The 67,500-nt window shown below is 41.9% G+C and overlaps 7 protein-coding genes across 10 annotated transcripts in view; 1 reads left to right on the forward strand and 6 right to left on the reverse strand.

Moving 5' to 3' along the window:
• wwp2 (WW domain containing E3 ubiquitin protein ligase 2) overlaps window positions 1-9,055 on the reverse strand; it is a 54,336-nt gene extending 45,281 nt beyond the window's left edge. Inside the window, exons 1-5 of one of the 3 annotated variants that reach the window (XM_063196649.1) lie at window positions 8,986-9,055; window positions 7,611-7,692; window positions 6,123-6,279; window positions 4,463-4,584; window positions 2,307-2,444 (exon numbers count right to left, since the gene is read on the reverse strand). In XM_063196649.1, the coding sequence (XP_063052719.1) occupies window positions 2,307-2,444; window positions 4,463-4,584; window positions 6,123-6,279; window positions 7,611-7,680 (487 nt within the window). In that variant the 5' untranslated portion in view covers window positions 7,681-7,692; window positions 8,986-9,055. The other 2 variants (XM_063196647.1, XM_063196650.1) reach the window with 2 other exon arrangements.
• Window positions 9,056-9,833: 778 nt separating this feature from the next.
• On the reverse strand, window positions 9,834-13,273 carry LOC134446685 (diacylglycerol O-acyltransferase 1-like). The gene is made up of 6 exons (XM_063195994.1): window positions 13,235-13,273; window positions 13,019-13,131; window positions 12,859-12,924; window positions 12,533-12,620; window positions 10,769-10,831; window positions 9,834-10,632 (listed from the first exon to the last, which is right to left on the reverse strand). The coding sequence occupies exons 2-6, from the start codon at window positions 13,105-13,107 to the stop codon at window positions 10,480-10,482; spliced, it is 459 nt and encodes a 152-aa protein (XP_063052064.1). The 5' UTR covers window positions 13,108-13,131; window positions 13,235-13,273; the 3' UTR covers window positions 9,834-10,479.
• A 4,274-nt stretch (window positions 13,274-17,547) lies between these two features.
• Window positions 17,548-21,275, reverse strand: polr2c (RNA polymerase II subunit C). Its single transcript, XM_063196655.1, has 9 exons — window positions 21,080-21,275; window positions 20,855-20,904; window positions 20,420-20,488; window positions 19,960-20,012; window positions 19,607-19,735; window positions 19,272-19,323; window positions 18,561-18,729; window positions 18,378-18,452; window positions 17,548-18,032 (listed from the first exon to the last, which is right to left on the reverse strand). The coding sequence occupies exons 1-9, from the start codon at window positions 21,163-21,165 to the stop codon at window positions 17,888-17,890; spliced, it is 828 nt and encodes a 275-aa protein (XP_063052725.1). The 5' UTR covers window positions 21,166-21,275; the 3' UTR covers window positions 17,548-17,887.
• A 741-nt stretch (window positions 21,276-22,016) lies between these two features.
• On the reverse strand, window positions 22,017-28,087 carry coq9 (coenzyme Q9 homolog (S. cerevisiae)). The gene is made up of 9 exons (XM_063196652.1): window positions 27,971-28,087; window positions 27,261-27,504; window positions 26,801-26,936; window positions 26,186-26,328; window positions 23,912-23,996; window positions 23,457-23,561; window positions 22,838-22,993; window positions 22,594-22,647; window positions 22,017-22,398 (listed from the first exon to the last, which is right to left on the reverse strand). Exons 1-9 carry the CDS (start codon window positions 28,026-28,028, stop codon window positions 22,363-22,365), a joined length of 1,017 nt encoding a protein of 338 aa, XP_063052722.1. The 5' UTR covers window positions 28,029-28,087; the 3' UTR covers window positions 22,017-22,362.
• A 6-nt stretch (window positions 28,088-28,093) lies between these two features.
• On the forward strand, window positions 28,094-36,706 carry ciapin1 (cytokine induced apoptosis inhibitor 1). Of its 2 annotated transcripts, none has more exons than XM_063196654.1 (9): window positions 28,094-28,195; window positions 32,149-32,308; window positions 32,418-32,561; window positions 32,841-32,920; window positions 33,014-33,182; window positions 33,303-33,376; window positions 35,648-35,769; window positions 35,884-35,965; window positions 36,088-36,706. In XM_063196654.1, the coding sequence occupies exons 2-9, from the start codon at window positions 32,155-32,157 to the stop codon at window positions 36,196-36,198; spliced, it is 936 nt and encodes a 311-aa protein (XP_063052724.1). In that variant the 5' UTR covers window positions 28,094-28,195; window positions 32,149-32,154; the 3' UTR covers window positions 36,199-36,706. The 2 variants fall into 2 exon arrangements, with proteins under 2 accessions (XP_063052724.1, XP_063052723.1); XM_063196653.1 differs by having other exon boundaries at window positions 28,095-28,195; window positions 33,300-33,376.
• A 126-nt stretch (window positions 36,707-36,832) lies between these two features.
• On the reverse strand, window positions 36,833-44,057 carry prmt7 (protein arginine methyltransferase 7). Its single transcript, XM_063196651.1, has 17 exons — window positions 43,831-44,057; window positions 43,539-43,575; window positions 43,234-43,383; window positions 42,898-43,006; window positions 42,687-42,799; window positions 42,178-42,410; window positions 41,429-41,609; window positions 41,087-41,211; window positions 40,617-40,752; window positions 40,395-40,478; window positions 40,260-40,307; window positions 38,559-38,648; window positions 38,146-38,307; window positions 37,937-38,011; window positions 37,684-37,844; window positions 37,408-37,504; window positions 36,833-37,135 (listed from the first exon to the last, which is right to left on the reverse strand). Exons 1-17 carry the CDS (start codon window positions 43,923-43,925, stop codon window positions 36,977-36,979), a joined length of 2,055 nt encoding a protein of 684 aa, XP_063052721.1. The 5' UTR covers window positions 43,926-44,057; the 3' UTR covers window positions 36,833-36,976.
• Window positions 44,058-45,357: 1,300 nt separating this feature from the next.
• Window positions 45,358-53,336, reverse strand: LOC134447274 (trichohyalin-like). The gene is made up of 4 exons (XM_063196661.1): window positions 53,241-53,336; window positions 52,472-52,568; window positions 52,216-52,351; window positions 45,358-51,532 (listed from the first exon to the last, which is right to left on the reverse strand). The coding sequence occupies exons 2-4, from the start codon at window positions 52,559-52,561 to the stop codon at window positions 45,639-45,641; spliced, it is 6,120 nt and encodes a 2,039-aa protein (XP_063052731.1). The 5' UTR covers window positions 52,562-52,568; window positions 53,241-53,336; the 3' UTR covers window positions 45,358-45,638.
• Between the last annotated feature and the right edge of the window lie 14,164 nt (window positions 53,337-67,500).

Here is a 67,500-nt window from a genome sequence, read left to right on the forward strand (position 1 = left end):
TGTGTGCGTCGGTGCGTGTGTTTGCGTGTAGGTGCACATGAGAGGGTGCAGGAAGAAAAGCAAACACATCTGAACGAGATACGAATCGTATGAAGAAGCCTATTCATGTGCCGTGCCGTGACACAATATCACTGTTCATATGTGCGACACACAACGTGGCACGTGGATCTGTCAGATAGGCTCACATACAGGCAAGCAAGTAACAGACTGATGCGAAAGATCCAGACAATGTTTTTCGATGAGGACTATGTGCATTTGGAACTCATCAGCAATCAACGACAAGCAAAAACTGAAATCTAGCAAATTAGCCACCCGCTAAATACAATCAAACTTGCGAGTCCCACAACTCAACTCAATTTGGAAAAAAATAAACAAAAACTCAATTTGTACAATTGCAAGATGTAATCAGTGTATGTCATCATATTTCAACGCGAGAATGAGTGTGCTGGAAACGTACAGACTACAACACCCCCTATTCTTTTTTTATATATATATATTATTTTAGGACTTCTTTTGCCTCTATATTTGACAGGACAGTGGAGAAGAGACAGGAAATGAGTGTGGAGAGAGACAAGGGAAAGGATCGGCAAATGACCCGGGACGGAATCGAACCCGGGTCGCCGGCGCAACAACCCAGTGCCCCACCGCTAGGCCACGGCAGGGCCAACACCGTTCTTGATCCTGTCTGCCAGAGCAGTAACGAAGTTAAGCCGTGCACTTAATGGCTACTTCAAAATCCTCATCACAAGCAGAGCCAGTTGCAAGTGGTGCCGCACTACACTACTAATGAACAACAGCTGAATGTGTGCGCTTGTTTGGAAAACAGGGTCCAGTTGGCTGGCACATCAATGAACAGAGCACTTCAGAAAACAGTAGAGTTATTTACACTGCGTGAACAACAGCGTACGCTATTCCGTAGTATTTTATGCCCACAAGTATAAAATGTCATAAGCGTTTATTTATTTGGCTTTCCATTCTGTTCTGTGGTATTGTCTGTGTTATGTCAAAACATGTAACAATTATATTTACGTCAAAATTGTAAATAATTAATGAAACCATTTCAATCACTATAATCGTCACTGCTCAAAAATAATTCATTCATTACTTTACAGATGATTTCCCCCCCCCCTTCACTACAGATTCAATTTGCAGGCTGTGTATCGTACCAGTATTCAAGCAAGCCCCGCCTCCATCTCATTAGCGGATTTAAACATGCAGTCAAGCGTGCATCATGCTAGGCCCCTAAACGCTTAATGTCATTGAGTTTATGGCTAGGCTTGCTGTAAATCTATAGTAGAATGTGTTGCCTGGAAAGCTCAGTAATGGTGAACTTTAAAACCATTGCATGACAATGCCACAACAGCTTTCAATGTCACCTGTACAACAGACGGTTTGGCTAACTGTTGTGCCACATCTTTCTGATGACTTCTGAATCCTGTACCACAAGGTAAATGAATGCAAGCACTCTTATCTGCAACTAAGAAGCCGTTTACATGTACTGTATATGGATATTTTTGAAAGATGGAAATGTCCCAATTTGGGGCATAAAACACAACTGTCAGAAGTTTTCATTTTTATCCACATGCTGTGGTTATAAGTAAACAGATTTTTTTTTTTAAATCTGCATTTAAAAATATCTGCATAAGTGTAACCAGCATCTAAATTCAGTGACAATGTTCCTCCTGTCTTTTTCTCTGTGCTTCAGAAACTGCCTCCAAGTGAATGTGTAAGCATGCTAGTATGCACTATTGCAACACTCTGCCCCTTGTGTCTGCATGTCCTCTTGTCTCCCTAAACCACACAGCCCCCAAAACTTTGTCTTTTTCCACTTCTTTGCCCTAAACCACCCCTGCATTTAGTTTAGGTGGAGTCTTCATGCACAAATATACATTGAAGACAAAAAAATCCACTGCAGCACTTCTCCACCCATGGTCTGGCCTACAGACTACATGGCATGTTAACATGCTGTGTGCTGTGTTGAGAACATGCTCTCCTCGACATTTTAATCCATGTGCATGTGTGAGATGTTATGTGTATGAAGAAAAAAAAACTTTTCCTGCCGTATGTCCTTGTGTGCAAGCATGTGTGTGTGTGTGTGTGTGTGTGTATGTGTGTGTGTGTGTGTGTGTGTGTGTGTGTTTGTGTTTGTGTGTGTGTGTGTGTGTGAGAGGGAGAGAGAGAGAGCACGAGAGAGCGAGAGAGAGAGAGAGAGAGAGAGAGAGAGAGAGAGAGAGAGAGAGAGAGAGAGAGAGAGAGAGAGAGAGTGAGTGTGTGCGTGCGTGCGTGCATTGCGAGGCGGGACTCACTGTCTGTTGCTGTGCTGCCATTGGGCAGGGATCCCAGATCAACAACCAGGCCGTCCAGACAGACGTTCAGCTCGCCTCCTGCTACAACTGCGCCTTTGTTCTCCGTCTGCAACACCAGACTGAGCTGTAGATTCTCCACTGCACAGCACACGGAGAGGTGGAGAGAGAGAGAGAGAGAGAGAGAGAGAGAGAGAGAGAGAGAGAGAGAGAGAAAGAGGCACAGAAAGAGAAAGAGAAAGAGAAAGAAAGAGAGAGAGCATGAGAGTCGATAAGAGAAGCCAACGTACGTCATTTGAGTTGTGTCTCAGTGTCAATGTTTCGAAAATTTGAGAACATTTTTCATTTTGTTATCAGGACCTCTTGCACATTGAATATCGGCCAAACACTCTTCACACAAAGAGTAGTAAAACAAAACATAAAACTTGGCCTTGCAACAAAAAAACTTGCATTCTAAGCGCTTACTACGACAAAAAAAAAAAAACGTTGTTTGCTGAATGACGACAAAGCATCTTGAAGGCTCTGGCAAAGTGGCAAAAATAACATTCCCATGAAAATCCTGATTAGAATGGTAAATTATTATGGGGCCAATTGTGTGCATTCCAGTGGCACTTCTGTGCTTTTTTTTACACAAATTAGTCATATCAATTTATTCAAACTCAATTAATCACTCCCATTGTCACTGGCTCCTAATCTAAAATGACAGATGTTGGGCATTTGAGGAGTCGGCTGCCAGCCAAAGCGTATTCCCTCTATTCACTGTGCTGTTCCTTTTCCATGTACGGTGCAGTACTGCCCTTGCGTGGACGGACGGCTAAAAAGGTCCCTCAAGTTCTGAAAGGTGAGCTTTCCAGTGGACGTTTGGTTTATTTACATAGCTCCACTGTATGGTTCCCATGGCCAATCTTACATACATTCCCCAGTTTTGACAATTTCAATACAGAGTCAAGAAATAAATTGTTGTGTATATTGTACATCCACATAGAGAATGTTTGGATCTATACTTCACTACATATGGCATTTGTAAATGTATCTTTCCTGTAAAGGAACTTTGCCATCTACCAAGTCCCCCTGTACTACAAAAGCACACTGTTCTAAATTAGCAGAGTACAGGAGTCCTTACCCAAAGTGTACTGGAAGCATATAAAAGACTAACTGCAGGAAATGATGGTGTACATTTCTGTCGGCTACACTTATTGAAATTGCAAATGGACACATCCCTAATGAAGAGACAAGTTCTGAATAGCTGGCTTTGTCTGGAGAATTCAGCTAAAACAATATCATTATGAAAGAAGCCTGCTGAATGACAAATGATCACCATCTCCATAAGCATGAGCCAAACTGACTGTGTACTCTGGTTTCAACCAAGCAAAACAGATAATTTCACTTATGACTGTCTATTGAAAAACACTGAAATTGCATTAAATTGTGGAATGGTTCCATTCCATATGTCTATGTGTCTGAGAGCACTTACCCACTTCTATCTTTCTAATGTGCCGTGGGCAGTTCTGCTGACATGCCTACAGTATCCGTGTCTGTGAGCCAGAGACATATGACTTGCAGTAAACCAATAAGCACCACTTTCCATTACCTTCCCTTGTGATATACCCATTTCAGTGAGAGCCTGGCAGCGTGGCAAACGTGCACACTCTGGCCTCTCATATGGATAGTATGGAAGAATCTATTAGTGGCATTACCACCATGGCAGAGAGACTGTGTCTGCAGAACGTTTGTGCTTCTTAGACATACAGGAATCAATAGTGCTCCCCAGAAGCCTGGGTTACAATGCACTTTACAACAGAATACAGTATTATTTTCAACTAAATAAGAGAATTTGATACCATGACTCCCGTGTTAACATAGGTTGGGAATTTCCGATTTATCCCGCATATGCCCGAACAAATAAAATCCTGTCAACATCTGCAAATAAGAATATGTACAGACCAAAGCCAGCAGCACTGTGTGCCACCGAGGGACCTGACATTGCTGACATGCCAGCAAGGGATACAGTACACTTAAGTCTTTCACCCATAAAGTCACATGGCAAATTGCAGCTAATAAAAAAGGGTGCACTGTGACCTGCACCACCACCACCATCATCATAGTCATGGTCATGGCCATGGTAGTTAGCGCGTGGGTGTAAATTGGTCTCGACCTACTTTTGCCATCGTGATTGCGTAAGGTGTCCAGCAGGTCAATGGTGGCGCTGCCCAGGAGCTCTTTCCTCAGGGTGTGACAGCTCCATACCTTCAGGTCCAGCCGACTCTGAGGCGTCACATTCCTGTAGAGGCAGCCGTCCACCAGAGGGGTCACCGGGCACACACACGCGCACACACACACACACATACATACACACGCGCACACACATACACACACGCGCACACACACACACACATACATACACACACACACGCGCGCACACACATACACACACATATACACACGCGCACACACACACGCGCGCACGCGCACACCCACCCACCCACAGAAAGAGACACACACACACACACACACACACACACACACACACACAGAAAGACACACACACACACACACACACACACACACACACACACACACACACACACACACACACACACACACAGTGAAGTTTAGTTTGCCATCACTACCAGTCAGCAAAAACAGACAGGGTATGTACATTCAGCAACCACAATCTCAACCGGCCATTTCACAACATGCCAGGAGTGCTGGGCTTCGCTGCTATGCATTAAATCGTGTTGCCCTTTGAGCTTAAGAGCTTGCTTGCATGCATGCTATGCATCACATTCAAAACTATGGTTATGACTAGTTGAACTTCAATCATGGTAGAAACTTCGAACCTCAAGGCATGAGGCCAGAGGGTGGGGGAAGCGAGTGGACGGAGGATTTTGACATGGATGGACCCACAGATTATGTAGCTGATCTATCTGAGTAGCATTCTTTCTTGAAAAGTTGAGTTCCTTGTGGCCTTCTTCTAACAAAGCCAAGCTATCTCGAAATCAAGTCTCTTCAAGACTTTGGTCTGGCACACCAAGCAATAGAAAATGCTTTCGTCACCCAAAGGGATGGGAGCCGATGAAAATCTAGCATTTCAAATGTCAGCACTTAAGAGGTGAGTGAAGAAAAATGTGGTCTAATGATCAATTGTAGCTTCAGCGGCAGCATACGGAGGCATTTCGTGGACGTGGGCTAGACATGCCCTGTGCATCTCCCTCAAAGAAATGGGTTGAGAATACTAGTTAGCCAGACCAAAGTCTCAAAGAGACTTGCAGTCGCAATAACCAGGCTACTTCTAACAGTATACCAGAGTCAAACTTCCAGTAATGACACAGCACCATTGACAGCTAGCAAAATTGTCTTCTATACACTCTAACTGCTTAAAGGATAACTTCAGCCAATTTCAACATGCAGTTGAAATGCTCACACTACCCTGGACTTGTCAGTACCTGAGATGTTTTTTTTTCTTCAGCCTTTTCCAAGATCCAGGTCATTGTAATGGGGGCAGGTGTTTGTTTACATTTCAAAAAAACATCTTGATTTATTCCCAATAACATCCAAAAGGTTATGCAACATCAGCAGACAACTAGCAAACAGTGATACCTTTGGGAAAATATTTGGAGTAGGCCTATGTTAAGAATTAGTAAAAATGTAAACAAAATCTGCCCCCATTAGAATAGCTCAGATCTCAGAAAGGGCTGAGCCGAACAATGCAGCATCACCGGGTAGCGTGAGCAATACAACAGCATATTGAAATTGGCAGGACTGGTCCTTTAAGGACAGTGACCACGTGGAGAAATAAGGTAAGAAGAGGGTGCTCACAGGGTGAGGTCCTCGTTCCACTGGAGCTCCAGCTGGCCCAGGCGTTTGCCCGTCTTCTTGGTCTCGCTGCTGAGGCCATCGGCAGTCACCTCCACAAACGAGCAGAGGCGGGAATGGCGGTTGGGGACTTTGGGGGACTGGGGCTTTGCCGAAAGCACTGAGAAAGACACAGAGGAGGGAAGAGAGCAAAATAGGCAGAGAGCGATGAGAGCACAGAACACACTCACTTGACCACATAAACTTAACGTTGATAGACATCACTCATCTGGGGTCGCACAATGGCAAACACCTCAACCACGACTTAAAAGAGAAGCAGATAAAATGGAACAGAAGATGAGTTGGTAGCACAGCAGGATATGGGATTGTTTTTTCATACCATTTAACAACTGCACGATTAGCTCTACAATGTGCAGAGTGCTGTGGTAACATGAAATCAACTCACAGTCAACACACTGAAATGTCGAAACGGTTGATTCTGATTGTGAATCATATCCCTTGAGAAACATTCTCAGCATTTCCTTTGTCAGACAAAAGGTCAGCATTTTGGTCACAGGATTTTAAAAAAAACAAACGCTGACCTCAAAAACATCTGGCTTCCTGTGAGATACCCGAAAAGATTAGCGAGGTCCTCAACAGTGCAGTGATAATAACACAATAACAGCAGTCATTTGATCCAACACCATGAAGAAGTGCAGCGATGCTAACCTACCCTGTATCGATTTCGCCCCATCCCAGGTGCTAACATTTTTAGACGAGAAGTGTTCCACTTTAAAAAAAAAAAAAAAACACTTCGGACTTCCTGTGTCTGGAACTTATGACTCAGGAGTCATGTTGGAAGGCAAATTCCATTTACATGAAAATGGACTTGTATTTCTTTCAGACTGATGCAAAGAGTTTCAGGTTGAGTCGAGTGCATTTTCCCACTTGAGTATAACCCATGGGAGCTCAGCAAAACCCACACAACTACTAGATATACAAAGCTGGCAATATGTGAGAATAATTTAGCCTTGACTGACAATTGTTTCATTCTGAGTGCAGGTTCGCTTGGCGTAAACACAAAAGTCTGGCTTTCATCTATCTCTGCATATCAACATGCCTGCCATATTTTCCCAAAAACAAAGCTAACAGCAGTTAGAAGAACTCTTCCCCGCATCTTCAGCTGCCCAGTGCAGTGAGGCAGAGTGGACAACATAAGGGAGCACTGCCCTCTAGCTGAGACAAGGACACGCCAGTACACACACAGAACCCCAGCAGACCCCCGCTTCATCGAGTGGAAAAACTGGCACAGCCTGCCGCTCATATCATAATGCCTCCCTGCCCTGTCATTTGGTGGCCACTGTCGGGGTCATACCCCCGCTGCAAGGATTGGAGGTGATTCGGATGAGAGGAAAGGACAGTGTGTGAGGATGGTGCGCGGATGACAAGGCAGGGGCAGGCAGGTGTGCACAGGTAGAAAAAAAAAAGGAAAAGAAAATCATGATTCATTACCTTTCAAGGTCAGCTGGGATTTCTCAGTGGGCTGAACGCTGCCAGGTCTGTTCACGCTGGCAGTTGCCATGACATCACAGCTCTGGAAACACATATACATACATCAAGTGCACCATAAATCTATTTTACTACCCCATGTCACTTCTGTACAATTGCTTACAGGGGAATCCCCTAATGCAGTATATCCGATGATGCCAGATCTTTATAATCAATATGGGAAGATGCCTTCCAAAGACCAATGTCCAACGTAGGGGCAATGTTCTGGACATCATTAACAGCTCTGAACTATTAATACTACTAATTAGACCAAAGTGCTGAGTGTTTCTGACGTTGAGGAAAGGTCAGTGGAAGGCTTGCAGCATTATGGGGAGGGTGCAGAATGCAGCTTGGATTTTGGACTTAATAACACGCAGTTAAACTGTGAACCTTATAGAGGCAGAGTGACATACGACCTACGAGTCTATAATGACTGGGCAGACGATGTTTATAGAGAACGCTCCAAACAGCAGATGACAAAATACGTGCGCCTTCATTTGTCAACAGACTGAAATTGAACATACTGCATGCATGACATGATCCTTGACTGTCTGCAAACGTGCTAAAGAAAATACCAAGGCTTCCCATGTCTGGCCAACATGTGTAATAGCAATGGTAACTAATTACGTCTCTATCCAACCATGCATCAGTCTTTCGGCTTAGTTCTACAATGATTACGCTAACTGGTTTAGCTAATATCACCAAAGCCCCCATGTCAATTCCGTTAGCTAGCTACTTGAGAGGGTGACTGACCTGTGGTTGTCACCTGAAGAATAGCTTAGGGCTCAAGAAAGAATGTGAAATATATTATGAGTGTCGTGGACGCACGGACCATCTGTAGAAAGGCTAGTGTAGTTCTACTGATTTTTTTGGGTTTTGCATAGATCCAACCACCCATCCACTGATGATCCCATAAAGCGACAGCAGTCTACCGTTTATAACGTTAGCTTCCGTCAACAGCCAGACAATAAATGGTGCATAATTGCCTGTCTTACATGAAACTTAGCGGGGCCTTATGTCAATTATAACTGGCTCTAAATGGAAACGTATGGCAAACCAGATCACAACTGAATCACACCGACGCATTGTGTGCGCAGTTTAAAACCCCCACAATAACAACACGGAAGGCACCCTAGCTGGCTAGCAAGCTACCTTAGCTGGCTAGCCCACCAAGCTTTGCTAATAATAAGTTCGTTACTTCAGAGACAGCCCTTAACACTGAAAATATATTGTCAGACCAGTTTGGTAGAAAGAATGCACATTTTACTTTTAAAAGCAGATACGTTCGACAATCTTCAAAGCGTACACATTGATGACAACGTTTGACATTTGCTCCTACCTTAATAAGGCTGTGGTCCTATCGCTGCTATATAGTTAACTTTCATTTCCGCCTCAATGACATGGTCACGTGACGAGTAGAATACGCAATCGCAATGAATAATTTCCTCCAGTAGAGCTCTATCAAATGATTGAGGTCCAAAAATGATTCCACTCGGTCACCCTCATCCTCCATTCTTCTGTTAAATCCATTATCTAAGCAGGTTGATGTCCTCTAATTGGCTGACTGGCATCTATAAATGTACTCTCTGTGTGTGTGTGTGTGTGTGTGTGTGTGTATGTATGTTTTTGTGTGTGCAAATGATTAATTTCTTTCAACAATAGTTTTGTGATAAGTTTAACAACATGAAAGGTGCACTGTGCAATATTTTAGCGGTTTCTTTCCAGAAACCATACTGCCCATTCACAAATGTTACCTTTTTCAAGAATACTTAGCCTAGCCTACAAAACATAATGTACTTTCGTCATACAAGTAAATATTAGTTTATTATTTAGTAAATATTCATTAAAAGATTAAATTTGGCGATAGGTAGGCCTAGTGCAGTAGTTTCAGTGGGCTACATAGTTGCAATACCTACTCCGGCTATCATCCTACACAATGCACCTTGTTCATGCTCAAGTCGACTCATACTGAACTCATGATGAAAGGCACATTGTTTCATGGGCAGATCTTATATTTATCTGTACTATATCTGATAGCCTATTTAAATTCAGTAAATACATAACTATAAATACACAAACGCTTGTAGCCTAAATACCTAAAATAATTATCAATAACACATCAGACAAAAAGAAAACTACCGGACTACATTCTGGACTTAGAACTTTATTGCCCCTACATCAGCAGCAAACAAATACAAACACATATGTGGCTCCTTCATTAAAAAATAAATAAATATAGAAACATTTGCACCCACACCCATTCACCCAATAACAGTTAGTGGCACATTTTCTTTATACGGTAAGTCATTTTTTTTAAGCCTTTATTGCGATAGGACTGTGAATAGTGGAACAGGAAATGACTGGGAGAGAGAGACGGGATAGACATAGGCCAGACATAAACCTTATCCCCTTGGGCAGTTTGCCATGTGGTATGGGTGCAATACACAGTGCACCACAACACCCAACAACGCTCATAGAATTTTCAACACATGTTTTCTATTGAGTGGAGATGATAGACCAGGACAGGTCTAAGTGAAGGGCACATGTTTTGTGGCCTATGCCCAAAGTTGGGGGGCGTAGCCTACGTGAACAGTCTAAAAGTTCTGCTGGGTGACTAAAGAGATGTCGCCATTTCTTTTTTAAAGTATTTTTCTGGGCTTTTTCTACCTTTATTATAATAGGATGGTGAAGTTGTGATAGGAAATTAGCGGTGAGGGGGGGGGGGGAGGGTTCGGCATATGACCTCGGGGCGGAATCAAACCCGGGTTGCCGGTGTAGCAGTCGAGTGCCCAGCCAATTGAGCCATGGCTGGGCCAGATGTAGTCATTTGTGACTACAAGTCATCATCCGGACCCCGTTGACTCATGTGGTGGTCATGGTAGTAGGTTGTAACAGCCAAGGGAGGACCCAGCAGCAGGCACAGCCACACCAAACCATTCCCATAATTCCCAACGAAGAAGCGCTCAAAGAGGAAGGCCAAGAGGAGCTGAAAAAGGTGTTCAAATTATGGTGATTAAATTCATTCCAATTTACAGTTCACCTATACATCTTTTGTATTGATTCATATTCAAAACAAAATATATCTTTTACATAAGAAACTGTACAGATCACAGATGCCCTACCTCAAACATCATGCTGAGAAACAGCCAGAGATGACATCTTTGCAGGGCCACAGCAATATTATACTACAAACACATAACGAAAACATAAAAGTGTGAATGATAGCATACATGCATAAATGTACTGTACAATTTATGTATTGAATATTTACAGTGAGGAGAATAAGTATTTGATCCCTTGCTGATTTTGTTGGTTTGCCCACTAATAAAGACATGATCAGTCTTTAATGTTAATGATAATATGTATTCTAATATGGAGAGACAGAATATCAAAAAGAAAATCCAGAAATTAACTCTAAAGAATATATAATAATTGATTTATACTTAATTGAGGGAAATAAGTATTTGATCCCCTGCCAACCATTAAGAGTTCTGATCCCGCAGATCAAATGGCACTTCCAATCAACTTGTTATCTGAATTGAACACACCTGTTAATAGTAACCTGCACAAAAGACACATTGAATCTGCAGAATCAGTCCATAGAATCAGTCAATCAATCAAACTAAACTCGCCAACATGGGACAGACCAAAAAGCTGTCAAAGGATGTCAGGGACAAGATTTTAGAACTCAATAAGGCTGAAATGGGCTCCTGGATATTAAAGAGCAAACTGTTGGTGCATTTCTTCCCAATTTTAGGACATACAAAATGATCATCAATCATCAATCTTAGACCTGTATCTGGTTCCATACAAGATTTGACCTTGTGGGAATTTAATAACCAGAAAAAAGGAGATAAAGCACCTTAAAACTGTATGGGAGGAGCTAGGAAATGATCTCAAGGCAGCTGGGACCTCAATCACTAAGAAAACTATTGGAAACACTTGATACCACAGCGGATTAAAATCCTGCAGTGCATGTATGGTACCCCGGCTTCAGAAGGAACCTGTTCAGGCTCACCTGAGGTTTGCCAATGAACGTCAAACTGGATTAGGATATGATTGGGAGGTACTGGAATCAGATAACACCAAAATCAAACTGTTTGGCATTAACACAACTCTATGTGTGTGGAGGAAGAGAAATGCTGCCTATGATCCCAAGAACAACACCTTCTCCAACATCATAAATGAAAGTGGTAACATTATGTTTTGAGGTTGTTTATCTGGCCAAGACACAGGACAACTTCAAATCGTCAAGAAATGGATGGAGGGAGACATGTAAACGTACAATGCTGCATGCCAACCTCTTTCCCACCACCACTAGACTGAAGGTGGGTCATGGATTGGCCTCCCAAAATGATAATAATCCATAACATACAGCCCAAGCAACGAAGGAGTAGCTCAAGCAGAAGCACATTAAGGTCATGAAGTGGCCTAGACAGTTTCCAAACATTAACCCTATAATAATCCTGTGAAGGGAACAGAAGTTCCCATTTGGCAAGCTACAGTCATACAACTTAAGTGATTTAGAGATGATCTGCAAAGAAGAGTGGACAAAAATCCTTTCTAATATACCCACAAACATTGTCATTAACTGAAAGAAACATCTGACCTCTGTATGTAAAAACAAGGGCTTTGCCACCAAGTATTTTGTCTTCTTTGACTAGAGGGGTCAAATACTTATTTTCCTCAATGGAATACAAATCAATTAAAATATATTCTTCAAAGTTATTTTCTGGATTTTCTTTTTGATATTCTGTCTCTCTTTATTACAATACATTTTATCATTAACATTATAGAATGATCATGTCTTTATTAGTGGGCAAACCAACAAAATCAGCAAGGGATCAAATACTTATTCTCCTCACTGTATGAAATACATCACACACCTCCAAAAGTCCTGAGACTATGATGAAGATTAGCATGTCTGCCTGTTTTGTAGATAGCTTCCTCTTTAGAGATGGTTCATAGACATGTCTGTGGATTAAAACAGGTGAGGCAAGAACATGGCCTTGACAATAATAGCATGTTATTATTCTTATTATTATATTGTGATTGCAATTGGGCTTAATTAGAAATTAATATTATAATAAAATAAAATAAAATATAAATAATATAAAAACAACAATATAATACTTTTATTATAATGTCATTATCAATTATCAAGAGGAGTAAAGGAAAAAAAAATCAATAGAGTTTTCATTTGGATGAATACCTTTGAATCCATCTCTGGAAAGGCACATTCCAGCGTCTCCACAAACTGCCAAGTGTGTCAGCATTCCTGGAGAGGAAAAGGCTTTTTTCAGCAACCAGGGAAAAGGAAGTACACTACAGTCGCCATAATTACACTTTTGGTAATGCTTGGTGTGGCTCACCACCAGTCACCATAGAAATGGCGGTCGCCGAATCTCAGCAGTTCGGCTACGAGGTTCAGATAGGAGTGCGAGAAGAGGAAGAAGAACATCAGCCACAGGAAATGGGCGGGAGTCTGTAAAGGAGAGCAAGTGTGTCTCTGTCTCAGCTCCCGGACTTCCCAGGGGAAATGCACCAGACAAAAAGACATCCCAACACAAACACAGGCCAACACTCACGGCTAGCTCCACCAGGTGCTCTACCCGCGCGGCTATTTCCATCTCCTTGTAACAAAGCAGACGGAGAGAGAGAGAGAAAGAGAGAGGGTGGGGGAGGAAACCTTAATGAGGCCTTGAAAGAGCCAGACAAATTACACTTGGATAGCTCTGAGGATAGAGTCTGAGGTCACTTACGGCAAATGAATTTTTTGACCGCTCGAAGATGGGGTCAATCCACTGTAATGGAAGCGTACCATATAGTGCAATGAAATTACACAGCAATTTAATATACCAAAGAGCATAATCAAGCACATTGTCAGAGACAAGGCATGACCTAGTAAAGCAATACCAAGTAGTTTTCATCTCTGATTACCCCGCCTGTAGGTTAGAAGCAGACTTATGGAGAATGGAGTGCTTTCCACCCTGCGAATGAACTATTCAGGCATGTACAAAGAAGGGATGCTACGTACAGAGGCTCTAAACCTGAGCAGCTCCTAAGGTTTTTGCATAGCCCTAAAAACCACTAAAATGATTTTAGAAACATTATTATTGACTATGGTATGTTTAAAAACAACTTGATGTTGCTTTAAGATTTAAAAAAGGAAGAACCAAACCTGCTGCATGATTCCCACAATGAGTTGGGTGAGGATCACCTATGAGAAACGTCACAAGTGTTATCCTGCACAACACCCAATCAATCTACAAGTTTGATGTAACCATAATGTGAATGAATAAATGAATGAATCAATTCTCACCATTTCCACCAAGCGTTGGAGCACAACATTTTTACGGATCCTGGGTGTTTGAGGGAAGTCTCTTTGGTAACACAGAGTGGGGGCCAGAATAAAGTAATACAGGTCTGGAAGTATGACAGAATCACCACAAATCAGGTTTTAGGGTTTCATTTAATCAGACTGCGGCTGAGTCAAAACAATATGAAGATGCCAACTTATTTCAAATGATTTCAAAACTCACCACAGAAAGTGATATCAGGCTTACTTTCATCCTTTCTCTGAAGAATTTCAGATTTTGTTCCTATGAAACAAAACAATCCAAAAACATATATACAAACAACTATTCATGAAGAAGTTAACCAAAGCAATGCAGATGTTTGTCATTTGACACTGCATAAGCTCTCATGAAGATTCTCAGTGGTCAGTCAGGCTTCAAAGTCTGAATAAAGTTATTTGAAGATGTAAACGTTAAAGAGAGAACAACTGTGGGCCTATTTCACCTGAACACCATGCACAACCCTTCAAGACCAGGCGAACGATTGACCATTCTAAAATCACAAAGGTTCAAAGCCTGCAACTCATCTAGTGTACCTTCATATAAAACTGAAACAACCATCTCTGGAACTTCATCAGTCACCCCCCCCCCCCAAATAAAGGATAATTTATTTTTGTTTGTCACTGCAAAAAGTTACAGGTTGTACCTTGTGTGCATTGTATCTTATGGTACCAGCTGACGACCTGCTGATATGAGTGAAGCTTCAGCCCAAGTATCGTGTAGCTGAACAAAACAAGGAGAGCTCCACCTTGTGGAAAAATAGCAGTCATTACATACAAAGTGTGTTTCAAGCCCAAACATATTTGACAACCAATAAACGTCTAGTAGTGAGCAACTGTAATATCATTGAAGAAGCCCAAATGACTTAGATAAACATGACATGGATGAAAATGAGATTCTGCAAACATCTTTGACAACGTACAGCTGACCAATTAGTGTTGCATGAAGGCTGGTGAAGGTTGTCTCATTATGGACGCGCAGCGGACATACAGTACATGACATAATCACTAATTATATACGATACATTACCGATTATCTGAATTTAGAGTCATTTGTTTTGCATAGGCCTGATCCGAAAGTCCCATAAATGTCCCCTTGCTTACTTATGCCATGCCATGCCACTGTTACCTGTAGACAGAGAAGTTTTAAAATGTAGAATAACAGTGGTAGGGAAGACAGCCAGAAGCAAAAGGTTTGCAAAGTGAAGCCAGTATGCCAATGGAGAAGTGAGGCTGCCCTGAGATAGGAAACAAAGTGCACATGTATTAGTCATATCATTGTAACTTGAACAATTAACATTATTGATCATCCTCACCTTGGTTAGGCTCTTGGCCACAATCAGGGACATAATAGGAAATATATTGGCAGCTGTAAGAGCAAAGTACAATAAAGTGTAAAATTAACAATATATTTTCCCAACCATTTGAAACAACTTTTCCTATTTAAAAAAAAAAGAAAGAAATAGGCAATGAAACATTCAAAGTGACTCAATGGCCATTGTGCAAATCGTAAAGCCTATAGCAGGGGTGTCAAACTCATTTCAGTTCAGCGCCACACATACAGTTTGATCTCAAGTGGGCCGGACAAGTAATGTAATTGCTTCATATTGTAATTACATTGCTAGTCAATCATCTCGAGGCGCATAACAGCGGATACATCCAGAGCATTGACCGTAGTGACCAAAAATGACAAATTAGAGGCGCATAACAGTGGATACATCTAGAGCATAGACTGTAGTGACCAAAAAAGGCAAATGTATTACACCTGTCATACACCTGCAGCACCTTTGCAATAGAGAGTTTCTTCTTTTTTTCTCTACAAGTCTGGAGCCATAATATTAAACCATCCGCATCTAGCCCCCAGGCCTTATGTTTGACACCCCTGGTAGGCCTATATAGGGAAAGTAAGAACTGTCCCACTTTTATGTGCTATTGGCTAAGCACACAAAGGCCCACATTCCATCTACTGTAATATGTTGTAATATAGGCACGGTAGAAGAAATGTGGGTGTGACATGAGAAAAATAACAAATGGGCCACCATATTATGAATCATTTTGTCAGTTTCATGTATTTCTTTTTCATATGGGTTACTTCAATACATAGAGCCTCACCCAAGAACAAGTACAGATATGGCCAGTAGTTGTCCCCAATCAGGAGTTCAAGGGCTTTCTTTAAATCAATCAGGAAGCCATGCCTGAATACAATAGAAAATAAAGGAATGAATGCACCTGTAATGTGTATGCATTTTTCCCCTCTCTGACAAGCTATAGGCATACTTTACTCACTGTATGAAGTTCTCAAGAAACAGATGAGCGTAGGTCAAGATCTGAGGATGGATGGAACATCACATTTGTACCAAAGCATGAATCATATTGTTTTGAATACAGTAATACAGTAATAAAGCAGTAATAAAGCTGCTTCTTTAACATGACACCGAAAGCTTCTCACCAGAAGAATTACTATCCAGTTGAGAATTCCTCTATAATTTGTGAAGCGACTGTTGGAGCTCAATAATGAATCCTGGACACTGTGGCAACTAGGTTGTGACAAAAAAAAAGAGTACATTTGAAACAATTTATAATAATTCCAATAGCCTTTCGATATGCTCCAGGCCAGGGTAAATAAACAACGTACCAGAGCATCTCCATGTAGTATGGTTCCTGGGGAGATGGATCTGTGCCCATGCTTGCATCCTCTCCAGACTGCGAAAGGGACTGACCGCGGATGTAAGCCTTTGGGACAGACATGTCAGCTGTTGTTGTAGCCTACTCTCTTATAACGTCTGAAGTTCAATGTTACACGTTCAGTAGCTTGTCTACATGTGCCTAAAGCTAATGTCTTTGCATACAGAGCAACATAACTGTGTCCGCCTCTTTGCGCACAATGTTTATTTTTAGAGGTCGGTACAGATAGACTGCCAGGACACATTGCCAAGCATTTTAGAAGCTTTTCCTGTGTTGCCTCCCATGTAATATTCTCATTTCGTTGAATAAGTAATACACCACGTCGTTTGGTCTTTGAAATAATTTCAATTCTTCAGTCACTCCATGGCTTAGCATCCTTGTAGTGCGCACGGCTCAAGCTAGTGTTGTGATAGGCTATGACGCGGCAAAGCAGACCACATCTGAAGCATCTGCATTTTTCCCCCCGCCGCTGTCCGTTCATCTTGCCACATGGAATGGTCCAGCACCATTTTTTTTTCTTTTTTTTTTACAGTCATGGACGGTTAATTACCTACACGGTCGACAGACGATCCAAGGTCAGTAGTAGGCTACTGGCACAAAATAGGTTGGCCCCTGTTACGAAAGTGCATTTAACTGTTATTTCGTCATTTGCAATATGTTCACATTACAATATAAAGGCACAGCAAGGAGATTGCGTTAATAAACTATAAGATCGGTTGCACGTGACGTTGGACAGTCACTCATGCTTTTGGAATACAAGCGCATCCAGGGATTTGGCACACAATTGCACTGTTTTGGCCCGACAGATTTCAGCATACACCAATGTACATGTCGATCCAAAAGAAAGAAGTAAATACAAAGTGCACCATCTTATGCCTTTATTTGTAAAGAAAATAAATCATCACAAATTTTACATAAAATACCATCAATAGGTCAAAAGTATTTTTCAATGGACAGTTTTTCCAAGTCAACACAAGGACATTGCTGTCCAGATGTTTTACATTATTCTAGAAAACATAAACAAAGGAACAAGACATTTTAAAAGGACTCAGTTCTTGTGGATATTTGCGACTGGTGCAACTCTACTAGCCAAAGTGAGGCAAGGCACAAAGCCCATAATGTCCTGAATGCTTAGCCAGTCTATTTGTGAACAATGCCATAGAATTATAGTAATACTACAGCATGTATCTCTGCATTTTCTTCAGTTGATGGTGAGCACATCACTCTGGATCTCGTGGCTCAGCTGTGTCTGTAGATCACTGAGCTTCTTTTTCAACATGGACAGGGCGGTCAGCACAATGGTCTCTGGCCGCAGCGAACCACACGACTCTACGTTGTAGTAGAACCTGCCGGGGATTTGGATCAAAAGTGCAACACGCACATCCATTTGCAGATTAGTAAATTGGTGTCACAATCTGTTTTGTTCATGGCTGTCAGGTAACCCATCCATGATGATAGAACTTAAAGAAGAGGGATTCATCTGGGTATTCAAGCAGTATACAACAGCACATTAAATCAGTGCAAGTACAATTTTCAGACCATTTGCAGGAGTCTTTAGCTGTTCATAGCCATAGATCGCAGTAATTCAGATATGCTTACATACTTTTCCCATCCCTAGCAGTGCTGTACATCCCATTCCCCCAAATCACCACCACCACCACAACACAACCCTCTATGCGGTGACCACTCACTTCTCTGGTTTGCCATTGGGGTCAAAGGGAGCTTCCACTTCATCCTCCTCAATCTCTGAGTATTCACTCTTTGGCCTAGCATGAGACAAAAACGTGTGTAAATACCTCTCCTCCACTCAAAAAATATATTGCATAATTTGTCATTCTCAAACACAGTCAGGTGTCAAAACAGATGTACTGTACCATTCCTCTGGGCGGGGGTAAACGGTGTGTCTGAGAGCGTTGTCCGGGTCGTACTCAAAGGCCACACCTGCCGTGGGGTTCCACTTGGCGTGCTCTTTCCCAAAGCCCTTCTTGGCAAAGGCCCGCAGACGCAGCTCTTGGCCTTTACGGAGCTTGACAAGCAAGATGTCTGTTGGAATCAAATCACACACAGAAAGAAGAGAAGGTTTCAAGTTCTGGAATATGACAACACTGCAGCGTGCCATTTTTCTGGTAGTTTCAATTTTAATTCTTCTCATTCTTTGGCAGTTAACTTTGTGAACATATTTCTTGTGACCCCGTTGGATTTGTAAAGATGGATGTGACACAGTAGTTTTGCAATCATGTGACCAATATCTTGGCAATTTCAAGCCACAGCCCTCTGGAAAACGAGCCACATCCCTCGTTTATAGACTTTTCAGTTTGTTACATCTCTTTAGTGGCCCATTTTCCCAGAGGTTAACAAAGTTACTTAATGTGTGCACACCTGGTGGGCACCTTACAACACCCTCTCTTATTAAACGAAAGTGCATTACCTGGAAAGGTTAAATCCAATAGGTTTTCAAGTTCATATAAGCTGGAGTTGGAAAAATGTGCCGAAAATGTACAATAATTGTCTGCCTAATAATTTTGTATGCAGTGTATGTATACTTGTTAACACAGTCAGGGGATAAAAAAGAGGCATTTGCTCACCATCTTGTTCTACATAATCATTAGGATCATTGTCCCGATTCCTTGACGTCACCTATGGAGATATAAGGATACAGCTCAATGCATCTATTTACTATAGATTATATCTACTAATTAAAAAGATGTAATCTATGCTTAATGTCACTGCTATCGCTATATCATTAATATCTAGAGTAGAGTAAACTTTATTAATCCCTAAAGGGAAATTAGGGTGCCTTGCTGCCGTGCAGGGCGGCACACCCAAAAAGTAGACTCATGACCAATAAACCATGTTGATCCTTGAATAATACTAGCTATACAAAAATGCAATACTAATATTATTTTATGCATCCCCTTACAGGAATGACTCGTGGGTTGGTTGATAGGAGGTCTCTGGAGGTCACGTGACGTGTCTGGTCCTCTGTGCAGCGTACGTCCAGGGTCAACTCCACAGAGCACTCAGGGCAGAAGTCATCACACGTACAATCCTGTAGTCGACACAGAAATATCACAACAGGAAGTTAATCTTTACGTCTGCCCACTAGTATGCATATATTAACAACAAGAACGTATTCCTTGCTTCATGTCAGCATTTTTATGCATACATACCCATGCACCAATATTTCAGATCAAATATGTGAACTATATAGTACATCCTGTGTACACCAACTGTGTTAACATTTCAAACTAATTCAACAAAACTAAAACTCACTCTGGAGTACTGCAGCTTATCCACAACGTCATCACTTGTCAGTGGAATGAGACCTAGAAATTAAAACGTGCGACATCACAGTTGTTAACCATACTGTAGGAGAGATGGATTATGGGCCGTTGAGGGCCAATTAAGGATCTCGTGTCATAGAATGGGTGCAGCCTTGATTCAGTGCAATGTAATGTTAGATTTGCAATAGAGCAATAATTGTTACAATAAATAATAGACTGGATAAAGTTATACACATTGTTACACAGCACGTCAGAGGCATATTACTGCCCATTAAATACCTTTGTCTGTGGATGATTTTGGAGAAATTTGAATGCTATTTTTTGGTTATTAGGTCATGCAATGTCAATGTTTCCAACTGTTGTCTTACTATCCTATACAGTAGGGTACTCCTCCCAATCACCATCTTGTAATACACCCCATGACAAAGCCACATTTCAAAGTAACTCACCAACTCTGTGGGCGATGAACTCATCATGAAGAACAGAGGAGTTGGCATCAATTTGGATCCAGTCGATGGCTAAATACGGGGGACACACACACGGTTACAATATTCATATGGCCAAACGCACATGCAGCAGAGTGATAAGTTGATCATCACCATATCTGATGGAAATATAAAAGGCCTATGCAACAGTGCATAGGGCTATTAAGATTCTTCAAATTACACCTGACCTGACAGATGCTTATATAAAAAAAACACAAAAAAACATGGTAAACAGGTCAGAGGAAGCAGAGCAAGCAGAGGAAGACTGGGCAAATATCTAAATGCAGCTACAGTATATGGTTAGGGTAACACAAAAGTACAGTTATGAATAATGATAGTGCGCTAATCATCATTTAACAACAGTGACATGAACCATCAAAGAATACCGACCCCCCTTACCTATTGTTGGAACTTCCGACATAAATACACGTCGGACAGAGTTAGCAACCCTGCAAGATAATGACACAGAATATGGCAGTTTAACATAAATGAAGGGCTGGCCACAGTTTGATCAACAACAACAAAATAAAAGTAACAACGTTAAGAAATCGGTGCATGAACTAATGCGGCGATGCTGAGGACAGACAAGCATGCTAACCACAAGTGCGTACATGGGATACCTACGCTAAGTCGGTGTTCTCTACGACAAATTTCACATTTTCATCTGTAAGTTCTGTTATTTTTACAGTCGGCTGATTGGCATACGGCATTTTGGTAACTGCAATGCGCGACTTATTTAGTAGAAATGTAGTCCACTCGCCGCTCAAACCACAATAAACACCTTCATACAGCGGTACTAAATGCCAGGCATATGATTGGTTCTTTAGGTTTCACATCCAGGTTATGTCAAAATACACTTCCGGTGTCCCGTTATAATGCAATAAAAGCCCAGGCATGCCTGTCTATTTTAAAACATTAAAACCCTTTAATGTCCCAGGGCACATTTCTCATCTAATCTCAAAGCTGATATTTCTATTAATTATTTTTTTACTAACTGTATGTTCTAACACCAAACTTATAATCATACACTGAAAAGTGTTCGTTCAAGCTGTTGTTACTCAGTGAATTTAGACATTTCCTTCCAGCAAATAACAAAAATGTGCATGACCATGCATTTTTTTTACATTACTGTTTTAACAGAATCAGTGTTTCAAAATTAACATATATTTGCAATCAAAACCTGATATTCCCAACATTAGTTATCGCAACTTAATTAAGTGGATTCCAACAGCAAGGTAAACAAACGAAAACATACGCCACATGTGGTGGTTATTACAGCTCCAAGAACAATCTACAAATCAGTTTACTAATAAAGTGCTTTACTCTTGCAATGGCATTTCCAACAGTAATATCCACCTATGGTGGTGGTTTAATTGGCAGTTTACACATATACAATCGGTTCAACTGCAGTATGCCAATTTTAAAACACAAAAACAACACATGGGATTTTCCTTGCGTCATGTGTATTTTATATACATTAATTAAATACATACAATTGCCTGTTCCTGTATATTTGGATATGTCCTTGGGTGTTGTGTTGTGAAAAAAAGTACCTCCTGAGAAACATAAAGTACATTTTATTGAAGAATTCTCAAAATGAGAGGATGTTAATGCTTGGCATTACTTTTTTTTTTTTTAAGGATCACATTGGAAAAACAGTTCTGGTGTCGGGGGATGGACACAGGCTGGGGTGTAGATAGTAACTGCTCTTACCCTGATGTTAAAAACCAGGTGGGTAAAACTGAATTTCTTTACAGTAAAGGAAGGATGCCAAGCACACCACCCCTTGCATTACAATTGCTTTCAAGTGAAATGGCAAAACTCGTTTCTTGGGCATAAAGCACACACTCTGTGGAGTGGTGAGGGGAGAGGTTGTGAGGGATGTGGAAGTATACTGCAGTCCTGTTTCATCTTCTCTGGTTCAGCCCTGTGATGTTCTTCAACTGTTAACAGAAGGAAATGGGCAATGTTAGCCACAGCAACATGTGGAGGGGGCGGGGGTGAATTTCAGTAGAAAAAAATATAACATATCCATCATATTCAATTCAATGCATTTTCACACATAACCCCCATAGCTATTTTATTCATTTTCTTTACGCTGACATGCTCTACAGATTTGCCCCCATAATAACACTTACTGTAACTGCAGCCCCCATGAGCCCCTGGGCCACTGCTTCGCCAGTAGACGACACCTGAGAGACAGAAGAGACGTCACAAAGAAAAAGGTCATATACCATAAGAGGGAATATAAAACAGACACACTGTCAGTAGAAGTTGCTAAATGAGTTGCTATACATTAGTATCAGTCAGTAAACAAGAAAGAATAAGCCAGTGAATTTGTTCAGAGTGGTTAACAGACTTTCAACAATACCACCATCATACCTGTTTTGCTGTACTAGCCATGTTGACAACATCCTGGATACGGTTGTCGAGGAAGTTCCATGTGTCCTGGAAGTCAGGGGAGTTGTCTTGTAGCATCACCAGCTCTGTGGTGTTATAGATCCCCGTCAACGCTGCCCGCTTAGTGTACCAGTTCATCTGTGCAGTTTACAAACAGGACAATAAGGACAGAATAGAGGAACCTTTGTTGTCCATGAAGCTTAGAAATGACACTGGTAAAATCAGCTTGGTTATGAAGGAGAGCTATAATTGTACATGCAGACCAGAAATGACCAAAGCAACAGAAGTCATTATTTCTCTATGGCGTCTCAGCGAATTGGGCGACCAAAGTGGATTTACCAGGGGGTGAAGCGAACTGGGTGATGAGAGCGAAATTCATAAGTTTAATGTCAGTTAACTTCATGGTAATAATAAGCTATGGCGGCTTTGGCGAAAACCAATTGGAATGTACGTAGTATCTTGTAATGTCCCAGGTTGACAAGCCAAAGTCGCTCTGTGATGCGCTAAAACAAACACGTCAAGATCACGTCGAAAGCAGCTAACTGTTTGCTTTTGGCTGGTTTTGGTATGCATGTACAGTACCTTTAAAAAGTGCACTTACATCTGTGGAGCGATCGCCAGCATAATACCAGATGTCATCCATTAGGGTGGACAGGTGCTTCAGACTGTGTGGGATATTATGTGGAAGAATCAGGATACTCATGGCCTGTGACACACACACACACACACACACACACACACACACACACACACACACACACACACACACACACAGCTTTAGGACTGAGAATCAAGGCATCAGAAACAAACATAAAAAATTGAAACCGTTAAATTACAATACATTAATCATTTCATGCAGATGAGATCGCCGCCGATCCTAGTCACTATTTGCTGAAAAAGCATAACTACATCATAACAACATTGCTATGACATTGCCAACAGTCTTGAGTCACAGATTAACATATGGCCACTATCATTTTGGTGACAATTAGGTCATAAAAGAGGCTCTGCACCAAAGGGTTACTGTGGTCAAAGTTATATCTAATATGGTAATACCTGTGGCCAAGTATCAATGACGGGCATCAGCATTCTCAACCGTGTCTCCACCGCATCTCTCAAAAACTCTGCCGTTTTCTTTTTCCTATAATAATACAGGTATGAAACAACAGGAAACAATTACATATGCATTGTTCAGATGCAAACCCCTCTAAAAGCTAAAACAAAAATCTGTAAAAGAAATAGCATTTAAATAGCATTTTCACCAGGTAATTACAATCAAATAGGCAATTAAATGTTACTATCAAGTGCAGCAAATCAAGTCCAAACTTGACTTTTTGAAGTTTACTTAATGTATAGCAGTGGTTCTCAAACTTTTTCCAAAACTCACTCCTGGCTGGCACTATCGTAGTTGTGTCTGACCTGAGTTAAATTAGTAAATAAACAATATGGTTTCCAAGCAACAGCAGTACTCGCGCAGACCGATTTTACGATCGGCGTGCACAATCAAAGGAAAGGTGAGATAAAACAAAGAGCAGGGTTCCCACCCTTTTTTCATGAACAAATCCAAGCATTTTTCAGGCACCTCGAAGCAACACATTTTCAGTTTTCCCAGCACCTTTTAATACACCTTTTGTGTTTGATGATGGTCATGGGAAGTGTGGTGGGAGGGGGGTGTGGGGGTCCTCCCCCAGAAAATGTTGTGTTTTTAAGATGCAGTTTCCTGCATTCTGATCTATTTTAGGGTGTCGAATGGCAATTTTTTTATGTACCGTCACAATTAATTTCTATTTGGTTTATTGAGTTTGACTTGACAGAAATTTCAAGCTTTTTCAAGCAAAAATTCAAGCTTTTTCACAACCTTGAAAGACTTGAAATTCAAGCATTTTCAAGGAATTCAAGCACCAGTGGGAACCCTGAAAGAGGGACTGCGGTCGAATACATTGTAGATGTGTGTTCATAATATGATGTTGGTGAGGGCTTTTAAACATATTGGCTTATTGGCGAGACAGGAAATAATTTCCTTGGGTGGGAAAAAAAAAAACAGAATCAGATGTCACACAGATGGCGCAAGCCCCCCCTGTGATGCCTCATAGCCCCACTTAACTAAATATTTGTGTAAAGTAGAGGTGCTCCGATTGCTCGGCTGCCGATCATGACCGGCCGATAATGGCCAAAAATAGCCTGATCGGTGATCGGAAAAACATGCCGATCAAAAAACCGATCGAGAGATATTAAATTCCTCACGCAACCATTTGCCTTTACACCTGGCGCTGCATGTAGGCTAGGCGCTGGCTCTGCACAGCTGCAACTGCACCAAAAGAAGGCATCTTTGCTTGTCTATAACTTTTCGCCATTCCCCCCTTCATTTCCACCATTCATAACCATATCTGCATCAACAATGATCTGATTTTCCGATCCATGCGCCGTTTACCTGACAATGTAATTTGCGATTGAGTACTCGCCAGTGAGCCATGTTACGTTATAACCTGTGTAGTTGCCTTGGTCAGCACGCGACAACTTCACGTTGTCAGCACAAACATGTCAATTATTGTTTTCAAAGTTGTAATTGGCAGTCAGTCGATTAGTTTGATAGTCGCTGAAACACCAAACGGCGACAGATGTGGTTAAAACTTGAGAGAGAGATTCAGAACGGTAGTGGAGCACTGCAACTGTGGACGGTGACAGAGAGGGGAGGGGCTCTCCTCACGAGGCTGCTCATTTAAAGCGACAGGTTGTTTTTTTCTCGTATGTGGAAGACTATTTGATGTAATGTTTCAGTTTCAATTCAATCTTAAATAGTTTAGTTATTCTATGCAATAACTTATACATTGATTAATACTGTAGACTGTATTACCAACACTAGTCTGAAAGATAATAATAATAATAATAATAATGATGATGATGATGATGATGATGATGATGATGATGATGATGATAATAATAGCCTAGTAATAGACATGTGCAAATTAAGATTGATTGGTTTATGGGCAGAAATGGTATTCAATAAGGATAATTAATAGGCTATTAAAAAAATAGGAAATCATTTTTGTGATCGGCAATGATCGGTAATCGGCAGATAAGGATTTTTGGTGATCGGTATCGGTGATCGGAGCCAAAAAATGGTGATCGGAGCACCTCTAGTGTAAAGTCACTATGACTATCGAAAAGCACATGTTAAAATGTAGGCTTCTGTCCTATGCCTGATTTCAGACATGAAGCCTAAGATGCTTCAGGCCTGTGCATACTGTGTTTACACAGACAGGATTGCCAGAGCATCTGTTACAAAAGCACCGCTTATGCGCAGCTTATCCTTGGAGGTGGAGGACTTACTCTGCCTGACCAAGCTGGATCTGCTTCTCCTGCTCGGCCAATATCTCTGTGAGTTGGGTGTTACACTCGGCCACAAAGTGAAGCACCAGATCTCCTGCTCCGTTGGTGAACATTCCGTTACAGGCAGATGACAGGCCCAGTGTCTGGCAGAGAAACAAGGACATCGGGGGAACATAAATTACACAATACAGTCTTACAACCATAACTTCTGCTTAACTAACAGCTTGTTTTTAAAATACGAGGAAATACAATTCAAATAAATACTAATATTCCATTTCCAACCACAAGTGTCCCTAGCTTGATGCATCATCAACCCGTTTAGCATCACTTTATGGAAACTAGTTGCTGAGAAGTGAAATGAAAGTGAACGGAGGCACAAGGTGGCCACAGGTTCTCAATCCCAACATTGAGAATGAAAAAACCCTCCAAAAATGTTGATCCAGCCAGCTCTAAATCAGCTGATAGAATATGCACTCATGACCGGTAGATCAGTGATCATCAGTACATCAGTACTCAATGGAATAACATGTATTAGAAAGAAAACCCAGCAAAGTTTTCATTTTTTGATCTTTGACTGACATTAGTAACATTAGTTGAACCAAGTTAAGTACGAACCTCTGCTCCTGCTGCGATGGACTCCATAGTCCAGCCGTACTGGGGCACAAAGTCGATGGCTGCCGTCAGGATGCGCTGCGCAAGCTGCTCCTCTGTCTCATAGTCCTCATTCTGCTCCCCACTCTGGTCTTGGTAGCTGCAGTGAAGACAGAGTAAGGAAGGAAGGAAGGAAGGAAGGAAGGAAGAAATGAAGGATGGACAAATGAAGGGGCAGATGAAAGGATAGTTTGCAGTGCAAATTTGTGTGTACGCTACAATAACCAAATGATATTTTTGGACCACAAATGCTTCCAAAGCAAGTATCAGCTGCATCACTTTCAGCATTCATTACTTAACCATTGCATGTGTCTCTAAGGAGATATTACAACATACTGTATGTGCCATGTTTCAAAACTGATGGTTGCTTTGTAGATGTATTAATATTGGTATAGCCATGTGTATACTGCATTATTCTGCATACCTTGTATTAACATGGGGGTCCTCTTGCCCTGTGGCAGTGTCACCTGCAGACGCTTCGTGTGTGGCAGAAGATGCCCCTGGATCTGCAGATGCATGGGTGTCCTCGGAGTGAGGTGCATGATGAGTGGCAGAAGCGGAGGCAGGTGAGGGGTTCTTTGTGTCATCATGGACCCGCAGCAGGGCAGCACGGTGGATGCCCCGTCTGATGCTGGTGCACTGGGGATTGGCTGCTCTCTGCACTACCACTAGAGGAAGGAGTTAGCGTTTTGAGTGAATGTCATGAGCATTTCTGGAATGACTAGGGAAAACTCAGGAGTGTTATCGGCCCGAAAGCTAACTTTAAACAAACCTGATGGATGCTCACGCTGTCCAGAGTCACCAACCCACTTGGAGTGACGCCCCCTCACGTAACGTTAGGGTAATTTTATGTTGACTTCTTGCAAAGTCGTTTCACTATTGTTAAATACTCTTGTATAGATAACGAACGTTCTTGTACTTGTTCTCTCTTCTCTCTATATAACCTGTTTGCTTGCGTATTGCTGTCCTTCAAGATCACCTTGCTCAACTCCAAATGACATTTAGCTGTGCAGCCTGTGACTGCTAGCCACACTATCGAACACAAGCGTTGTAGTGGCAGAGCTGTGTACGCGTTTGACAGATACATATGGTTACCACAGAATAAAATAACAAACAAGACTCTTCAAGACTCACCACAACCCAGACTTCGCAAAGCCCTCCCAGCTTGAAGTCCTCTTATTAGCGCAGCCATATCCAGATGGAACTTGGCGTTCTCCTGCACACTGACTGCGTAATTAGGGCGCGACCCATTACGTATCGAACGCCAGTGTTTTGTACGTCACTAGTAGCGAGCCAGCGAGAGCGTCCTGTGATAACCTGGGATCCAGAGGGGTACTTCGTTGGTATATTTTATATCGAGTAAGTCTATAACTTTATAATACGATACCGCTAATTCAAATGTCTTGTTATTCCAGTGTTTTACTTGGGCCTTTTTGAACCATAAAAAATATGCTGCGTCACGTTGAACGAGTATCAGATGGCTAACTGGTAGTTAGCCGTCAGTACATGGGACTCGTGTCTTTTAAGCCATTGATGTGCGCAGCTATTCTGGACTTTACGGTCCCATTCACTTCAATTCATTTTTTTGGCGTTTTACATATTTCGGACCGTGCGGACGCCGCTGTACTCGTGCGAGGAAAACAACAATTGTCTCGGGTGCTAAACATGGTCATGGAACGGCTTGCTTAACCAGAATGGTGTGTGTTGTGTCATTTCGAAGATAATTAAAGAAAATCTTATTACAATGGGATTTCTCATAGGCATGGTTTTGCATGTCTCCTATCTCTTTTCATGTTGACTGAGCTATCACCGTTACAAGTTTACAAGGTGCGCAGCGCACATATGTATGCATACAAAAATGAAGAATACATTTCACAGTGTAATTCTGCAAATAATTCACTTCAAAGTTAAGTGTTATTACATAGGCACCATGGTCATCAATATGTGTGTAAGAACAAGTGAAAAAACAAATCGGTCAGTTTGTCAAAGAGGAGACGGTAGATATGCACCATAATACACAGTATTCATCGAAATATGCCCCTGAATGATACGCTGAAGAAATACTGTACTGAATTGGACTAATCATGGCCTATCAGAAGTGAGGTAACATACACGAGTGTAAAAATAATCCTTTGATGGGCTTTGAACCCACAACCTGTGGAATAGTAGGCATGACTTCATCCACTAACCTACCACAGTTTCAGTAAACTTTGTTTGACCAGAAAACTTCTTGTTGTGCACATTATCACAGCACTAAAAAATCATATAGGCCTACAATCATTTCTTCATCATACTTCAGACAATGAGGTAATGGTGCAGGGAAAATATATTTTATATGATTTATTGTGTTAAAATGCACAACGACGACATATCTGTCTGGTCTTAACATTTCTTATGAAACTGTGGTAGCTTAGTGGATGAAGTCATGCTGTCCATACCATAAGTTGTGGGTTCAAGGCCACTCAGCATTCAACTTTTACTCACGTGTATGTTACCTCACTCCTGATATAGGCCTACATTATAAGGCTTATTGGGTAAATAAATATTTGTGCCTTCAGTATGTCTTCAGCATATCTTTCAGGAGCATATAGCGACACATACTGTGTATTATGCTAGATATCATCCACAGTGTCTGCTTTGAGAAATTAATCATTCTCAATTTGCACTACTTATTACATATGTGGTATGATCTGTTAACTTCAGAGTTACTTATTTTCAGAATTACAGAAAGTTCTGATCATTCTGCACATTGTAAAGATGAAATGGTGATGACGCAGTGAACATGCTAAGAGATATGAAACCTGTCCAATCATGCAAATGACATCCCACTATAATAAGATTTTATTCAATTTTCTTCAAAACAACACAACACATTGCAGAAATTCTTGTAGCCATCATATGTAGGCCTATAGGATGTAATGGAAGCATTTACACATTGTCAAGATTCAAGATTCAAGAATTTATTGTCATTGTCAAAAAGGCAACGAAATTGTGTTTGGGGTACAATACTTAGTAGTAGCAGGTTTCCAAGTAAAGTGCAAAACGAGGTAAAAGTGACACCAGTGCTTGACCCCCCCAGCCCCCCCATCCCACTTAAAGTGCAGCAGAGATTAAGTGCATAATACGACACCCCCCCCCCTCTCTCAAACATGCACGCGCACACACACACACACACACACACACACACACACACACACACACACACAGAGAATGTCCAAAGGATAGATGGATAACATTTAAGACAGTAATGTTCCTCAGCAGTCCTGCAAATTCAAAAGTCTAATGGCCTGGTGGTAAACGCTCTTGGCCAGTCTTTCGGTGCGGCTCTGAAGGGACCTGTACCTTCTACCTGAGGGTAGCTGTTGGAACAGATGGTAGGCAGGATGGTGGCTGTCACGCAGGATGTTATGCACTCTCCGTAGACAGCGTGTGGTGTAGATGGTACTAATCTCTGGGAGAGGCATTCCAGTGATTTTCCCTGCTGTTTTCACCACACGCTGGAGTGCCTGCTGATCTGCTTTGGAGGAGCTGGAGAACCACACTAGGAACCCATAGGTCAGAACACTGCTGATGGCACAGTTGTAAAAGTTCACCAGCAGTGGTCTGGGGATGTGGTAGCTCCTCAGCTTCCTCAGGTAGAAAAGGCGCTGCTGGGCCTTCCCAACAGCAGAGGCGATGTGGGTGCCCCAAGACAGGTCCTCCGCCAGGGTCACTCCCAGGAATTTAAAAGTCCTGACTCTCTCCACCTCCTCTGACCCGATGGAGAGGGGTTTGTGATGCTTCGGCTACTTCTTTCTAAAGCAGCGCAAGCACCCTTTTCTCACAGACCCTTGTTGTGCCCTACAGACAGACTTGAAGTACTTTGTACATGGGCCCATCTAAAACATGCAGTACAATGTTAAGATTTTGTTTGTTAATTCTTAACCTACAAACATGGAAAAGACAGAGGAGATGGAAGACATTGGAAACTTATTGAATGTAGCAATCCCACTACAATAGAAACAACATGAATTGTTTGCCAATTAATGACTATATGTAGTAGCCTAGCCTATAATGCAACATTTGTTATATAGCCTAATAGTGAGTTCAATTGAATCCGAATGTCTCAGCGTGCCCTACAATATCGCCCCCCTGTGGCCACATTAGCTAATGAAGATAATGTTGCTTGAGTGATATGTGGCATGTGCATTATTGAGGAAAGAGACGTAGGCTATGTGCCGTCAGTATTTTTCCTTCATATCATTCAGAAGCATGGTGTGATGCATACTTTGTACTATGGTGCGCATATCTACCATCTCCTCTTTGACAAACTGACCGATTTGTTTTTTCACTTGTTCTTACACACATATTGATGACCATGGTGCCTATGTAATAACACTTAACTGTGAAGTGAATTATTTGCAGAATTACACTGTGAAATGTATTCTTCCTTTTTGTATGCATACATATGTGCGCTGTGCACCTTGTAAACTTGTAACGGTGATAGCTCAGTCAACATGAAAAGAGATAAGAGACATGCAAAACCATGCCTATGAGAAATCCCATTGTAATAAGATTTTCTTTAATTATCTTCGAAATGACACAACACACACCATTCTGGTTAAGCAAGCCGTTCCATGACCATGTTTAGCACCCGAGACAATTGTTGTTTTCCTCGCACGAGTACAGCGGCGTCCGCACGGTCCGAAATATGTAAAACGCCAAAAAAAATGAATTGAAGTGAATGGGACCGTAAAGTCCAGAATAGCTGCGCACATCAATGGCTTAAAAGACACGAGTGTACATGGGGCAACATTTTCACCAATGCGCATTGTTGGTTTCATGAAGCAGTGTCTTAAAAAAATGCTGAATTGTTTTGTTTTTTTCTTCTCCTAAACACACTCAGCTACCCACACCGTAGCCTACACATTTAGGCCTTGTCAGACACCGCTAGCCACAAGGTTTTTCTCTTCCAACTTGCTCGAATGTTCTTTGTTTACTTGATCAGCTATCCCAATGCTTGGGATATTTTGGACCATACAGGTTTCAGATACGCGTATAATGTCTGTACAAAAAGGAATCATCTAACAAGTATACAGCAAGTCAGGGTTAAAGAGATTGGCATTGTTATGCGCTGATTCAAGGACAATGTTGCTGACACCCAGCCAGTACCAAAATGGACTGTTGCCTCACAACTTTTACCATGTGGTCTGTCTGCCTATCTCTGAAGACCCTTGTCCCACACACACATAACCTTTGTAGTCTGCCATGCTTGAGACCATACATGCTGCATACTTTATTGTGCATCCTTTCAATAAAATGTCATTTTGCAGGTGGAAATGGCAGACTTGGGGTTGAAGGCAGGTGACCGGGTTCTGCTGTTGTGGAGTCAGCCATCATCTCCAGACGGCCTGAAAGAACTTGCAGAAACGTTAGGTGGCCTTGTCAGTGGTGGCCAGCTGTCAGTGGAGAATATAGAAAGGCTTGTATTATGTAAGTATTAAGTCACTAACCTGTTTGTCAACAAAAACAACCCTGTTATAACATGCACTACTAGGATCATCATCTCTTATAATAACTTGTATTGCTGTTGTCTCATCAGCTGCTCATGGTCCATCAAGCTATGACTGCGTTCTATCTGGAATCCTGCCTGACAGTGCGGTCATCCATAGCTCTGAACTGCTTGAAGAAATTGCGAGGATCATGAAACCTGGAGGGAAGCTTGTTCTAGAGGAGGCAGTTACTGGTAAGGAGCTCATATTTTGTCTTCTATAAAGAAAATGAGCCACATGTCACTGTTGCATAATGTAATATAACAAACATGTAATACCAATGTAACATAACTGTTAAATAATTATACATTTTTGGAGGCAATCCAAAGCAGAATATAGGCAGACTTCAGATCAAGACTGTCATTGTAGACCAGTGTTTCCCAAACTTTTTAGCGAAGACCCCCTTTTGGACTTAAGAATATTTTCGCTTAAAATTCCCCATCTATTAAACCATCTGACATTGTTTCTAACAGGTTCTGAAAGCAACGGTGTTAGGTCAGCGGAGAAGCTAATGTCGGTCCTGAAGCTGTCTGGACTGATATCAGTCACTGAGGTAAATAAGAACATTTGGAAGCGAAGTCCTGCTAATTTTCCACACACAACGTATTGTTGAGCAGGTCACTCATCAGCCTAGTTCTGTCCTTAGGTGAAAAAAGAGGCACTGAGCGAAGAGGCCACCACTGCTCTGAGGACCACCACAGGCTTCCAGGGGAACACTCTGTCACGGCTGCGTTTATCAGCAGCTAAGCCCAATTATGAGGCAGGAGCCTCCACGCAGCTCAAGCTCAGCTTTGCCAAGAAGACTCCCAAACCAGGTGAGATTTTGTGGTGTTTGTGTAACTTGTTACTGTGTGCTTGTTTGTTTGAGATTGACAATGAAGGACATTTGACAATAACATTTTGTAAATTGGTGTGGTACACTTTTTCTATAGCAGAAAAGCCAGCCCTGGACCCAAGTGCAGCCAAAATGTGGACTCTGTCTGCCAATGACATGGACGATGACGACGTAGTGAGTATTTCTGTGTGGACATTTCTTTTCTAAATAAAGAAAACAAGACAGCACTCCACATTGTGTTTTTATTGCCCGTCAGTTTTGGTCTTAACCATCTTCAGTGTTGGGCATTGAACGTTTTGCTGTCCCGTTTTCTTTTGTATAATTCTTTTGTATAATTTCTACAAGATTTATCCAGCCTATAGCATACCTGCCGACCATTACGCATTTTGTGTAGCAGATACGGATTTTGACATCAAACTACGGCGCTGTCACTTCAAAATACGGGAAAAACCAATAGCAAAGTGTTCATGGGCCCTTATAAATTGCTCTGTAGACTTGCAACCACACAGAGCCGTAGACATGGCTCTGCTTGCAATTGTCTCGCGCTGGCCTTTCCATTGGCCAGCAACGTGTGTGGGGGGGGAATATTGACCAATCAGAGCGCTAGTTTGGATGTCTTCATTGTGCTGCGCTCCTCTCGAGTCGAGGCATCAGCTGCAGATATAGAAAGTTTGCTTCGAAATCACGCAAGCAGAGAGACTGGTTAATGTACTCCTATAATCTCTGAAACAAGTGTCCTCCTCCTGTCATCATGTATTATCCATCTTGGTACTGTCGCTGTAGTTTTACTGAGCACCGTCAAAATCACCGTTTCAAAGGTAAAGGACTTTGAGAAAGGTAGCCTGTATGGGAATAGTGAATTGCGTCCAGTTGTTAAATCCGTAAACTTATGAAAATAACTAAAGGCCGAGTCTGTTCGTAATGATTCACCCAATGTTTCGCCGTATTTGACGGCAATATGTTGTTGCTTGTTTTGATATTGGACCGAAACGAGATAACTTCCGAATGATAAAATGTGTCGATGACCGCGCTATAAATTAGCACATTTAGCAGCAAACCAAATTCGGTTTCCCTTTGCGCCGGATCATTTTAACTCGGGAAAATAAAGCGATAGTTCTAACGGTTGTGCTCGGAGTATGTCTACATCCGTAACCTACCATGACACCGTATAGGAATACTGTTCCCCCCTGAGTCATGGCCCATTCTGTGAACAGGTGTAACAGGTCGTGACTCGTGCGTCATACCAAATTGGCATCACTCCACGACTACTGTCCGTAATCACGTATGTATGGCAATCTATTAATAAAATCAATTCTCCTATCATCATATGTGCCGAACAGTGAACTATAGCCAACTCACGACGGCAGATGAGGGTAGATAGGCCTACTATTATGCAGAGAAGTGGAAAAAAAGAAGCGATGCCCCTCAAATGTTACCGTGGAAGTTCCAAGAGCACTGGCCATTAGCCCCCGTCCCTCAGTAGAGCCACTACATGACGCATTTTGTACTGAATGAATGCTGAAAGTGTGATTTTGATGTTAGCCCCCAATGTAATAATATTAACCTGATATTATCCTAGCTTAGATAACACTTGTCTTTATCTTTTTCTCTACTGCTGATGCTTCTTCACAGTAGGTGACAACATCACCATTTATTAATATTGGGGGAGATGATGTAAGAATCATTACAATTCAACTTTTTGTTCATAAAATCACTGAAATGCCTCGGTATTTTATAATCAAATTATACATTTTCCTACATGTACCTTCTACAGCCAAAAACATAATCAGCAAATACTTCAATTTCATACTCAATTCCAGCTCCTTAACACCCCCCAAGTGACCAAATGCTCTGTTTGGCTGGTACATAGGATAACTTAATAGCCACTTAGGCCTACTAGCCAGACTGGTGGTATGTTTGACTAGTAAGATTAACAGCCATATTGGCTGGTGATCAATAAAGTTAATTTAGAGGCCTGAATTCCAGCACACTATATCATAGTCTTTTATTGGTGTTATGGTGTGAAACAAAAAAAAACATCTTCCATGAAAGTTTAATAAATTATGTTAGTTCAAAGTACTGTGAAGAGCAAGATAAACTATTTGCCAGATACACGGGATGTTAGGCTAAAATACATTAAAATGCAGGACATTGCATCTAAGAAAAGCATTTTTTTCCTGGGGGAGGACCCCCCTGCCTGAATGAAGTGTCTCATATCTTCCCTGTTGACATTTGGCATCCCTAGGTGTAGGGCAGACTATGCAAAACAAAGTAGCCTCTCAGATGGGCCCGCCGGCGACCCCGTTGCTTTGCCATGCCAAGTTGTTGCGCCGTGAATTGCCGCGCCGCGATAAGTTGCTACTCAAAAACATTTTTAAAGGTTGGCAGGTATGCTATAGTATGTCTTATTCCTGAACTGCACCTTTTGTGTCACTTTGTCTGCAGGACCTGATAGATTCCGATGCTCTTCTGGACGCTGATGACTTCAAGAAACCTGATCCAGCCTCTCTCAAGGCACCCACGTGTGGAGAAGGTGCAAAAAAGAAGAAAAAGGCGTGCAAGAATTGGTACGAAAAATGCATTCCAAAGTTGTCAAAATTTGAGATTTCTAATTTCAGGTTCTATTTTACCCCAGAGACATGTCAAACCCATATGACTTATTGTCCTTTCTACCTTACTAGCACATGCGGACTAGCTGAAGAATTGGACCAGGAAAGCAAAGGAGCTCAGAAAGCCAGCCAGCCTAAATCTGCCTGTGGAAGTGTAAGTTTCATGGGCTATACGCCAAAGTATAGAGTCATTGGTAGAGGTCACAGACATTCATTTTTCTTGTTTTGGGTGTGTGCTGAACTTCAGTGGTTGTGATCAAGTACTTTGTTTTGCAGTGCTATTTGGGTGACGCCTTTAGATGTGCCAGCTGTCCGTACCTGGGGATGCCTGCTTTCAAACCAGGGGAGAAGGTCCTTCTGGATAACATGACACTGACTGATGCATAGAGCCACCCTTCTCACCTGTTCAGCCTCTTGCCACTATGTACATTCCTCATCCCCGTCCCTTGCCAGCCTTTGTTACAGGTTCAGATATTTTTCTTAAAAGACCAGTCACCATCATGCCATTTCAAAGCTGTTGCAACGTCAACCTGTCTAATGGCAGAGAATTCAAATTTTTCCTGTGCCTCCTGTACAAGTTATTATACAGTTATGCTTTCCATTTGATCTGTAACAAACACAGAACTGAAATGGAAAACATAATGTGCAAGTATGCAAACTCGTTTCTGTCAGTAGTTTCTCGTGCTGAGCTTACTCTGATCATACAATATGTGACTATTCACCAAACCAATCGAGTTAAATCTTGACGTTGATTTTTTTTTTCCTTCTGCTAAACGTGGCAGTGAAGAATAATCCTTGTTTAGTAAATCAAGCGCACACAATTCTGAAATGTATTACTGATGTGTATAAAGTGTAATATTTAAGAATAAAATGATAATTATAGGTAATGTTTCTACCCCAATGTGTCAAGCTGTGTTTTCTTTTTTACAATTGTATCTCTACAAACCACAAAAATTGATGTTGGCCAAATAGACTGTTTAAAAAATGATATTTGAATAGTAACAAATGTGTAAAGACAATATATTTACAAAAGAAGGTAATGTATTATCAAAGGAGGTTTACAATATGACAGATACAGAGGCTAGAATAAATAGTCATCCAAAGTCTTTTTAACAATACTCAGCAGTTCATAAAGTTTAAGGCAATGGAGTCTTCTGGGCAGTTTTCAAGGTGAGGCAACTGAGAAGTCCATTTTGATGTCACCCAATTTAGGGTCAAAGGTCAGGTTGTAGGCCACTGAAGCCCTCCCGTCTCCTACGCTGTCCCAGGACGACTTCAAGAAGTACACACCCTGCTTCCTATGAGGACTCCATTTGCAGGCCCCCTGCGGAGAGGAAGAGAGTTGAATACAGAAAAAACTAAGCTGCCTGATAGTACTTTCCAGGTGTTGATCCTGACCTCAGAAACTAAACACTTATTACTCCAGTGTCAGAGTAGATAATCTTCAGGCTATGAGTGGCTAATTGCTTTTCATTGCTTGTTGGGCAAAATGTATGGCAAGGTTTTTACTTTTGATACCAGTGGTTGATACCTCTGGGACTTAGTAAACTTAACATCATGATAAGGATAAGGCTAGTCTCTTGGAGGCAATCACACCTTTTCACTGACAGGTTCCAAGAGGCCCATGCTCAGAGTGATCTCATCAGTCAGCTGGAACTCCATCCACATAGCCACTCCATGGCAGCGTCCTCCCCTGCTCAGAAAATATTGGCATCAAACTTAAGAATTCAGATGCAGTACAATGTGTTCTTTTCAACATGATGCTTCCCAAAGTACATCACCTGGCTTCCAAAGCAGTCTTAGATTGTGTGTCTGTTCTAGGAAAGACAACATTGAACATTCAGGCAACAGGGTTCTGATTTGTTTGCCTACCTCAGAAGGGGCACAGATCCCTGACTGCTAATTGGCTGCTCGGGAAGACACTTCTGGAAGTTGAAGGTCATGACAGGCTGAGGGTCAGTCAGGCCTCTGCAAGGGTATTCCCACAGGTGGTGTGGCTCAGCCTCCCGTGACTCTCGGTAGTCCAAGGATTGCTAAGGAAGATCAAAAGACTTGTTAGGACCCAGTGAAGGTATCCCACGGTTAAATATAAAAAATTACCGACAGTTAAAGAAATGAGTCTGACCTGGACCATCTCGTCCATCGGTGTCACATCAAAGCCCTCACAGGTCCCACTTGGAGCCCGTATCCTCCACAGGTCCTGAGAGGACGAGAAAATGCATATAAAAATACATAATATTTATCATCTTTACTTTTACATTTATCATAAGGTTAATAACATTCACATAGAGGGCAAAGAACAGAAAGAAGAAGGAGGATACCAAGTTCTCTCACCTGAAACTGGACTCCCATGATGTAAAGAGTCGCGGAACTGGGCAAGATGGTGGCGTTGGGCTGCAGTGTTTGGGCCAAGGCTGTGCGGCAGTACCAGAAGTACAGAGAGTGCCATGGCAACAGGCTGGAACTGAAGTAAGGTTCTCCCATCAGCACCGACACCTGAGAGTTCCACAGACATGGATCAACTAACATTTGTCAAAATCATTTTTTTGGGGGGGTGAGGTTAGATTTTCAAAAAAAAAAAGTAGAATCACCTCTAAGTACCCCCACACCATTATCAATGTTTCACTATGATACATTCATGATTTTTGAATAAATAGTGACAGGAAAAGAGATAGAGACTGCACATGCCATACACCTACTAATTCAGTTAAAATTGTGTTTCTGAAAGTTGGCCCAAGGTAAGATACCTTATGGCCTTCTAGGTCTTCAGATGTGACCTGCTCAGGTTGCATCCCTAACAACTGGACCTCGTCCTTCAGGGAATTGCATTCAAGGATCTGAAAATAAATGTTGAGGTTATTGTCAGTCATGTTGCCTTGAGTACATTTTCCACATTAAATAACTAGGTGTAAGCAAAAGAAGTGTAACATCCCCCCATATGGGCCCGGACGAAGAAGCGCTGAATTCACAGCGCTGGTGGCTCAGGGGCGCGATATTAACATTTGTTTGCGTTTCTTCTCTTTATTTCAATGCCTTTTGTTTGCAATCTATCACCATTGTTTTGGCTCCTCTATGCTATCTTCTCACTTCGGAGATAAACTTTGCATATCTTACATCGGGATCTCAAAAGTACTGTGTGAGTGAGTACCCCCCTTCGAGTAATCGCTCGGAGACCCTGGCCACCTGTTCCATTTGCGCACCTCCAGGCGTGATAACCCACGGAACCTCCGGGCCAGTGCGTTCCCGCGCGCTCTCCAGCTGATTTCAGCGCGCACCCCCCTCTAGGGTGTGTTCCGCGCACACCTCTGGTCAGCCGGCCAGATGTTCAAAGCTCACCTTACAGGAGTTCCCGCCAGATCTGAGATGTGTGACTTAAATGCTTACTATGACATGTTGAAAATTGCTACGATGTGTTTGGTATCAATCTGATGGTCATATTTCGGGTGGTGACAAGGTATTGGTGTTGAAAATGGTCGTAGATGATTTATTAAAGATTTAGAATCATAGGAATGAATGAAGGGCCGGGCATTTGCCCAACCCCTCTGGGTTACAGTAGCCCAGCCCAAATGAATAGTCGCAGCCTATTGGCTACCTGGCCAAGGTGACCCACGTGGTAAATATTCATTTAAGACGGGGGAAATATGAATTCTATCAGGTTTTTTCTGTATCCAGATCCTCTGCGAATCTCTCGTTCGTGTAGCCTTTCCTCTTGTTCAGGTATGCATTGACTTTCTTTCAAATTGTACTTTGTCGTAGAATTAGATTTGTCTTGTAATAAAACTTTCATTGATCTATATTTTGTTGTAGATCCCGTTTATTCCTTCATAAGGTTATTGTACTGTCGAAACGTAGCAGCTCCAAGGACATTTCTCCATGTGGAGTGGGACGCTAAACTTCGGGTCAGCCCGAGTGTCAATGGTGTCTACTTAGGATAAAAATATGTTATTGTAAACTGGAACTTAAGCGGGGTGATCAGATCTTTTTGGGTGTAGCTCTTGACATACACCTCTCGCCTCCTATTGCAGTCGAATAGGGGTAAAGTGTATGGGGCTTAGGATCTCATAAGTATGGTACCTTCCAGCAACCTTAACCTCTGATTTATTCTAGACGTCTCTCATATGGGATGGACATGCATAAAGAAACTAGTCGGCCGCATGCAAATCAGTTCTACAAGTAAATGGATATAAAACCCTTGACAGCTGGACTCAGACTTAACCGATATTGTTGGAATATTCATAATAAGAACAGTTTATATTAATTGAGTGCAATCACACAATTATCCTGGGATTAGGGAGATCTACGACTGAGATCCCATCATAATACGGAAACTTGGTAAATTAGGAACTAAAATGAAATGTTTTCTACAGTCCAGAGTTTAAGGAGCAGAGCACGAGACTAGGATTCCGGTGTTGGGCCTATCTCAGGTTTACAGAAGAAAAAAGCAATACCTGTTCGATGACTTGTCGGGACATGCCAGAGTTCTCAATTGAGAAAACCTGAAGGTAGAAGATTCACAGTTCAACAGCTACTGTATTTGCATTTCTTGATATGACAGAAAACACAGAGGTCAAAGACAGACTCACCTTTTGGGCTCCAGTCATAGAGGCAAGTATGGGAAGGAGACTTCCATCGCTTATACCGAGACAAACACTGTCAGATTTCAGGACCTGAATAAAAAAATAATTACGAATATGAAAAAAAATAGCCATCCATTTACATACACAATAAATAAAAGTCCAATTTGTGTCAAGGACAGGAAAGGCAACACACACACACACACACTGAAAGAAGGAACTGTTACTCACTCTGCGGAGTGCCTTGATATAACTCCGATTCCTGTGCCTGTCATTGAGCTCTCCAAAGCGAGGTCGGTTCCAGACAAGATGGGCCTGACAAGTACACATTGGCCGATCCAACAGTGAACCCGTACTGGTCTGTGGGCTGAGGAGACAGAAAAATCATTACTATTTCTATTGTAGAACATTAGAACGCCATTAACAGCCTTCATAATTATGACTATTCCATCAAACGACCATTACAGTAAAAAGTCAAGTCTGTAAAAAAGAGAAAACAGCTTGCTATTAAGCTGACTAGACAAGAAGGCTACTGTTTAAGGTGCAACCACAGTTTCTGAGAAAGTCTACATCCAATGAACATGTAATTGAACCACTGTACTTCTTAACTTAACTATTCGCCCAACTCTGAAAACAAGGATGGCAGCCTTGGCAGGTGGCAAGTGGTATAGTGCAATCTGTTGTGCAAGTTCACTATTTACCTGCTGGAGAGATTGTACCAGAGGCTGTAGTCGTCATGGGTTACAGTAAGACGGACCTCTTCCCCTTCCCTGACAGCCATCTCAGAGGGCAGGAAGTAGACACTCTGCATCCAGTGATCCCGCCACTTATCAGACAATTCAGTAATGAGATTAAACAAATAACCAAAACAATGTTACTGATGTTATGGGGACTTACGATACATTAAGTTCTTATCAGGCAAACACAATAAAATGGTCTGCATTGTACTCATTGTACAACTACAAGCAGATATTTCAATCTACCAAAATCTAACATGGTCACTGTCTCGAATCTTTATGTGCTGAGTGCTAAGGCATACTCACAGGGCCCTCTTGGGGATCTGCATAGGTCCAACTGGGGGCCATGGAACATACAATACTGCCCTCTGGATCCATGTCTATGTCCCACCAGGACAGGACCACTTGGGCCCGCCCGCTGGCCTGGACCTGGAACTGGGATGAGTAGGACTGTGAGGCACTGCTCACCGGCTGGCTGAAGTCCACCCTAGAGACACACATTAGAACTGCCTTTATTGTCAATATAATCATTACACAGTGTAAGGAGATGTATAGCAGGGATGGGAGGCAATGTGTATGAAAACACAGAAGAAATATATAAGCTTAGAGAGTTCAGACAAGCCAATGCATGGATTTCCACCACTCGGAAAACACTGCTGATTTTAGATAGAAGCATTTAATCTTGAGTGGTTTTACATAAAATTCAAACATTGGTCAGTTAAAAACAAATACACCAAAGGCTTATGTGTTGAGTCTGTTTAACTAAGGATGGTAGCTCCAATTCCATCCTCTTCCCATTTGAACATGAATAGAGAACCCTACATGTAATGCACTACTAATACTACTACTACTACTACTACTGTTTTGTATAGCGCTTTTCTTAATACTCAAAGACGCTTACAGGAAGTTCACATACACAATGAACATGCGTGTGCACACACGCACGCACACGTGTACACACACACACACACACACATACATGTGACGTTAAATAAATATAATGTTAAACAGATCACGCAAATCATTCCATGCCCTGGCTGGCTGAACACACTCACCTGAACATGGTGCATAATGGTCCGAGTGCTGTGAAAGACTGAGGGGAGACCTGACTTAGCTGGATGTCACAGACAGAGGGCGCCCCTGAGCAGGAAACCGCAGCTGGAGGAGGCAGCAGCCTCTTGCCGTCATCCACATCGATGGGCTGCAGTTGGGTCCAACTCCACAGCCTCTCGGACTCTACCAGCTGGGCATATATGGTGGCACGATGGGGCACAGCTTCACAGCCTCTCTGTGGATGATGTACAGAGGTTGTTATCCCTGTTGTGCTAATCAGCTGGGTATGTTCATAAACAGTCAAGATTCAAGATTCATTTATAAGGTGCTGAGGGAAATTTGTTCTGGGCATTCACAAAAAGTACCACATTATACACACAATACATAAAAAAATGGAAAGACGGTAACTCATTCAATGATGCGACCTCATTGTACGGTCAAATTATCAGTATCAAAAGGAGGACTTTAGTCAACATAAATCCATATCGCAGATACGGCAAGTTGACATTACCTGCATTAGGTGTATATGGGCATGTTCATAGCTGGGTAAGGCTCCCTCACCAATCAGTTCTGTATCAAATAACTCGGTGACAAGTATGTTTGCTCTCGTGAGCATGTCTCCATCTGTAACAAAGACAATCTCAGTTAACAACTTCTTTGGTCAAAAATATAAGCATGACCCTCATTCAGCGTAGCACCCCAACGTGTATCATAAGCCTCACCTGGCCCCACTGTGACTTCTGTGGAATGTTTATTGATAACCTTGATTTTGTCTGCAAACCCATTCCTCTTCACAATAGTGACAGCAGCATCCGCCATGGGGTTGAAGACCTACAGGTGGAAGAAATAGAAGCACAAGAGGAAATGTTGTTCAGTACAGACGCCATATGTTGCGGTACCTGGTTAATATGGCGCCAGTATCTTTGCAGTGAGATCTGTAACAAGTTAGCCTGGTCTTGCCATACCCTTGTGGTGTTATTTGAAACATGAAAAGAAATGTGAAGAGACGTCAAGATCTGGTTAATAAGAAGGGACAGGATTTTCACTTCTCTTCTCACCTCCACTGCGTAACAGTAATCTGCTCCAGCAGTGACAGCCATCATGGATAGCAGACCAGTTCCAGTGCCAATGTCCAGGACAGTCACCTTTTCACCACGAGCCTTTACCCTCTGGACGGCTGCTTTAATACCCTGGTAATACTTAATGTTCTGACACACACACACGCACACAGTACAACCAGACATTAAAAAAACAACAATTACAGCAGAAGGCCAATTTATAGTTACTTTCAATGCCGTGATTATGCAGTAAGGACCTACACACAGAAGTATTGTAAGATGTCTCTTAAGTGCCAGATACTCACTCTGTCCTGGTCATGCAACATGTCTGCAAAAGAGGACCTGTTGGATGAGAACCTAGTCAGTACAGTCTCTGGTACAGTAGAATATGAGGAATGCACACAGTCTTCGACGACTGACACGCACACGGCACTACATCGTCACAGTCTATGAGAAGCCAGCTATTGATCAATGTTAGTTATCTAACACAGATATGGCCTGTCGTCATTGGTAGTTCGCAAAGTTATATTCAGTGAGCGTGTAATAACAGGTCAAAGAATCGAGAAACAGAGATGTCCATGCGTCATCTGGCATTACCTCGCAATCTCTTGGTGATAGTCGTATTCCTCATCTTCTTCTTCACAATCAATGCCCCCCATTGATGGATCAGCACGGCCGTAGAACGTCTTCATGATGCGTTTTAATTCAATATTTCATAAACATAAGTAACAATTGTAATCAGCTTTATAGACTACAGCAGAATTGCTCTGATGGAAGCAGCCATGCTGCACTGGTCCAAACAATCACGTGACTGTGTTATCGCAGTCAAGTATCGCGAGGATTCCAAGACATTATTTTGTCAGCAATCAGCATCACTTCACACAGAGCTGACTTCAATGTGAAGGGGAAAAAATGTTATGCCTACATCCCTACAGTTTAAAAAAAAAAAAAAACTTTTGTGGGAAAGGTGTGAACGATGTAGGAATTATATAACATAGTTTTATTTTGTTTTCCATGACCAGGTTGTAGGCCCGAGTTGCAGTAGGCCAGTTCTTCAATAGGCTATGTGTAGGCCTAGTTGTGGCTGACAAGTATCCTGTAATGTTCTATGTAGGCAAAGCAGCAGATGGCTTTTAAAGGTGCATGGTGTAAGATTGTGGCCAAATAGGTATTGCAACTGTGCTGCTTAATGAAACGGTGTTGCCTTTTGCCAAATTTGATCTTTTCATGAAATGAATAAATAATTAACCAATATTTAGGCCTACTAGTATTGCCAAATGACAGTACATTTTGCAAATAAAAATGTGTATTTCTGGGAATCAAAATGGCAGACCATGGAGAATATCCCCAGTCATAATGAATACTTAGAATTTAATGGTGGTGGTAAGTATTTGTTAAAAAGGTAGGCCTAACATTTGTGAATGGGCAGCATGAATTCTGGAAATGAACTACCAAAATATTACACAGTACAACTTTAAATATTTGAAGTGCTTGAAGCAATGACATGATTGTGCAGTCTGGTTTTATACGAATAGGCCTACAATGCCTATTATGTTGCATTAGCCTATTATAGCAGAGAGATCAAGAGCCCATTTCGTACATCATTTAATTTATTCCCAAACCGTTATAAATGCTTCAAGTGATCAGATGTAGATCTCTTCCCCTGGGGGTCTGTGCCATTCTCTCATCTACTCTGCCTAAAGCACTTTTTGATGTTTTATTGTTGATCATGCCACAGATCAAGCAAACAAGACATGCAAGACATAGATAATTATGCTTATTGCATGTTCAGTAACAGCTCAGTTCAGTTTGTGTAGGCTACAGTTCAGTTCAGTAGGCCCAGGGTGCGATTTGTGGGGGGGGGGGTGGGGGGGATTGTCCCCTCTTTTGGTTTTGTTATCGCCCCTTTTTCTACATGACTTTATATCGTAACTCCATTGACATTGCTTGAAATCTGAAACATATCCCCCCTTCTTACAAATCGCACTCTGAGTAGGCCTACAGTTGGTTTGATGTCAATCATGATTGGTTGCTTATCATGATTCCTGTTTAAGGGAATGCAAAAAGAAGTCCTACCAAATTACAAAAAATATTCAAAAAACACATTCCAAAATGCAAGTTTTTTATTATTAAATTATTAAAAGCAATATATATGAATATATATATTTATATTTATAATTATTAAAAGCATGAAGTATTTTTTTTCCCTTTTTTTAATGCATTGAAAATTTTAAGGGGCTTGTGGATTGCTCCTGTCGTTCAAGTAATACAGGTTCAGTTGAGAAGGAACAAGTTGCCTCTGTGCCACAGTGTTGGTGCAGTAGGACACAGATAAAATGGGGGAATTGACAGTTGACAAGAGGATCATGGAAGGAGCAGAAGAAGCAAATACATTTTTGGTAAAACTATTTCACATTTTTCCTGTGTTCCCTCATTCTTGTCTCCGTCTCCTCGGTTTCCCTCATCATCTCCTCATAATCAATGTCATCCTCTTCATCATCAAAATTATCTTCCATTTGTATTGATGGAATCACTGGTTTATCTTTCATCACGATTTGAGATGGTCTGTATTGGCCTCCCACATTTGCAGAGAAAAAACTTGAGTGGCTGACTGAAGCCTTTGCTTTTAGAGGAGGCAATGCTTTTCTAGACACTACCATTGAAGACAGTGGCTTTGCTTGTTTCTCTTTCTCCATTAGCTCCAATTCCTCTTCAATAAACTGGTCAACATCCACATCCACATCCAGATAAGCTTGTTTCTTTGTATCACCCCCTACATCAGATGGCATGCTACGCACTTTCCTGGCCCTCATGTGCATGTTATCTTTCTTATTTTTATCACAGTCTTTGTCCTGCGTCTTTATTTTATCCTCCTCTCTGTGGATTAATTTGTTCTCCCCCACCTCATCTTGTCTTTTCTCCTGTCCATTTGTATTCATTGTTCGTGGTTTTCTCTCAACCAACTCATCCACATCTGAAGCCACCGCTTTTAGAGGAGGCAATGGTCTCCCAGCCACTGCCATTGAAGACAGAGGGTGCGATATTGGTGGCAGTGGGTTTGCTTTACTTAGGCCAATAGGTATAGTTTTATCCAGAGTGCAGTTTCCCACAAGCTTGCTCTGCAGTGGTGCCTTGGGTGCTAGTAGGTTTGTCAAAGGTTTTTCAAACGCTGCTCTCTGGGATGGTGTGCACACATTGTCATTGTTGCAGGGCTTTAGGGAGTTCTTGCTCATCTGTGCATCACTGTCACCGTCCATGTCTTTCAAGAGATCCTCAAGTTCCTGATCAAACGTATCAGCCTCTGAAGGTTTTTTATTCAGTGGTTTTGGAAGTGGTGAACATACTTCAACTTTCTTGCAGGACTTTTGAGTTGTGCTCCCCTGTGTATTACTGTCCCAGTCCATCTCTTTCAAGAGCTCGTCAAGTTCTTTATCAAACTCGTCCTGGTTTGAAGGCTTTTTGTGTATGTGATCTTTAATTTTCTCCTCCTCCTCAGGGATGACCTCACAGCCATTCCTATCACCCTCCAAAGGACAATACTCCTCAATCTCCTCCTCTATCTCTTCCATCTCAGAGTCATTCTCATCGCTCTCCCAAGGAGAATACTCAGCATCCTTTTCCATGGCAGCAGTGAGTACGTGCCCTTTGCTTGCGGAAACACCAAGCTTCTTTACTTTTTCCTCCTCTCTGTGGATTAATTTGTTCTCCTCCATCTCATCTTTTCTTTTCTCCTGTCCATTTGTATTCATTGTTAGCGGTTTTCTCTCAACCAACTCATCCACATCTGAAGCCACCGCTTTTAGAGGAGGCAATGCTCTCCCAGCCACTGCCATTGAAGACAGAGGGTGCGATATTGGTGGCAGTGGGTTTGCTTTACTTAGGCCAATAGGTAGAGTTTTATCTAGGATGCAGTTTCCCACAAGATTGCTCTGCGGTGGAGCCATGGGTGCTAGTTGGTTGGTTAATGTTTTTCCTAACATTGCTGTTGGGGATGGTGTGCACACATAGTCTTTTTTGCCTGCCTTTGGGGTGTTTTTGCTCCTCTCTGTACTGCCACCCACCACTTGCATGATAGGCTGTTTTATTGTACAGTTTGCTGAGGACTTTGTTGGTTTCTCCGCCTCCACTAGCTCCAACTCTTCATCACTAGACAGGTCCAAGTATGCAGCCAAATCCTGACCTGCATCATCCCAGATATTGGATACCATGCCATGCACTTTAAACATGTGATCGTTCATAATTTTCTCATCCTCCTCAGCAGTGACCTCACAGCCGTTCCCATCACCCTCCGAAGGACAATACTCCTCAAGTTCCTCCTCAATCTCCTCCTCTATCTCTTCCTCTTCCGAGTCATTCTCATCGCTCTCCAAAGGAGAATGCTCAGCATCCTTTTCCACAGCAGCAGTGAGTACTTGCCCTTTGCTTAAGGAAACACTTTCGTCCTGTTTTAAATCAGCGTCCTTGTCCATTCCCTCACCTTTTCCGAGCATCTTCTCTTTTCTCTCCACCAGAGGGCTGGGTTTTGACTCACTGTCATTACTGTCCAGTGGAGAGGACTCCTCCTGCTCCATCTTAGTCACAGACCCTTGAGCCTGTGGTGTCGTGGGTGCTAGGTTCGTACTTACTTGTGGATAATTCTCATTCTCCACCTCTAGCGAGAGAGTCTCAAGCTTCTTTGGAGATTGTTCCATCATTATTGCTGTACTCTTTTCTGAGGACCCTGCTAGTACATTTGTATCCATTGCGGTTACCTTGCAGTAATTCTCGTTGCCCTCCCAAGGAGAATACTCCTCATCCTCCTCCTCTACCTCTTCCATCTCTGAGTCATTTCCGTCCCTCACCCAAGGAGAATCCTCAGCATCCTCTTCCACTGAATCTCCCTTCCTTTCACCTTCAGTCGTGAATATTTGACCTTTCCTTGTGGAAACACTTTCGACACTTTCGTCCTTGTCCATTCCCTTGCCTATTCCGAGTACCTTCTCTTTTCTCTCCACCAGAGGGCTGGGTTTAGACTCACTCTCCTCTTCAGATATAGTCCCCTGGACATGTGGAGTTATGGGTGCTGCTGGGCTAGCTGGAGGCTTTCCAACAATTTCTCCTAGAGATGAACTGGACAAATTGTCATTTTTCCAGGGCTGTTGAGTTGCTATGTTCGCCTCTGGATTATTATCATTCCTCACCTCAAGCAAGAGAGCCTCAGGCTTCTTTGGAGGTTGTTCCATTATTATTGTTGGGCTCTTTTCTGATGACCTTGTCTGTCCATTTTTCCCCATTGTATTTTGTTCTTCATCAATCGACTCGTCCACATCCAGAAGTTCAGTGTATTTCTTTACATTCTCTTGCGCATCAGTTAGTATTCTATCCAGCTTTCCCACTTTCAACTTTGCATTGTCTTTCTTATTTTCTTCACAGTCCTTCTGTTTGGGGATTATTTCAGCCTCTTCCATCTCTGAGTCATTCTCGTCCCCCTTCCAAGGAGAATACTCAGCACCCTCTTCTATGGCATCTTCCCTCCTTTCACCTTCAATGGTGAGCACTTGCCCTTTCCTTGCGGGGACACTTTCGACATTTTCGATATCAATGTCTTTGTGCATTCCCTTGCCATTTACCACTATCTTTTTTATCTCCGCCAGAGGGCTGGGTTTAGACTGACTTTCCTCCGTTTTAGTTACAGTCCCCTGGGCCTGTGGTGTCATGGGTGCTGGTGGGTTTGCTGGAGACTTCTCCTCAATATCTCCTGGAGATGGCCTGGTCACATTGTGGTTTATCAAGGGTGGTTGAGTTGTTGTGTTCGTCTGTGGATTATCATCATTCTCCACCTCAAGCAAGAGAGCCTCAGCCTCCATCACCTCGCCTTTCCCAAGTATCTTTTCCTCTCTCTCCACCAGAGGGCTGGGTTTTGACTCACTGTCATTACTGTCCCATGAGGAGGACTCCTCCTGCTCCATCTTCGTCACAGACCCTTGAGCCTGTGGTGGCGTGGGTTCTGGGTTTGGACTTGCCTGTGGATTATTCTCATTCTCCACCTCTTGCGAGAGAGTCTCATGTTTCTTTGTAGGCTGTTCCATCATTATTGTTGGGCCCTTTTCAGAGGACCTTGCCTGTTCATTTTTATCCATTGTTTTTAGTTCTCCCTCAATCAACTCATCCACATCCAGATGTTCGGCTTGTTTCTTTGCATTCTCTTTTGCATCTACTAGCATGCTATGCAGCTCACCCATTTTCACATTTGTATTGTCTTTCTTACTTTCGTCACAGCTCTTGTGTTTGGGGATTATTTCAGCCTCTTTCACCTGGCAGTCATTCCCATCACTCTTCCCAGGAGAATACTCATGTTCCTGTTCCACTGCAGCTTCGCTAATTTCACTTTCAGTGGTGAGCACTTGTTCTCTCCTAGCAGGGACACTTTTGACATGTTTGATATCAATGTCCTTGTCCATTACCTCGCCATTTTCTGGTATCTTTTCTGTTCTCTCCACCAGAGGGCTGGGTTTAGAGTCACTCTGATCCATTTCAGTCACATACACTTGAGGCTGTGGTGTTATGGGTGCTGGTGGGCTTTCTAGAGGCAAAAGCGTGTGATCCTGATCAGAGACATTATTTTCTTTCATCGCTGGGACACTTCCATCATGTTTGATTGCACTGTCCTTGTTCATTTCCTCACTCTTCGCTGGTACATTTGTATTTCCCGAGGTGTTATGTATGGACTTTCTGAGCTCTGGGGTAGCCTCCCAATCACTATCACAAGGATCATCATCACTGTCCGAGGGGGAGAGTTCAACAGCATGTTTTTGCTTTTCATATTCTGCCCCCTTCCCAGCCTTTGATTTCCTTGAGAAGGTCTTCTCTGCATCCATACAACAACGTCCAATGCCACTGATTGGTTCCATTGTTGCATCATTATTGAGCCATACTTTTTTCCCAGATTCAGTTCGTCTCTTAATGTCCATCCACTCCTCCTCCATCTCCATGTTTCTCATGGCACCTCTCTGTTGTCTCAGTGCATGTTTGTACAACAGTCTCTTCTCTGTTGCCTCCAGCTTTTCTTTTTGAATTTCCATGTCTCTTTGCTCCCCTTCTTCTCTGTAATACAGTTCCTTTCTCTCTGCGTCAAGGCATTTTTTCTGTCTTTCTATCTTTCTTTTTTCGGCGCTCAATTTGTCCAGAATTCGCTCCTCCTCTTTTTCCAGATTGTCCCAGTGCTCTTTCTCCATCTTTACCAGTCTTTGTCTCTGCCTCTCAAGTCTTGCTTCCATGGCCCTCCTCTCACTATCAATCTTTTCCCATTCATCCTCAAGTTCTTTCTTTCTTTGGGTAACCCTCTCACGGACTGTTCTTTCTAAGGATCTTCTCTCTCGCTTAATCTTTTCCCATTCTTCCTCAGCCTCTTTCATTTTTGCAGCCATCTTCTCATTTGTCATAGCAGCCTTCTCTTTCATCATCCTCTCCTCCTCCAGCAGTTGCAGTCGATGGGCCTCCATCTCATCTTCACTCCTCCTTTTCTCCATCCTCATCTTCTCTTTGTTCAGAGTGGCCTCCCCTTTCATCTTTCTCTCCTCCTGCTGCAGTTGAAGTCGTTGGGTCTCTATGTTTTTTCTCTCCATCTCCAGCTGGTCTTCCTGTATCCTTCTCTCTATCTCAAGTTTCCTCCATTCTTGCTCCAGATTTGCTCTGTTAATGGCCTCCTCAGTTCGCAGCACCTCTCTCCGACCTTCCTCTTCCAGTAGTTGTGATTTCAGGGTGTACACTTTTTCCTGCACTGCTTTTAGTTCTTCCTGAGTGTTCTTTTTCTCAGTTTCAATTGTTTGACGCTCGCTCTCTAATTCCTTCTTTTTCAGGAGAAACTTCTCTTTCTTCTGTGCCGCCTTCTCCTTGAGTGCTACCTCGCTCTGTTCGAGTTTCTTCCGTTGAATCTCCAACTCCTTCAGATGTTGCTCTTGTTCTTTCCTCATTCTCTCTCTGTCTTCATGTAATCTCCTCTTCTCCTCTTCTCTTCGCAGTCTGGCCCCTTCCAGCTCCAGCCGCCGTAGGTCTAGTTCAGCCTTCCGTTCTGCTACTTCCCTCCTCTCCTGCCTCAGTTTTGTCCTGTCTTTCTCAAGGCTGTCTCTCTCTTCATCAAGGACCTTCTTATGCTTCTTCTCCATTCTCTCACTCTCTCTCAGCTTTTCCTCACCCTCCTTCAGTGTCTTTCTGAGGACCTCCAAGTCAATTCTCTCTTTCATCTTAATTTCTTCCACTCGTCTTCTCTCTGCTTCCATCTTTTTCATCTCCTCACAGATCCAATTGTCCACCGGGTTTTCTGCATTCAATAGGGAAGTCAATGTTATTTCTCACAATAGAATTCTTTCAATAAATAGGCCTAATGATGATACATTTTATATTAACCCCCTTAAGGTCACACGTGAAAGTCAAGTCAGAGCAGCAAAATCAAACATACAGCAATAATCTAAATAAATAAGTAAATAAATACATACATTTAGTAGCGTAAATAACAACAAAATGAGCCCACATTAACATTAAAATCCCATAGTATGATAAAAGCAGTAAACGTGTAGGCCAACTGTACATCACTATGATAATTAATATGGGACTCACTAGTTCGACGCCCTTTCGTGACTTACCGCTTACGTCATACGACCCTAAACCTAATCCTAACCCTAACCTTAACCCTAAACCTAACCCTAAACCTAACCCTAACCTTAACCCTAACCCTAACGTTAACCCTAAACCTAACCCTAACCTTAAATCGCTTGTTTGAAATGTTTGATTACCATGTGAAGTCACGAGAGGGCGTCAAACTAGTGGGTCCCAATTAATATAGGTAAGGGTGAAAGTGAAACTTCATATGTAATTTGAATGTAAAATGTATTTTATTCAGAGTATGTACTAAATAATACAGACACAGAGGAAACACGTTTTTTATTACAGTGAGACAGAGCATTAGACTATGTAATAAGTGAACTATAATAATTTATTACATACCATGACAAGGTCTTACAAATTTCTCATCTTCCTGTTTTTTCTTATCCCTCTCTCTGTATTTCATCTCCTTGGCTTCCCATGACTCATTGGCTTTCATGATCTTGTATTCCAGCTCTTTAAAAATGAGGGTCTGCATCTATATAGCCAGATTGATAATAAAGTTTATAAGAACAATTTGGTAAAACATGTTCATTCCTGTGTATATGATTGATCATTCAATATAAAGGTTTTACAATTATTTCAACAAGCATCTCACCTCTTGCATTCTTCCGTCAACCCAAACTCTTTCCCTCTGAATTTTGAGGTCCAGGATTTCTTCCCATGATAAGCCCTGTTGTTCTGCCATACTGACTCTATCAAAGACAGAAGGTGGAAGACAAAAAATGCAGACACTGGCAAAAACACCACAAAACTTGCTGGAACATGGCAAACAAATGTAGGCGGATCAGTTTGACTAAATCCAAAACGAGCATTTTGTTGACCGTTTAGGCTACGCATAGACCTTCTTCAATTAGGCTACCACGTTTCTAAATAAATTGGATGGTCAATTAAAATAATTGGCCACTCTGTTGTTTGTGTTCTGCATGAACATGCTTCAGTTTCCTATTAATATACATTCAAGCATGTTCAGAATACACAGAGCTAGTAGCCTTTATCAACCTTTGTCCGATTAAACTCTTGTCATAATAAAACATTTCTCCAAAGGTTACAGGCCTGGAACATGCATTTCTATATGGGGTAAATAAAAGTTAACATAAAGGCCTATGTAGCCTAAGCCTATCTGCAGGCCTGATGTTTGTTAGATTTCTTCTCATCTCATCTATTTTTTACACACAGACACAGTACGGTGTTTTCCCCAATAATACTCAATGATAAAAATAAACCAAGGAGATGTTTGCGCGAGATATCTCGCGATCCGCTCCCAATTGTTTCTTTCCGATGAAGTGACCTGCTCAATTGTCCGAAGTGGAACGTATGTAGGCTATGAGCTATGGTGAATATTATATTGCAATGAGACAACTTACTACGCCAGTATGAACATGAACGGCTTCTTTGTATTTTCAGCACTCGAGACAAGCTTCCGCATATGTCGCCATCCAGTCTATCCAAATAGTTTTGGTAAAGAATAATGTCTTCTTAGTTCCATTTGTGACATCATGCAATGCATGCCATTTATTGGGACCCATTTATTCGCGCAACGTACAGTATTGTGACGTTCCATGGTAGCCTACTACGGAACACACCTTCGTTGAGAATTAAAATAATAGGGCCTAACAATCCTAACAATTTTCAGAATTGCGCAGGATTTTCTCTTATTGACACGTGCGTAAAATGTCCCGTGCGTTGTGGACACGCCATGGCCGCTGTTATCCACTGCTGGCCACGGTTCATGACATTGCCAAAGGGGAAGACGAATTAGACTAGCCAACCCATCGGGGCTGTAAAAACCCGTCAACTTTTCTTCGATTGAAAGAAAGTGTTCTGGCTACGCCAGCCTTTAACAGGAGAACCCTTATTTTGACAATCGTTTACTTTTGTACCCCAGCTGCGAGACTTAAGCCGACAGGACTAGTTTAACTCTTGTCTTGTCTTCATTTCCTATTACCATGCCCGATGTTCACGGGTCGGTTTCGAATCAGCTGTAAAAGTGACAAATAACAATAGGCTAATGTATCACCATTCTTTTTTCTCTGGCTTGACTGCCCTTTAGGCTTCCCTTTCTTATGGAAATATTGGTTTTAATGTTTTGTCAAGGGTTTAAGGTTATTGTTTTGTTAACATACCCCTTGATTTCGATTGTTAAAAAGTAACCTCTAAGATGTAATATAAGAAATTACACAGATTTATTGCTACCTGGATATCACTGTGCAGTAGTAGAACACATCTTGAAAAACAATTTTTGTCTCACATTTAAATTTTTTGTTTTATTCACAATAGTTACATCTATGGTATTATTCGGGTCGTTTTCGACTCTTATATCATTACCATAGAGAAACTGTGATGGGAGTGGCGATTGTTGCTGTGTGCTGACTCTACCATCAAGCCTGGCTCTGTGGTGTAGTGGTCAGAGCTCCAGTTTTTTACCCCAGTAGGTCCAAGTTTGAGTCCCAGTGGGTCAACTACTTCCCTTCGCTAAAAATGGTTTTAAAAGTGGAATGGCTGATTGAGACCATCTGAAGTGTACCTATTGTGTGTCAGGTGTAATATCAAGTGAGGAATCCACATGTGTCCCTGAATGCATCTTAATATGGGACCTTGCCTCCTCCACTTCCCTCCTCCACTCGCTTCTCGTCATGATGATATCACTGACAACAGCATTATATTTCAATATCTTGCAAAAGCTCAATTGTAGAGTCTTTTTCTCGTTTGTAATTGTTATGGTGAATGAAAAACAGTCCCTCAAAAGTTGTTGTGGCTTTGCTGACAGCTGGGAAACTTTATCGTTTTCTCCACGGAGGAGGGGCCAGGAGGCGGGGCGAGGAGACAAGCGCAAGTGGAGGAGACAAGGTCACATATTGGGATGCACCCCCTGTGCAAGGAACCCCACCCCCATAGATGAAGCATAGATGATGGGACAAGCCAAACCAATGCATCACACCCGTGTGTGTGTGTGTGTGTGTGTGTGTGTGTGTGTGTGTGTGTGTGTGTGTGTGTGTGTGTGTGTGTGTGTGTGTGTGTGTGTGTGTGTGTGTGTGTGTGTGTGTGTGTGTACATGCCTGGCAAAATGTAACTCCAGTGCTGTAGGCAGAGTGATTTCTTGCAGGTGAGGCATGACAGCTCATCCACATCACAGAATCTAACCTCTAACATCACCAACCTTTGTCCTCCTCCTCATTGTCATCAAAAACATGGATCTAAAACCTGTGTGATTGTATATCTTCTCTCAAAATTTTCACCCTGGAAATGGGACACAGGCACAGAGACAATATGCTAGCCACCTCACATTGTATTTATATAACCCTGAAAATTAATTATTGTTTTCGTCAAATTTCCTGTAAACACTTTTCAGCCCTCATCTGGATTCCTACTCTGGCTTAGGTTTACCTTAACAGTGATATAGGGTAACAGTCACTGTAGAGTCATAGGCTACTTGTAGCCTACATTTATTACAAGTAAATAATGCTCATTATGTCATGGGTGAGCGGTTAGGGCGTCAGACTTGCATCCCAGAGGTTGCCGGTTCGACTCCCGACCCGCCAGGTTGGTGGGGGGAGTAATCAACCAGTGCTCTCCCCCATCCTCCTCCATGACTGAGGTACCCTGAGCATGGTACCGTCCCACCGCACTGCTCCCCATGGGGCGCCACTGAGGGCTGCCCCCCCTTGCACGGGTGCCATAAATGCAATTTCGTTGTGTGCAGTGTGCAATGTTCACTTGTGTGCAGTGGAGTGCTGTGTCACAATGACAATGGGAGTTGGAGTTTCCCAATGGGCTTTCTTCTTTTCTTTCTTTCTTATTATGTAAACAGAAAACTGTGAGTGTATATTTTACTAGTTTGGGCTCGCAATGTATTTGGCACATTCAATTACCATGTTAGCACATTTTTATAAGCTATTTCATAGCCAATCTTTAGCAAATCGTCATCATACATAATGAAAGCGTGAATATGATCCAAATAAATAATTTGAAGGATCCATATGATAACTACGCAAAATTAGACTCCGAATGGCAAAAACTGTTCTTTTTGATCTCCTTATGTCTTTTTTCTTGTCATACAATAGTCAAAATACTTTTAGAACCCTACTTAGATACACTTTTCCATTGTTAAATGAGAACATGCTGAACTATGCCCAGACTAAATTGATCCATATGCTGAATTGACGCACAACGTCTGTGTAAAACGATGAGACATGATGACACATTTTTACACAGAGGGGCTACCAAACTGATGTTGTACAGTCTGCCAATGAAAAACTCTCTCCATTCAGAGGACAGATCTGTTCAAAAAGAAGAAAAGAAAGTCATCTGGTCAGGATAAAGTTTACTTTGTCACAAAATATAGCAGCTTTGCCAATACGATTAAAAGGATAATTTTGTCCAACTGGAACCTGTTGAAAAGTGACCCTACTCTTAGAGAAGTATTTCCAGTCCCCCCCAAAATTACACTCAGGAGGGCCCCCACCCTTCGAGACAAACTTGTACCTAGCCATCTTAATGTGAAAAAAAGACCACCTGGCTCCATAGACAGATAACTGGTACATACAAATGTGGCTATTGCAACCATTGCTCCAACATGAAAGAATGCAAACAATTTATTGATTTCAATATGCAAAACATGTAACATTCAAGCATTCATCAACTGCAATACCACCTTTGTGGTGTACCGTTTATCATGCTCCTGTGGCTGTTTTTATATAGGCCGTACAAAAAGGCGTCTAAAAGACAGAGTCTCCGAGCATAAAAATGCCATTAGGAAGGTTAACTTGGACTATCCTATGGCTAAACATTTTCACACAGCACACAATAGCAATCCAGGGGTGAATTTCTCGAAACCAAAGTTGCTTACTACATTAGCTACTTCGTTGCTTTCAATGATTTTCCCATTGGCAACTACCGAAGTTGCTAACAGGCTAACAACTTCCCTTTTGAGAAACTCACCCCAGAAGGGTTAATGGTTGAAGGTCTAGAAACTATCAAAAAGAATATTAGGGGTGGTGACAGGTGAAAATTATTACTACAAAGGGAAACTTTCTACATATACACTTTGCAGGCTACGACATACCCAGGATTAAATGAAGAAATTGATTTTAGTCCTTATTTGTAATGACTTCTCAGTTTGTAAGTGGTTTTCTAGTATTGGTAGCTGCCCTTATCTAAGCCTGCTGCCACCTAGTGGCTCTTTATGTATCTTCTTTTGTTTGTATGTTTTTTCCCCCTCTACCTGGCCATTCACTGGCTTGTGACACATGTATAGCTATCTAGTGGCTCTTGCATGTATTTTTTATTTTATTTTTTTCTCTCTCTCCACCTGGCCATTCACTGGCTGGTTGAATGGGAAACACAGCCCGGTCTGACATACTATTTTGACCGTATTTGTTCCATTCTGTTACATTTTCACAATTCTTTCGTTTAGTTTGGACTGTCTACTTTATTTTAACCAAGGTTTCATTCATCATTTTAATCATTCTGGACACAATAAATATGTTTGCACCGTAACATTGAGGAGTGCGCATTCTAATCCCAGCCGAGGCCTAGTGATTCACCATTCCATTGGAACTTGGAAAAATGGACAGCACAGCATTTATTGAAACCAAAATGGCAATGACCAAGTCGTAGTGCATTACTGAAGGCCCTGTGTTATGTCATAGAGTAGTACTACAGGTATGGTAATTAAACTATCAATGACTATTACAGAGTGCCTCATATGGTGTACGTTAAGGGGCTACACTTAGCGTGCAGCTCTTATCTGCTTAAACTTCCCAGCTCTTCTTTTTCCCACATACCAACTCATATAGGGGACATCCTAATGTAGGGGGGCAGCCATGGTTTACAGGAATATTGAAGCAACAACACATTTCTATTACACAGGAGGTGTTCCCGTATCATTTTGGGGGGTTTATACATCAATATTTTTTAACCCTTGTAAGGTGTTCGGGTCATTTTGACCCGTTTTCAGTTTTGGGCTTGAGAAAAATACTATCAGTTATTATTGTTTCGCTCTGAGATTCCCTGGCTTTGGCTAATTTTCAGTGAGGAACATGAATGAGGTGTTCCCGGGTCATTTTGACCCATATCACTTTGGGGGGGTTTATACATCAACAGGGCTCTCAAGTCTCACGCATTGGGCGTGTGACACACTCTTCAGAGTGTTTTCACACTCTCACACGCCACACATGCGTTTTCACACGCCCGCCAATTGAACTCGGCAGAGTCAAATTTTCATCTGACTGTTTCATAAATATGGCTAAGAATAGAGCTCTTCAGCGTTGACGTCAACTTGTATGCGGCGTTTGGACTTCCGGTTCGATGGCGATTTTTTACATTGCAAAACGCCATAGAGATTCAGGTTTGGCAAAAATATAAGTTGCACGGCAACAACGAACATTAGCGTGTCCCCGCATCCCTTTCTCATTAGTGGAACGGATCGTATCATCATGTTGGTGTATTCACATGTTAAATCATGACGATTATAATTCAATATTGCTAACCCCTTTCTGATCATTAAAACTTCCGAACTACATACTTTCCTTTGGTTGCCATGGGTACAAGCCTCCGCACGTACATGCCGTTAGATACAGGCGCCGCTTCTGTAGTCGCCAAAAGCTTCCGGGTTTAGCATATGGACGCAACATCGTATTTATGTCGAAGTTTGACACAAAATGATCAACCATGTCATACCTACAGCCTATTTTTAACACCCTCGACAGTTTGCGGGGGTTCGCTAAGCGCGTGCTTGCACTCGGAGCTTATTTGAAATTTACCCCTATTCATTCCCAATGGAGACCGGAAGCCGATACGAACCAGGAAGTCCTTAAATGCTAACATGAAAGACTACAATCTACTACATGCTTCCGCGTTACTGAAGAACTCTATAGTGGTGGACTCCTGCAGGTTTTAACAGGCGTGAGACATTTGAGCCAGAAATTGGATGCATCAACCTACAGGTGTTGTGCGCCAGCTTGCATAACAATGGTGACAACTCTTTAAAATATAAAATAAACCCATCCACCCTAACATCGCGATCATAAAATTTTCACAATAATATCCCCAGTATATTTACACCCCCAGTACATTAAACATTCACAAACACAATTTAAAAGCCAAAACATTAATGAGCATAACCCACTCCCAGCGTGCTCAGTTTCAGGAAGTAACAGGCACAGCACTGTCGTTGAGCCAATCAGAATAATAGATCGCTGTGTTGTTGCGCAGACCTAGTCAAACAGGGTGGAGTTTCCGCTAGGGTGTCAACTAAGCGCGCGAACAACTGTCAGATTCGAAACTTTTCTGACTTTCCTGGAGAACGGCACAGCTGTGACAGACGAGGAAATTGGATTGGCCTTCCCAAGACTACTAGTCCAGGACCAGCTCTGTAGACCCGTTCGCAATTTTGAGTTGAGGGCGTTTCTCACTGGATTTGAGTTAGTGGGTTCCTAGACATTAAAAATCACGGAGGTGCTCGTCCACCATAGTGCCAGATTTTTCACAATATGGCCGCCAAATATGGCCGCCATCGCCTATGACAAAAACGTGTGTTTTTTACTTTTAAACTGTTTATACACATGCCATACATCAATTCTGACCATTTTTGGAGAGGAAATCATTTCTGACAATTACATGAGGAGAATGTGTGATTGTGACCTTAAAAGGTCATTGCCAAGGTCAAATTTGCAATTCTGAAGAATGTCAATAGACTTTCATTGATTTCATTAATTTATGATTATTTTGTGTCAGGATAGAGTTAGTATAGTTCTTAAAAGGTCAAGGTCAAGGTCATGTTCCAGGTCTTTTCCCTATTCTGAAGAACTCGACCCTGTGCTTGCCAATTAGGTAATTATTAAGAATAAGGAACAGCCATAAATGTAAATCTAACTTTTCCACACAGTCAGAGGACAGGACATTACATGCACTGCAACAGTCAACACAGAGAGGAGCCCCCACTAGAAGAGGAGAAGTGTGTCAGACATCCCAAGAGTACACAACTTCACTGCCTCTTTCAAACGCTTGTGCATAACATTCAAAGCGGAATAAGGCGAACACCATTGCATATGATGCTTCCCACAGCAAAAGCCTTCACATCAAGAATCTTCTCGCAACTTTTCACAGGATTGGTTCATGTTCAAGCTACCAGACAATCAGATCTGACCAGCCTTCTTGCTAGCTATGTTATGGAATGCTCGAAAAACCGACAGAAAACCATACCTAGCACTTCTACAAGGGAGGATTACACATTGGCAGGTATCCAACTCTGATTATGCTGACAAATCATCACTTTCTGGTACCAAGAGTTCACACTATGCAGCCTTATTACTGTTTCAAGATGCTTCGGTGAACAGACACCTTCAAGAGTCTCCAGTGTCGGGCACAGAATTAAGCCAAGCTGGTGATATACTGCAGAGGAATTTACCATGCCAAGAGGTACATGATCATGCAAAGGCAGTGGTTCGACCTGCCCTACCACCAGAGATGCTGCTGCATCCTGAAAACAAGCAAGCAACATTACTGCATGTTGCAACTGCAAAAGGTTTATCAGGAAAGCATGAATGCTTGATCAGCCTGATTCGCTCTGGTGTGTCAGGAGGAGACCTTTTGATGCAGGCTGCTGTACACACACTTGTCTCATCTGCTGTTGTGCCAATGATGCGTGCTGGCTTCCTTCCTATAATACCAAGACCCATTTCTGAGTGTGTGACTGTCAGACACTGCCTATACAACTTCCAGTGTTCGCAGACAGATGAACCAGGCATCAATGGCAATTTGGTGTGATGAAACCTGCATGAGACAGAGCACTTCAAGGATCTCTTCCACTGTATTGGCCCTTTCTATTGGACGTGTGTTATTCTCAGATATCAGGTAAAATTGCCTCAAGGTTCTGGCCTGGATAATGCATTGATGCATGTCTCTCCAGTGGGATGTATTCCGGCCTCACAAGGACAAAGCAGACTATCCAGTGCTTGCACAGGTACAGGCAGTGCACACTTCACTGGCTTCAGTTGCCCAGAATATGAGTTTTAGGCCTTGATTGAGCAAGTGGAGAGCTTGAATCAAGACAAGTCAGAGCTCTGCCAATTCTTTGAAGTTTGGCTGGATTTGGCGGCCATCATTAAAAATGCTGTTGTCTCTGAAAGAGAAGGAAAATAAATCAATATGTGGCTACCATAACGTCCTGCAATCTTTGCAGTACGTAACTGCATTAATTACCTATGTTATGGATCATGGTATCTTGAACAAATCAAGGTTCTAGTGTTAACACATTCTGAGCTGTACCGTTGCTTTTCTGTAGGTCAGTGAGTTGTGCAATATTGCCATGGCTAGTACTGTGCTGTGGGAGGTGACATAAAGGTTGAACAGCATTCAGAGAGTATGCAAGGGTCATGGAGGACACTATGTAGTAGGAGTCACACGCAATGTTAATGTTGCAGCAAAGTTTGAGCTCTTTCCATCAGATTAGAATGATCACTGATGTCCTCAACTTTCTCACCAACAACACCACTTTGAAGCGGACAGAATGCCACCTCCAACATGCACTGAGCACCACTCCGCGCCTTATATTCAGCTGAAATGTGTCATTGCTGCTAGACTTTGTGGTGGATCCGCAGAATCCATACTCAGTGACCAGTTATGCGCCCGCTCCACTGCACAATCTGCTCAGCAACCAGGTTGTCGCACCTAGCCTGCGCAACCGTCTCCAAAGCTTGCTTGCAAGCTTGTCTTCAGCTTATACAGGCAGGATAGGATAGTTCTCACGAACATTAGATAAGTGGAACTGTTTCAAAAAGGAATCTTCTGCAGTACAAAGATCAACCATAGAAGACACCAGCAATCATCGTAAAGGAGCAGAAGTTGGTCTCATCTAAAGACATAGCTGAGGCACATAGGAGAATGGACATTACTGAGGAACGGGGCATGAGTATTCAGCAGATCTCATGATGTCCTTTCAGCATCACCCCTGTTAGATGGTGACCTTCCGTTGGATGTTAACAAGTCAAAGCTTGTCAGTAAAATTGAGCCTCACCTTAATCTCACCCAATGAAGCTCTGAGTCTACATATTGCCCTCATGTTCGGGTAGACTTCATGTCAAAGATCCGTCAGATGCCTCTGGCAGAATTTAGGCCCTGTCATCAATGCCATCATCAACTCAGCAATATCCCTCTGCTGACATCCAGAGCTCATCCATCTTGTGACTTGTCATTGAAGGAAGGAGAACACATGGGGCGTACCAACTCAACAACAGCCGTTGACATCATTGGCATGAACGGACAAACACCCATTCCTCACTAACTTGATAAGTTCTGAGCCTCTGTGGAGAACAAGTGAAATCTCCAATTGTTAGTTCCAGACATGATTTATTATCAAACCAGAGACAATACTACTGTCATTGTCAGCCCTGTTGTTGTTGTTGATGATGAGGTGCTACCAGCAAAGTCAGCTGATGGTGAAGAGATTCCAGAGCTCTTGAACTGTGTTGATGAGGCTTAGGACAGGTTGCTGGTGCATGTTGAGTGTGCTGTTCGTGTGAAGCAGGGCAGAAAAGTTGTTATAGACTCAAATGATACAGATACATTTGCATTGCTTCTCCACTACAGCCCATATTTCCAAGAACTTGGTATGCAGGAGATTTACCAGCAGTATGGCACTGGTTAGATGAGGAGAATGCTTCCCCTCCATCAATTAGTCTCTCATCTTGGAGCATCACTGACTGTGATCAAAGAACATATACCGTGAGAAGATGCATGAGGTTGGGACTAAACATGCAGTCATGGTTTCTGATCCAGTCCAGTACTTGACTAACTTTGGAGAGGCCAAAATATTGACAGAGCAAGATGCAACATTGGCTGAGAAGTACTTGGTGCGTGTCTGGGCTGGGGCCAGATCAACCACAACAGCTGTAATATTTGATGATCACAGAGTAGAAATGTACAGCAGTGGTGCTGGAATCAATGTTCCTCCTCCCATCAGTAGTGCTATAAGAGGGCACATTCAGAGATGGCCATTTCTAGTTCATATAGTCTGCAACATACTTACAAGAACCAAGGACCCCAAAATAAGGCATGAACCTAAGCACACACCTGGCATACTCCTGCCATTAAAATGGCTGAAACCATTATCATAAGATATGATGATCATAATGATAACATGATTTTTCAAGTTAAAATAACTAAATCACTACAATGTTACAATGTTCCACCTTAGTAAATTTATTGTGTTTTGGGCTTAATTTAAGCCTAGGTCTTTATCATCACATTTATTCATTAATTGTTTATGCTATGATGGTCCCTAAAGTGTTAAGAAATATTAAATGTTAGAAATGTTAGATTTACATTTATAGTGGCAGTTCCTTATTCTTAATAATGACCTAATGGACAAGCACATGGCTGAGTTCTTCAGAATAGGAAAAAGACATTGACCTTGACATTGACCTTGACCTTTTAAGGACTATACTGATACAAATAATCATAGTAATATCAGCAAATAACTCATCATGCCATAATTGATCATTTGTCTCTCATTTTTACAATGGAAGTCTATTAACGTTCTTCAGAATAGCAAATTTGACCTTGGCAATGACCTTTTGAGGTGAAAATCACACACCCTCCTAATGTAATTGTCAGAATTGAATTCATCTCCAAAAATTGGTCAGAATTTATGTATGACATGTGTATAAACAGTTTAAAAGTAAAAAAGACAGATATTTGTCATAGGCAATTGTGGCCATATTTGGCGGCCATATTGTGAAAAATCTGGCACTATGGTGGACGAGCACCTCCGTGATTTTTAATGTCTAGGAACCCACTAACTCAAATCCAGTGAGAAACGCCCTCAACTCAAAATTGCGAACGGGTCTACAGGGCTGGTCCAGGACTATAAAGACCGGCAGGTAAAAAAATCACGTTACAAATATATTCCATTAGTTAGGCAGTAGCCTAGTGTTCATTGAGAGTAAATAGAATTCTATCTCAATGTTAGTGTTACTCGTGGTGAGTGACCAACATTAAGCCTACACATATCCGTTTCAAGTTACCACTAGTTTAGGAATTAATAGCAAGCTATAAGCTATTAAAAATAGGCTATGCTGGCGATGTTTTAGTGTTTGTTTAGTCCTTTAGTCCGTTAAGTACTTTTTCCGAGTATTATAGAGTAGAATGACTTTGGTTTAGTCACCTTAGAGCTGTCATGGGTCACATGTATAGGCATACGTTTTTTCTACACGTTTGTAACAGGCTGTTGTTTATTTAGAATGTCAGGGAAGAAACAGAAGAGCCTTCTTTCCTTCTGGGAAAAGGCTCAGAAACCAAAGGCAGGGGGGCAGATAATATGATGATGGAAGAAATTGCTACTACATCAGTAGAGATGGCAGAGAAGACTTTGGCTGTGTGTTCATATATCTGTCGTCCAGTATTTCACTGGAAATATAATAATTAATGAGGAAATGTCAGTGCCAGCACCCATCTTTTGCATGGGCCTTTGGGTTTCTCAAGCTAACTTGGTTGTTTTGAAAGGCAATATATAAAATTATTATTATTGTAGAGGTTTAGTCTTGGTGAGACCGTCAGTAAAGAGCTATTTCTTACTCTGATACTTCTCCAACCCAAAGTTAGGCCTACTGTTCCCACTGTTGATATGTAGCCTAATTGAAATAAATCCATTCCACAACGTCTTGACATGATAATCAAAGTTTACTGTTATTCTTAACCCTATTCAGACTGGGCTTTTTTGGCATTCCTGGGCCTGGGGGGGGCTCTTTTGACCCCCCCCCCCCTCATAACTCATGAACGGAATACGGTATGACCACCAAACTTTGGGGAGATGATCTACATATGGACATCTATGAATGACATAATTTTTGTGTCATTATCTGGTATTATGACGTCATTATGACATCATCTGTTTATAATACCCAAAATCTCGCCATAATGTATTTTCCATCAAATTTAGGTAATGCACTTAAATTTTAATGATTATATGCTTCAGACCACTTTAATGTTCACAAAGCTGTCTGATGCTAATGGAAATAGCAAAAAAATATGAAAAAGGAACAATAATGAGACTTAGATCAGTGATTTTCGGTCAGACATACCTGTCAGAAAACCGTTGCCATGGCAACGACAAAAATGATAAACATAATCTTTTGGTACTAAACTGTAGCCAACTAAATGTTAGGAAAAGTCACCAAGTTTCGTAGTCATAGCTTAAGTCGTTAAGGAATTATACTACATCAAAGTTGGTGCGGGCACTTTTAGCCCCCCCCCCAGTCTGGATAGGGTTAATACAGTTGCAAAACGTACATGAACCAACAAAATGTCTCTAATGAAAATAAAAAGGTTTAAAGTCTCTCGGGTAGCCTAGTTGAAGAGCAACAGGCAAGAAGACTGTTCGCTTCCACGGTTCCTTGCGATCTGAAACGAAAAGCGCGAGAGGCTATGGAAGCCGGCTCGTGAGTCTTAAAGCGACAGTACACATTTTTAATCCAAAACAACAAGTAATCTTATAAACATGAATTCTTATTCTTTTAACCTTCCTATATAATATTCATCATTTCAATCATGAAATTAACTTATCTATGAAATTACAAATTCAAATGAAATTATTTATTATCTTATAATGCATTTTTAAGCAATTTCTATTTATTTAAACTAAAAGTCCACTTTGGCCGCTACAATAATAATTAATGAGGAAACCCAGCACCCATCTTTTGCATGGGCCTTTGGGTTTCTCAAGCTAACTTGGTTGTTTTGAAAGGCAATATATAAAATTATTATTATTATTATTATTATTATTATTATTATTATTATTATTATTATTATATGCCCCCCCCCGCACCCCCACGCCCCACCCAATCTCACTCCCAACAAAATTCAAAACTTGAGAGCCCTGCATCAACATTTTCTAATCCCTCTGATACAACAGTGGTCAAATATTGAGTAGACAAGACAGAGGGTTAAGTATGTGGAAAAAGAAGTGCAGATATTGTTTGGTCCTTCAGTTGTGCATCAATGTTTCAACCTTGCACAATAAGAGCACTAGTGGTTCAATCCGAAAACTTGGATTGAGTTTACTCACTTTCTTCACTGACACTTACCTTTCTCTCTCTGTATTTCCCACTCTCAAAAACATAAATAAACAGAGATTCACAAGCAGGGTGAGGGGAACAAGAGGGTAAATATGAGCTATGATTTTTTTTGCATTTTTCATTATTTTTCTATAAGCCCGGGTCAAATGGACCCGAACACCTTACAAGGGTTAAATTCTTTGATAAAAATACTGATCACATGTTGAGTGGACAAGGCAGAGGGTGAATTGTGTGGAAAAAGGAGTGCAGATATTGTTGGGTCCTCCAGTTGTGCATGTTGCAACCTTGCACGAGAAGAGCACCATTGGCTCAATCCAAGATCTTGGATTTACTTACTTTCTTCACTGTCTCTTTATCTTTCTCTCTCTATTCTATTGTCTTCAAGATGGCGGCTATGCTGTCATATAGCCTACTACTGTCTTCAAGATGGCTGCTATGCTGTCATAGAGTATGTTACAATATGCGACCTTGCCTCCTCCACTTGTGCTTGTTTCCTCGTACCAGGAAGTAATATGCCATGATGACATCACTGACAATAGCATTTTATTTCAATATCTTGAAAAAGCTCAATTGTAAAGTATTTTTCTCATTTGCAATTGGAATGGTGAATGAAAAACAGTCCCTCAAAAGTTGATGTGGCTAGGCTGACAGCTGGGAAACTTCATCGTTTTCACCACGGAGGATGGGCCAGGAGGCGGGGCGAGGCCACAAGCACAAGTGGAGGAGGCAAGGTCGCATATTGTAACGCACTCATATTCTACTGTCTTCAAGATGGCGGCTATGCTGTCATATTCTACTGTCTTCAAGATGGCTACTATGCTGTCATATTTAGGGTGACCAAACGTCCGTATTTTCCGGGACATGTCCTGATTTTGCGCCCTGTCCTGGGCGTCTCGAGATATTTCATGAAATTATAGAAATGTCCTGGTTTTTGTCTGATTGAAACTAACTAAAAGTGACAACAAGCTATAACCACGGCATGCGTGCACTAGGTTCTAGCGTGTGTCTCTGGCTTTTTTAAATGAAGGGGCTAGTAGACAGAAAACCATTCGAGCACTTCTGCCAGCAACATGCCGAAATGCAAACGTTCATCATCGTTGAGTTACTTGGAAAATTCCTGAATATTGATCGGGACAGAGTGAGAGTCATCGCGGCCGAGTGCATATTTGAACAAGCAGAAATAACCAAAGAGACATATTCTGCTTAGCAAATCAAGTACTAGATAAAACTATCAAGTTTGTCAGAATAACAATATAGGCTAGTAGATGAAAAGGCTAAAGATGAAAGGCAATGACGGATGACAGAAAATGTATGCTTGATCTCCAGCAGATCTTACATGTGTTATCCCATGTCAATTCAGCCAATCCCCACACACTTTTTAGATTAACTCCATGAACATGTCTCAATGTTGCATTTTAGTGATGGGCAACCTGAATTCATTGGGCCTACTTATAGTCCTCCAGTGCCACATTCCAAATTACCTGGGTTCACTTGAAAAGTCTGTAGAACCACTAGTTGAATTGGACAGAAAAACAATGAGGTCAAATTGAAA

This window comes from Engraulis encrasicolus, chromosome 4 (assembly GCF_034702125.1).
Source record: "Engraulis encrasicolus isolate BLACKSEA-1 chromosome 4, IST_EnEncr_1.0, whole genome shotgun sequence".
NCBI lineage: Eukaryota > Metazoa > Chordata > Actinopteri > Clupeiformes > Engraulidae > Engraulis > Engraulis encrasicolus.

Excerpts from the sequence above, each read along its gene's own strand:
- LOC134446685 (XM_063195994.1), bottom strand. The coding sequence starts at position 13,107 with ATGTTCTTCTTCCTCTTCTCGCACTCCTATCTGAACCTCGTAGCCGAA. Across the intron at positions 12,621-12,858 it reads TTCCAGAGATGGATTCAAAG|ACATGTCTATGAACCATCTC; the intron begins GTATTCATCCAA and ends TTTAATCCACAG. Across the intron at positions 10,832-12,532 it reads TAGTCTCAGGACTTTTGGAG|TATAATATTGCTGTGGCCCT; the intron begins GTGTGTGATGTA and ends ATGTGTTTGTAG.
- polr2c (XM_063196655.1), bottom strand. The coding sequence starts at position 21,165 with ATGCCGTATGCCAATCAGCCGACTGTAAAAATAACAGAACTTACAGAT. Across the intron at positions 20,013-20,419 it reads GTTCATCGCCCACAGAGTTG|GTCTCATTCCACTGACAAGT; the intron begins GTGAGTTACTTT and ends TTTAATTTCTAG. Across the intron at positions 18,033-18,377 it reads CCCAATGGCAAACCAGAGAA|GTTCTACTACAACGTAGAGT; the intron begins GTGAGTGGTCAC and ends AATCCCCGGCAG.
- coq9 (XM_063196652.1), bottom strand. The coding sequence starts at position 28,028 with ATGGCTGCGCTAATAAGAGGACTTCAAGCTGGGAGGGCTTTGCGAAGT. Across the intron at positions 26,329-26,800 it reads CCATCGCAGCAGGAGCAGAG|ACACTGGGCCTGTCATCTGC; the intron begins GTTCGTACTTAA and ends TTTCTCTGCCAG. Across the intron at positions 22,648-22,837 it reads TGGCTAGTACAGCAAAACAG|GTGTCGTCTACTGGCGAAGC; the intron begins GTATGATGGTGG and ends TCTGTCTCTCAG.
- ciapin1 (XM_063196653.1), top strand. The coding sequence starts at position 32,155 with ATGGCAGACTTGGGGTTGAAGGCAGGTGACCGGGTTCTGCTGTTGTGG. Across the intron at positions 32,562-32,840 it reads TCTAGAGGAGGCAGTTACTG|GTTCTGAAAGCAACGGTGTT; the intron begins GTAAGGAGCTCA and ends TGTTTCTAACAG. Across the intron at positions 35,966-36,087 it reads CTAAATCTGCCTGTGGAAGT|TGCTATTTGGGTGACGCCTT; the intron begins GTAAGTTTCATG and ends TTTGTTTTGCAG.
- prmt7 (XM_063196651.1), bottom strand. The coding sequence starts at position 43,925 with ATGAAGACGTTCTACGGCCGTGCTGATCCATCAATGGGGGGCATTGAT. Across the intron at positions 40,753-41,086 it reads TGGTACAATCTCTCCAGCAG|CCCACAGACCAGTACGGGTT; the intron begins GTAAATAGTGAA and ends CTGTCTCCTCAG. Across the intron at positions 38,649-40,259 it reads CCCGACAAGTCATCGAACAG|ATCCTTGAATGCAATTCCCT; the intron begins GTATTGCTTTTT and ends ATTTATTTTCAG.
- LOC134447274 (XM_063196661.1), bottom strand. The coding sequence starts at position 52,561 with ATGGCAGAACAACAGGGCTTATCATGGGAAGAAATCCTGGACCTCAAA. Across the intron at positions 52,352-52,471 it reads TTGACGGAAGAATGCAAGAG|ATGCAGACCCTCATTTTTAA; the intron begins GTGAGATGCTTG and ends CTGGCTATATAG. Across the intron at positions 51,533-52,215 it reads ATTTGTAAGACCTTGTCATG|AAAACCCGGTGGACAATTGG; the intron begins GTATGTAATAAA and ends TATTGAATGCAG.